Below are 72,089 nucleotides of genomic sequence, written 5' to 3'. Positions count from 1 at the left end.
ACGGGCATTAATGCCCTTCTAGCTTGCCAATATATCAAAACACTTGTTCCCATAATAAGTGTCCAGGCTGTTCTTAAAAATATCTAAACTAGTGTTTACTTTAATGTAATTTGGTAGTCTGTTCATGCATCAGCTACTCTGTCAGAGAATCAATTAGTACACTTCTCATTCCTATAGAATCTTCTATACAGGTTCTCTGATGATTCTCTGCTACTTTTTGATTACCACAAACATTCCCTGAGGTAGTTGTCTCTAAATTCCCTATATACCTGAGTAAGATCTCTTGTTAGATATTTATAAAAGACACTGCACAAGTTCACATATTTTACTCTTTCATAATAACTTAAATTGTTGCATACATGGATGCCCTTGTTATATTTCCACTGTAATCTTTCCAGTTTATTCATGCTTGTTTTCTTATAATGTCCCCATATTATTATTCCATATTCAAGTTTGGGTTTAATGTAACTAACAATGACTTCATAATTTCTGATTTCCTAGACTTTGTAAATCTTTTTATACAATCTATAGTTATATAACTATCATTAACTAATTGGTTGATATGATTAGAAAAAACTCATAGCTGGATCTACCCATACCCAGGTCCTTAAATGAGTCTACAGTTTCAATCAGTGTGTGCTGTATTAAATACTCACCTTTCAATTTAAGTCTCCCAAATCTCAACTGATTAGTTTTTGATGTATTTACCAGCATATTATTATCCTGTGCTTAAAATGGTCAATTTAATCAAGTTCTTTTGCAGACATGACTTATCTGCAACACAAGTTATCAGTTTACCCAGTTTCAGGTAATTTGCATATAGACTGTAGAACGACACAGCTGAAAATGTTAGGTCTGAAAGATAGAATCTAAGCAAATAAAGGCCTAGGACAGAGCACTGTGGGACACCTTGACTGTATCCAAGAATCTCACCTGTCCGGCTCAGGTATGATACGTGCCATGTCCTATTTGTAAGCCATGCAGCTATCCATCTTATTAAGAATACATCAATACCTAGTTCTTCTTATTTATTGATCAGTGTTTTGTGTATGCCCCTGTCAAATGCTGGAGTTAAATCTTTATAAATTACATCACAGCACAATTTTTCATTCATAACTGTTATTATACTGTTATAGAATATCATGTTACAGGTGGCAATATATCTATTTTCAACATGTGCATGCTGATATATGGTTTCAAGTTCCAGCCTATCCAGTTCTGAGAAAAGCTTATACAATGTTACCTTCTCCATTATTTTTGCACAATATGAAGGCAGACTTAAGTGTCTATATGACTTTGGATTTGTCCTACTCCCCCTTCCCTTAAAGACAGGTTTAATAAGCGCATGTCTCCAGTCTTGCTGAATCTCCCCATACTTATATGACCTAGAGAATAATAGATATAATGATACTGCAAGTTCTTGCTGAATTGTTCTCAACTCATTATTACTAATTCTGTCTCTTCCCTGTGCTTTGTCTGGATACAGTTTGTGCAGTTCTTTTTCAACATGATGTAATTTAATTCCAGTATCTGAGGTTACCAGGATGTCACGAGAACAACTTATCATCCTGTTTGTGGAGCCAAACTATTTTACATAAGATTTTATAAACATATCTATAATCTGTTGTGTCTGCTAATACATTTCAGAATCTGCACACGGTTTATCAGCGTGCATGTCTTTACTCCTTCCACATCTTATGTATCTATAAAAAGGTTTCCTATTATGCTAAATATCTATATATAAGTTTTCTTGGACGGCCACAGTGGTGTAGCGGTTAGCGTTGCTGCCTCACAGCAAGAGGTTCTCCAGTTTGATCCTCAGCTGGGGTGCCTTCTGTGTGGAGTCTGCATGTCCTCCCTCTGGTCACATGAGTTTCCTCCGGGTGCTCCGATTTCCTCCTAAAGATATGCTGTAAGTGGATTGGATACTCTAAATTGGCCCTAGGCGTGAGCGTGTGTGCCTTCTGTAGAAGGTTGGGTGCTGGGCTGGCAACTCAACACCGTAAAACTCCACTGCCAATTATGAGCAGACAGGTGATCCACTGTGGCAACCCCTAGCCGGGAACAGAAGAAGATCTTTATACAAGTTTTCTTCAAATTTTTGTTGATCTTGTCACACACTATGCTTAATTTGTTTGTCCAGATTGCGTATTTAATTTTTCAAAGTTGTAGTTCGACCTCTCTTCCATTTCTTATATTTTTTGTCTCTCACCTTAATAAGGTATCTTGTTCTTATGGAAAAATATCCCCCTGGCATTGCATGCTTAGATCCTGATGTTAAATATTTTTTTAACTTTTTGCACTCAAACAATTTCTCTTTCAAAGCTTTTTCACATTCCCTCTGCAGTTTTTCCACTGAGCACATCACTCCAGTTAATTTTACATAGTAACTGTTTTGCTTACGTATAATCTGTAATTAAGCTTCTGTGCATTGGTTTATATTTCTGTTTGTCAGAATTATCTAGCAACAAATTAACCTTTATAATTCTATGATCACTACATATCAATGGTGGTAAAATTTGACTTGAAGAACACAAACAATGTCTAGCATGTTCCATTCCCTGGTAGTTTTTTTTTTTTCTTTACAATCTGAAGCATACAGAAAAGTATGAATTCCTGTAAGTCATCTGCACTTGACTTTGATGGTCTATACACTCCAATTGTTAAATGTTCCAGGGTTGTCTTTATTGTCACAATTACACAGTCAAGAATATTGGTGTTATCACTGAACATGTAATAATCACAGGTCTCCTAACTATCTTTAATGCCTACCATAACACCTCCACCTGATTTTTTCTTATAATGTCTGTTTACAGTCAAAACATTTATAACCTGACAGAACTAATTTCCAATCATTGTTCTTTAACCAGCTTTCACAAACAATGACAAGATCAATCTTGTAGGAACCTACCAAATTTTCCAATAGTAAAAAAGAAAAAACTTTATTATTAATGTTCCTAGCATTAACAACCATCAGAGATGCATCAAATATTGCTGTGAATTGTTAAAGTTTTGACCTAGCAAAAATCTTGCCTAGTGTTTTTTAAATATTGCAAAATATCTGCTGCAAAAATGATCTTCCCTGACACTGACAAATGCACACCATACTGTCTGAACACATTTGCCCGAAACTAGGCTTGGATGCTGAACATATTTCCGTTTTTTTAAACAGGACATTTTTTCCATGTAGGTATTTACCAAAAAAATCTTTTAATTCACAGGGATCTGACTACCCTTTCTAAATGTCATTAGTGAAAAATATGTTCTAACATCAGGACAAGCCAAACTATACAGACTCAGCATGGTCACACAGCTAGACAACAGAGGCTGTGGAAATTAAACCTTATAACACATTAAACAGATATTTTATACTCTAAGTCAACTGTCAGACAACTGCATCAGTGCTGGTGATATAGCAACATAGGTGTATACATACATATATCTTCTTCTTTCGGCTTTATCCCGGTTAGGGGTCGCCACAGCGGATCACCTGTCCGCACATTGAATGGCAGTGGAGTTTTACGGTGTCGAGTTGCCAGCTCGGCACCCAACCTTCCACAGAAGGCACACTCACACGCACACCTAGGGCCAGTTTAGAGTGTCCAATCCACCTGCAGCATGTCTTTGGGATGTGGGAGGAAACCGGAGCACCCGGAGGAAACCCACGCGACCACAGGGAGGACATGCAGACTCCGCACAGAAGGCACCCCAGCCGAGGATCGAACCGGAGAACCTCTTGCTGTGAGGCGGCAATGCTAACCACTGCACCACCATGGCCGCCCGTATACATACATATATATGTACAGATATATAGATATATAGATGGGTCTACTTTATTTCACTGAAAGCTCATTTCACTGAAACTCAGTTGCCTGCGCACAATTTACTGAAAGCTCATTTCACTGAAAACTCATTTGACTGAAACTTATTTAGTTGAAAGTTATATATGGACTTTTCACCATTGTAGTGCTATCCTCGAGTTAGCATATAAAGTAAGGGGAGGTGTGGGGGCACAACCCCTATTTTAAATGTTTAAAAACATAGATATAGATACTAACAAGTCCAATGAATAACTCTTTCCAGAAGACAATATATAACCAAACTATGTTCCCCGCACCCCCGTTACTTTATATACTAACTCCAGGATCGCACTGCAGTGGGGAAAAGGCCATATATAATATTCAACAAAATGAGTTTCAGTCAAATGAGCTTTCAGTGAATTGTGCACAGGCAACTGAGTTTCAGTGAACTGAGCTTTCAGTGAAATGAAGTAGACCCATATATATATATATATATATATATATATATATGTGTGTGTGTGTGTGTGTGTATATATATATATATATATATATATATATATATATATATATATATATATATATATATATATATATATAAATATATATGCACACACACACACACACACACACACACACACACACACACACACACACACACACACACACACACACACACACACACACACACACACACACACACACAGTTCTACTTTGCATCATCGAAGAACCACAACATTGACTTGCTAAACAGTGAGATGAGAATATCAGAACGGCGAATGTCTCCTCCGGGAAAGTAACCACTTTGTCACTAGTTGCAATAACAAAAACACTAAACAAATGAAACCCACCAAATTGGGGGAGCTGTGCACCCCATACCCCACCTACTTAAATATTCCAACCCTGAGATCGCACTACAGTGGAGAAAACAGCAAAGGTCATCAGCGGTGGCCAAGCAGTTAATTTCCCGGAGGCGAAATTTGCCTTTCCGGGTGTTCGCTGTTTTGAGCTAATGATGTTGTTGTCTCACTGTTTAGCATGTCAATGTTGTGGTTCTCTGAAGTTAAGAAGGGGAACCATATATATATATATATATATATATATATATAGAGAGAGAGAGAGAGAGAGAGAGAGAGAGTTAGATGCATGTGTGGAATCAGTGAGATATGGAAAGGCACACATGGGAACTACATTTCAGCATGGGTATACAAAATGGAGACAAATCCACAGAAGAGCAATGAGTGCTAATTGTGAGGCACATGCAGCACCATATTAAAATGTCATAAGTAATACCGATATGCATACAAAGACATGCATGTGAATGCGGGAATGAAAGTCAACAAGGAAATATATAATGTAGCAATCAATGCTTGATGACAAAGATACCATGCTGTTAACCATGCATATATGCACTATATGTGAACTGGCAAGTGATGCAAACATAGAAATATGAAATGACATACAGCATTGTTGTCATCATCTGCACTAATATTTACCAATGGAAAATAAGAATTACATATCGCACCTAGAATATAGTCACTTAGGTCAGATATATTATTAAATAAACTTTGTGGTATCAGACATTTGGAAAACCACCTACAGATTAATTAGTCAGTGGTCAGCACAGTTATCATCATTGCCATAAGTTCAGAATGATACAACAGGACACATAATGGATAAAATGTTAGTGTTACCCTAATGCAGTCTAGGGAACCCTCTCTGATGGCACACAGCGTTCTCCTGGCTGCCTCTGCCATTGCCAGATTAACTTGACCCATGGTGCTGTACTGAAGACCTGGATTTGGTGACACTAGCATTTTGGGACAAAGTGTGGGTAGGAACACTACTGGGATTTGACAGTCTAGACTCGATTGTTGGGCTCACAATGGAGTGACCAACAGCAGATGTGCATGCTAATTGCAGTACATACATTGATGTCTGAGGACCATGTGTGGGCCTACTGAGAGGTGGCTGCCTCTCCATAAAGTTAGTACTATGACACTGCTTTAGCACTGCTGTAACAAGGCTTTCAGTAGAGGGTACAGTAGATAACACACTATCATGCTGTGCAACTAATGCTGCCATGTCGTCTCCATGTCTGCACTTCTGACCTTCATGTAACACATGCAACTGGTGTGCTACACAATCAGGTCTTGCAGGTCAGAGCTGTGATGTCATTGTTAATGTTTATGTCCCTGTAATAATAGGCTGACACCCTCTGAAATGCATCCATGCACATCAAGCTACAGTACCAGGTTCCCCACCATTACCAGACACTACAATGGACAATGAGTGACAGTCATTATTATATCATCATTTGATGTTCTTACATCATCAGGAGGTCTGGCCACTGTATCCTCCATATTGGGAGCTACACCAGGAACCACATGGCTGTCCCCTTGTGGGCTGGACAATAAACTCATTGCAGTGGCCTGTGTGACATGAGCTGTACTGTCATAGTTAGGCCCATCACATTCCAACTCAGAATTAGTGGACAAGCTGTTGGAGGAGGGAGGTAGTGCACATGCCACAAAAAGAGACAGATGACACATCACATACCTTCACAGAAATATAACAGAGATATGACATGTAGTTTACATATCAAACAAATTTGATTGTTCAGCTCAGAATAAATACTAAAATCTACCTGACATGTCCTGCTGTGACTCCAGTGCTGGAGGCAAGGGTTGAAATGTCACCGTCATGTGAAAAGAACGATGTACACAAATCATCATTAAACACATACCAGGCTTCATGTAGCAGTCCACCTGAGGTAGAAGACACAACAAATAGACACATACTGAATGGGTGAGGATTATGTGCAGATTGCAGGTGTCCTGTGCAGGTGAACAAGGCCACTGTAGTCAGGAAGGGCACAGATGCAATTATCGATAGTGAAATGTAGAAAACATTTGCACTGCCTTGCGTACACCCTCACTGTTTGGAGAGTGTATCATCTGTGAAAATTTGGATCTTGTAGTATAACAATGCACACAAACAGCATTTGAGTATACTCCACAGTCATAACAGGAGGCAGAGGAACACAACACTTATGGATTACACTAACAGGATTTAGAGACATTTATGTGACAGTGTACATGTTGGCCAGATGTACCTTTGTAGTAAACAAGACAACACTAATATCCTAGATCAGAGGTGTGCTAAACAATGCTGCATAATATCAACCATATGAATAACTTAGACTTGTCTGACTGTACATGTTGCTTCCTGGCCCATGTCTTGCAATGATATAACTTTAGGTCAAATTGGCATGCAACCTCAATATGTGAGTATATTCCACAGTCATTACAGGAGACAGAGGCTCACAACAACTATGGATCACACTAACAGTATATGAAGTCACTTAACTGACATGTTGCTGTTGTGTAGTTGTTGAATGACCTAAGCATATGCAAAACACAACATCACACATGTTGCTGAGGATATTATATATGTACTGTGTTGGTAAGATAACAGGCTATAACACTTGTGTTGTGCATTCACATCAGGTGTGCTTCCACATTTAAGGATCACTTCTCTTACTGTAACACAAATATAACAATACAGTAATAATTGTGAATTAATGTCCTTTAATGAGAAATGGTGTATGCTGCAGTGTTTGTGAATTTAGAAAACACCGGTACATCCTGGAGCACCTGCTTCAATACCTCCGCTGGGTATCTGACAGTTTTAGCTGGCAGTTTTATATGAGGCTAGGGACATCACTATCTTATCCACAGTCCATTTCCAGTGACATTTTTTGCCCTTTCAAAGCAGTGGAGTTTCTTTACTGCACAGAGGATCATGTCAAATTAGCATCCCTAACAGTCTACCATGGATCTATTGCTACCATCAACAGCATTGATCATGTTTGAAATGTGTGACCACACTTTGTTCCTCCAGACAGTATTGTCCATCTGTTCAAGAAGGTGTGGCCATGCTGGCACAGAGTCTTGATTATTATATAATTCTCTCTCTCTGTGTGAAAAAATTGTCATACCAATTTATGATTACTATTTGGAAGACAGGGTGATATGCACATTTTACAGTTTACATAAGGGTTCATATATTTACATGATAGACACAAATAAAATATCTCACCTCTCATTTACTATGTAAAGCTATGCAAGACAATTCATGTCATGAATATCAGTGTTATCTACAGATAATTTGAATGAACGTGTCTGGATACAGGTTCATAGGTTCATAGGTTGGTACTAGGCTATCAGCCCTAGGGCCTATACAAGCCTAGCCATAACAATTCCATGGCTATTTCTTCCCACACTATTTACTTCCCTGGACCCCTGTCTAACAGGGCGACTGACATGATCCCCGGGGTGAATTTCCTTTCTCCCATCCAATCGTCAAGGTTCCTTTTGAAGAGGGCCAAAGAGGCACTCTGCTTGACATGTATGGGCAATCTATTCCAGAGTCTGAGGAGTCTCTGGGTCAGAAACCTATCCCACCAGCATGCTTTGTTTATTGTGATGACAAGGTTTAGATCCCTGAAGCGTGTGGCACTGAGGGATTGGGATTTCTTTAAGTGTAACATGTCCAACAGCTCTGGGTTTGACATGGCCTTGTATGTTAAGCAGAGATTGCCTCTGAGTAGACAATATGCGACAGAGTATAGCTGGAGTTTTTTAAAGTGGTCAGCATAGGGCATCTGCTTTAGGCCTGTGATTCTTTTAGTGAGGTATTTCTGTGGCCTTTCCAGTTGTTGCAGATGTCTTGACAGGTACATACCAAACGGGGCATTGTATTCTATAATGGGTCTAATGAGGTATGAGTACAGTGGGACAATGACCTCCTTTTTTCTGGATGAAAAGCCCTTAGTGATGAGGTGTGCCACATAGAAGGATTTCCTGACTGTTGTGGCGATGTGGTTATCAAAGGTGAGACCACTGTCCATCTGTGTCCCTAAGTCTCTTATCACACTTTCAGTGTTTAATGTACTGCCACCTATACGGTAATTCACGGATACATGTTTTTTCCCAGAGGGGATAACTATACATTTCTTGGCATTGAGCTTGAGCCCATGGCTCTGGCACCAAGCATCTGTTTCTGTAAGGCCCTTTTGTAGAATATCCACATAATTTGGGGATTCAATAATGGCTTCCAGTTTACAGTCATCTGCAAACTTTGTTAGCCAGAGTCCCTTAGTGTTGGCCTGTACTTCAGAGAAGTAGATGCCACACAAGAGCGGTCCCAGGACTGAACCCTGAGGTACTCCACTTGTCACTTGTCTGGAGCTGGATTTGGAGTTGGCTACTTTTACAGTGTGGGTTCTATCAGTAAGCCAGTTAGCAACCCATTGGGTGACGTAGGGATTAATGCCCAGCTTAGTAAGTTTATCTATGATTCCAGAGTGGCAGATGGTGTCAAAGGCCTTGGCAAGGTCTAGATAGGGTGTGTGGACCACCTTACCCTTATCCATGGCTCTGGAGACTGATTTGAAGTAGTCAATCAGGTTCAGGAGACAAGATCAGTCCTTCACGAACCCAAACTGGGTGGGGTCCCATGTTTGAAGGTTGCCAATGTCTTTGTTTATAAGTTCCATGATAATACGCTCCATGGCCTTGCAGATAAGGCTTGTCAGACTGATGGGATGGTAGTTTCTGGGATCCAAGGTGGATCCCCCCTTGTGGAGTGGGATAACTGTAGCTCTGTGCCACTCAGTGGGTACGAAACCTGAGGTGAGGCTATGATTAAACATGACAATTAGGTGAGGTGCCAATTCATATTGTAGTTCATGTAGTACACAGCCCGGGATGTCATCTGGTCCCATGGATGCTGTATTCTTAGCTTTGGAGAGTGCATTTTTTACCTGTGTGGCCATTATTACCCAAATTTGGCAATCTTCCGGTATTGAAATGGGCCATTTAGGGGTGAGAGGGGGGTGAAGTTGCCACTGAATCCATCTGCCAGGATATTGGCAATATCCTTGGGATCAGTATATTTAATGCCATTCTGTTTTAGCTCAGAGCAGATATGAGCATTGCCATTTAGATTCTTGACATAGTTATAGAATGCCTTGTGGTTGTCTTTGGAATCTTTGGCAATTTTAATTTCGTAACTAGCTTTGGAGGATTTTATGAGGGATCTCAGTTTCTTATTGAGGCTGGTAAGGGAGTTTTTTGCATCCTGGCATTTTCCTCTTTTCTGCAACAGTTTCTTCCTTTTGTTGTAAAGTTTGTTTATGGCAGAGGACCACCAGATTGGCTTCTATTTGGGATGGCATGATTCATGCATGAGTGGATGTGCTCGTACAGTCCCTTAGTGTAGGATTCAGCAGTTGAACTTTCAGTTCCCGTCTGCATGAGTGTCATGAAGTTTGTCACTTCTGACTTGAGTAGCATGAAGTTGGCTTTGGAGAAGTTTTTTATGGAGGTTTCCTTACTGAGGGGTGGGGGTGGGATGTGGATGTTAAGGGTGATTAGCTTATGGTCAGACCTGACTAACGAGGGGGTGACCATAGGTGTGGAGCATCGATTTCCCATGTTGGTAATGACCAGGTCTAGGATATTGGAGCCCCTGGTGGGAGTATGGATTAGTTGATCCAGGGCATTGGAATTTATGAATTCCAAGAACCGTTGGGCAAAGGTATTGGTACATGAGGTGTTTTCCCAGTTAATGGCAGGGTAGTTAAAAATCACCCAGTATTAGGGTGTTTGTTTCTATCTTAATATTTTCAGTATGCTTAGAAAGGTGTAGTGAGAATCTTGGGGTATGGTGGGGGATCTGTAGCAAGCTACACTTTGGATTGCAGTCTTACCTAGTGTTAGTTGCACCTGGAGAATTTAGACGCATTGTGTTGGGCAACTAGCCTGGTGGTGTGAATATTGACACTCCTCCACCTTTAGTGTTTCGGTCCTGGTTTGGTGGCCGAAAAGTGTGGTAAGAGGTTTAGCCTGGTATTGCAGGGGTGCTCTCTGGAGCCTTGAACCAGGTCTCAGTTACTGCACAAATATCGATGTTCTCCATGTTTAGGAATGCCTCGAGAGAATGCATTTTGAGGTTTAGACTTCTAGCATTGAGTAGCATTAATTTCAGATTTTGCATGCTTGTACCTGTTATGGTGGTAGTTTTGTCCTTTGAACTTTGCCTAAAAAGGCACTATAGGGGTGGCAAGAGCCTTAGCCAGTAACCTGAATCCCATGGGCAACAGGTGCAGACTATCTCTGGCAAAGCATTGTGGTCTGTCAATCATGTCGTCCCAGGCAGACAGATACTGGATCCCCTTTGAATGACACCATAAGCTTAGCCAATTGTTGAAGTCAAGTCATTTTGTCCTTATATTGTGGTATCATTCTGGGTTAAGGCAGGATGCTACTCAGGGCTAGGGTCATACCTGCCTGGGCCACATGATCCGAGAGCTCTTCCATGTCTTTTTTCATGTAGTCCAGGGAGGTATGTCTCAAGTCATTCACTCCAACATGGACAATGACAGAGTCATATCTGTACTTGTTGTGGAGTGACTTGAGTGCATGCGTTATGTGGCGGATCCTGGCACCCGACAGGCAGCTGACTGTAATTTTCTCATTGTTCAACCTGGTGAGAGGGACATCAGTGTGCTGGACTATAGAGTCACCTATGTCTAAAGTGTTAGGTACATTGTCTTGCCTTAGGGGCTGTTGCTGGGTGGCACACTGGTGTTGTGAACTATGTGACACTTTGGTTGTGATTGGTGTTTGTTTGCATTTCAGCTTCAGAGGTCCTTGGTTCTTGGGCAGGTTACAGTTAAGGACCTCTGCATATGTGGATTTAGTGTTGCTATATGTGGGTATTGGTGGTGTGGGTTTAGAATGGCTATGTTTTGCTTGAGGTGTAGTGTGGGTGTTAACCTTCTCCTCTTGACTGTCTAGCACAATCTTGGGTGGAGAGAGTTTTTCTTCCATTTTGGCTATGTAAGTGCATCTCCCACAGGTTGTAGTGTTGGGTAGTAGGAGGAGAGGGTTGTCTGTGTACATGAGGCAATTGCTGCATTGCCCCAGTATGCCCAGATTCACCAGGTGGACAGGAGAAATCACCGGAAGCTGACCCTTGGACATGCCTGGTTTGGTGCTTTTTTTTTTTTTTTTTTTTTTTTGTAAAGTACAGGAGCTGTTTTCCCTTACCTTAGCAAGGTACTTTGCAATTATAGGCTGTTTAGTGCCTACTGTTAATTTATCCTTATTAACAAGGAGAGTTGAGTGATTGTATCAGTTTAAGGCTTCCTAGTGCTTTCCAGCAGGTATTAGAGAAAGTGCTAGTCACAGGGATGCTTAAAGGTAAGATGAAAAAAATGCACACTGCAGTGTGCACTAGAGAAGTTAGATGTGAAAGTAGGTAACTTAAGTTTTACCTGTTTAAAAAGTTAAGGTTTAGTGGAGAGTTACTATTTTTAAAACAGCAAGATGGGTTGAAGGGGTGGTCACTTTTGTATTCTGGTACTATGGAATACAGTAGGATGGCCAATAAATTTAAATAGTTGAAGGGATGGGATTTCAAAAATGATGATTTTGTGATTACTCACACAAGCCAGTGAAAGTAGAGAGGAAATGAGATATATGGTCAGATTAACATAAGAGGCAGGCAACTAGAAAGACAGTGGTATTTAACAAGACAACTGTAACTGGGTGGGAGGGCGAGAAAAAAAATTCTGCCTGACTCAGAAGAGAGAGAGCTGTGGTCTCCTTTGAAGTTTTAATATGCTGTTAAAGCAGAATGCAAGTAAAACACAAGGTAAAGAAAACAAACCACAGTATTCAAAATATAGAAAGGCAATACAGTAATACAAAAAATAAAAGCAAACTAACCTTTCCTTCACAGCAAAGTGTAGCAGAGTCTGGATGAGCCTTTCTGGTAAAGCTCTGAAATGTTTTATTTTACCCCTTAAATAGAAGGTTTAGTTCCTAGCTCCACCCCCCCAGTTAACAAATGATTAACCTTAAGTGACCTCTTCTATCTTATGAATGAGTCCTTAATTGATCAGTTCTAATTTCTGCCTGACTCAGAAGAGAGAGCTGTGGTCTCTTTTGAAGTTTTAATATGCTGTTAAAGCAGAATGCAAGTAAAACACAAGGTAAAGAAAACAAACCACAGTATTCAAAATATAGAAAGGTAATAAAGTAATACAAAAAATAAAAGCAAACTAACCTTTCCTTCACAGCAAAGTGTAGCAGAGTCTGGATGAGCCTTTCTGGTAATGGTAATCCTTTTGGGCAAATAAATTCAGCACATCTTTCAATCCATTTAACAGTTTTGTACAGGTTACATGCACTGATGTGGGATTTGAACCCATATTAGTAAATATTATGACAAGGAAGGGCCAAATACAAGTACAATAGCAACAGTGTTGCTGCAGTTAAGTGCACATCTGAACACAAATTGCATGTCTACTTCAATAATGGAGGCTGCAGCTTATGTATTATCACAGTCAGTGGCGCACATAAAAATGTTAATGTCATTATATGGTACGCAGCTCACATACTGAACTATGGCACATACAGAACTATGGAAGGAAAATGTCAGAATATTAATAATGAACATAAACAGCATGCATTCAAAGCCATCCTGATGTTGCCTCTATCAGACTGAATGTACTCAAAAATATTACTATATTACTAAGCATCAACAAGTATCTGTAAATCAGTCACTGAATATACAATTTATGGAAATCCATGTACGTCATCAGTTTCCTTAAACATATGACAGAGTTCACAGGTAATTCTTAAATAACTATGGATATTTTTTAATTCCTTCCATATCTGTAGTTCACCAGGGCTGGTTCCTTTTTATCCATACAACTTCATATCAGGAAAATCTTTTTACTGAAAGACATTTACCAATATGTAAGCATATTATTTAATTCTACCGCACCTTAAGTAACATACAGATTGCATTGCAGACAATTTAAAAAAAAAAAAGCACTTGCATGAAAATGTTTCAGCTGATTTATACAGAATAATGGTAACATAGATATGTGATAATAGAAACATGTTCCACCACAACAAAGCCAGCGAATGACAGCTTATATTCTGAAGCTATCTGTAAATCAGTTATACTTTAGCATGAGTTTAGTCATGCACAGACAGATTTTAAGTTCCATTTGTGCCATACATAATTATGAGGTTCATAAGGTCATTAGCATTCAATGTTTTAGAGTCCCATTTGCAAACGTCCAAGTAACTTCTCAAAACTCAGCACATTAACCAATAGCTTGTATAAGTGTAAGATGGTCAGAACAACTATCCAACAGGTATCATTAAAAAGGAATATCTGTAACACATGCCAATTTCCTCCAGTAGTCTGCTGCCATCCTATATACACCAACTTTAAAATGTAATATTGATATAGTTATTGCTCATACCATTGCTACATGTCAATGAGTGAGACCTTAGCATTTTTTAAGGCATTTTTCAGCAACTTTCAAAAGCAATAGTGAGGATGTCAACAAAAATGAGGTTTTAGGTTCATAGGTTAGTACTAGGCTAATTGCCCGTGCAAGCCATTTTAAGCCTAGCCAGTTATCCCTTGTGAGACTCAAACCCTGCACCTTGTATTTGTAAGGCAAACACCTTATCCATTAAGCCACCCTCCCAACACATTTTGATAGGTTAGGTAGCCAAACTGGACAGAGGAGAAGACCACACAGATGCTCACTGCTTTGGCTGGATCTGAGAAGAGTATGCCCCATTATTTTTGCAATGATTGACAGCTGGAACCGGACTGCAGAAGGACTGTGATCTACTGGACATGGCAAGGTAACATTAGCATATCAACACATATTGAGACTATCTGCATTTATGCTGGGCCAATGTACACATTATACAGGACTATTGATTATGACTATTTATTAATAAGGACTTCACAGACATATAACTATTACTGCTATTCCATAATATCTGCTTGAATAATATGCAATGAATTGTGATGTCTCTTTGATCAGATGGCTAAGCAAAATGCCAAAATTACTTTTGCTCTCCTATATGTGGGTTCACATCCAATTTATAGCCTATTTTTGAAAATATTGTCTGTGATTCATGTAATATTATGCATCACATATGGAAAACCTATGTTTGTTTGGTAACTTATACAATACAGATTTTCACACATCTACCAGGGTCTTCGTTCATTCACCTTATAGAGCTTAGGCCATGAATAACTATACACTTCTCAGTTATCCTCAAAGTTTTTAGAAATGTCATACAAAATATTTCTGAATGTATGAATACTGAGTAATACATGCATTACTAAGCTCTCCATTATAGAAATCACATTATTTTATAATCCATGTTTGCTCTGATCACATTCATGAATGTAAGCCAATGCAGGTCAGCATGGCTGAAATATGGATGAATATTGTATACAAAATGCAAGTAAAAAAAAGTGTGGGTCAGTAATCTTTATACTGTCTTAAGGCTGTAGGTGTAGGTGTAGACTGTATGTAGCGACATGCACTGAATCATGTGGTTGTGCACTAATGTCATTAATGGCTTTTAATTTTTCCAGACTACCTTCTAATGTGACATTTTGCAAACTGTGGCTGTTAACGTCAGAGTGCTGACATATGATAGTATTATAAGGAGGATAAATGTGTATTCTGTCATTATTCCATAGATTTTTACAGCACTAAATGAAGTGTGATATCCATTATCTCATATGGTTAAGCACTAGGCTAATGTAGATGTGTTATGAACATGTGTGGTTCTGAAACTCAATTTAGCCTATTTTGGATGATATCTTGACAGTTCCACATTTCCTAGGAAACAACACATACATGTATACTTGGTTGGTAAATTATATGGTACAGATTTTTACACATCTAGTATGGCCATGGTACATTGGCACCTATAGAGCTTAAGCCACAGATAACTATGCATATCTCTCTTACCTGCAAAGTTTCTAGAAACATCAAACCTCTGTTAATAATGATGCATGTGTAAATGCTGGGTAATGCATACATTACCTATAGAGTTTGAATTGCACAACATTATGTTATAATCCATTACATATTTCATTGAATGCCCTCCTAGCTAAATTGTATGTGCAAGTTTTAATTACCACAGTTGAACATTAATTCCTTTAATGTCTATTTATGTGTTTCAAGAGCAGATAAATGTTTACTATGACAGTTAGAAATCTGAAGTGTTACAATTGTGGATTATTGCTCTGAGCAATGTCATGACATGCAGTCACGGTAGCATAGTTTTGTTTTTTACATCCACAGCACATGGCAGCACTTGTACTTTTCTTTTAGTTGTCATGTAATATACAAACACAGCTTCACATTTTATTGTGTATAATTCTTCCCTGCATATTCAAAGATGCAAGTTGTTGAACTTCCATCAATCCATCAACTCATGTAATCTCAGTGAAGGTTGTTTACTTAGGCAGGTAGTACAAACATAGATTACAGTTGTAGGTTTGAATCTTGGCTCCTCCTCTTTGTGTATAGTAACTCTCATGTATACAATATTGAGAATAACACAGCAATCAATGAATGAAAAAAATGTGATATTGTATTTTATGTCAAGGCTAGATGACATGTAAATACTCACTATTTTTTCACCGTTCTGTTGTATATAGCAACAATTATATAGTGAAAACCAACAATAGAGATGAAAGCGAACAAAAACTGAACTTAAACCAAGGCAAATATTCGCTGGAGAGACCAAATGAGGGTCCGAGACCGGATAAACTTGTAGTCCAAAGGTTTGTTCATAGACAAACAAACAAGTCACTTTTGACTACAAGTTTATCCGGTCTCGGACCCTCATTTGGTCTCTCCAGCGAATATTTGTCTTGGAACAATTATATAGTGACCTGAAGAACTCCTTCTGTTGCTGTAACATATTATTTTTCTGTCTGCAGCTGAAGAAGACAGTGATGACATTGTGCATTGTGCATAGAATGCATGCACTGGCTTGAGGATCAGAGGAGGAAAAATGGTACAGTATGTATTATCACTGTCCATATTTATTTATCCATAAGTACTCCTAACATAGTTAAATCTTTAGATATAAATGTGTATTCTTAGGACCTTCAGACATGCTAATATTTATGTCAGACTCCCCATAATTCATCTGCAAAGTATATGTAATAGTTAGTGATTCATTGTAAATAACACATAACTTTAGGTTAAATGTAGTCTTAGGAGTTATCAACAGGCATTTTTGGATAACCTGAGTTGATGTGATGTTTGTTGACATAAACTAAATGAAAAATATCTATGTTTAACTGTCATTGATTTATAACTTGAATGTTGCATGTATACGTTGTTTGCTGTGTTACACTTTTTTGAACAGCTGCTAGTAGTAAACTTTTATGTGTGGCCTGTCTGTTTTATTATTGAATGTATTTTATGTCCATCGTGCATTGCAGATATGGTGCTCCCCATTTATTTTTCTCTGACACACACCTACAATTGATCATACTTATTCTGGTATGACTATTACATAGTTTGCAACATCTCAGCACTGATGAATGCATTGGTATATATGTGTTTCTGCTTTGCACCAGGGCTTGTGTGCATCTCTACCCTGTCAATCAATTTTCCTTCATCCGTGTTCTATAGTCTGCATGTGTACTATGTATCTTGCATCTTCCTTATGTGTATTTCCAACCTCTAGCTGTCATATCTTGTGATACTTGTTTATGTTTATACCTGCTGTTTTGTTCTCCTCCACTTTTCATGTGTTTTCATTCTTTCTGTTCTCAAAAAAAAGAAAAAAAAAATTGCGCATGCTCCCTGACTCTTCCTCTGACCTTACTGTTCCATCATTCCACACGTGTGTCCCTCTTATTCACTCTCACCCCACACCAAAACACAGCACAAACCACAGAACACATAGCTCACCTTCACAGTGTGTCCCTCAACCTAAGCCCCTAAGGCTAAACGCCTTACCCAATACACTAATCATAGGTGACTCAATAGTGAGGCACACAGATGCCCCACTCACTAGACTGAATAAGGAGAAGGTAACAGTCAGCTGTCTATCAGGTGCCAGAATCCGACACATAACACACGCACTCAGGTCACTCCACAACAAGTACAAGTATCACTATGTCATTGTCCATATGGGTGTGAATGACCTGAGATGCACCTCTTTGGACTACATGAAATGAAACATGGTGGAGCTCTCGGATTATGTGTCCCAGGCAGGTAAGACACTATCCCTGAGCAGTATCCTACATTCACCTCGAATGATGCCACAGTACAAACAAAAAATGATTGACTTCAACAATTAGTTATGTTTCTGGTGTCATTCTAAGGGGATACAGAATCTGTCTGCTTGGAATGACATGATTGACAGACCTCGATGCTTTGCCAGAGATGGCCTGCATCTGTCACCTCTGGGTTTTTGGGTAGTAGCTAAGGCTCTTGCCACCCCTATAGTACCTTTTTTAGGTGGTGTTCCAAAGACCAAATTACCACCCTAACAGCTATAAATGAATGCAGTCTGAGTGTCCTGCTGCTCAATGCTAGAAGTCTAAACCTCAAGATGCACTTGCTCAAAACACTCTGCAAAATGGAGAACATCGACATTTGTGCTGTAATGGTGACCTAGTTTAAAGCAGAAGAAAGCACCCCTGCACTACCACGCTATAACTCATTCCACACGTTTTGGCCCTGAACCATGGACCAAAGCTCTAAAGGCAGTGATGTCTCCATATTCATAAAAGATATGCACACCTTCAGACTAGTAGACCAGCATAATGCATTTGAGATACTTCAGGTACAACTAAAATTGGGTAAGACTGTGATCCAGGTCATAGCCTGCTATAGGTCCCAAACCATGTCCCTAGACTCTCACTCCATGTTCCTAAGCACCCTGGAATCTATCAAGGTCCAACTCGACACTCTCATACTAGGAGACTTCAACTACCCCTCCATCAACTGAGAAAACTACTCAAGAACCAATACACTGGCCCAACGCTTCCTGGAATTCATCATTTCCAAAGCCCTGGACCAGCTCATTCTTACCCCTGCTAGAAGAAGCAACATCCTTGACATGGTTATTACTAATATGGGCAACCGTTGCTCTACAGCAATAGTCAATTCCTCCCTGGTTAGATCCAAACACAAACTAATCACCATGGAAATCCACATCTCAGCCACACTCCCCGCAAAAGGTATCCACCATCAAAATATTCTCTAAAGCTGACTTTGGACTCCTAAAAACAGAGGTGCCTAACTTCACGGTACCCATGCCAATGGAAAATAGATGTACGACTGCCAAATCGTACACCAATGCACTGTACGAACACGTACATAAATGCATGGAACTAGCCATACCCAACAGAACCAAGACGCTCTCCTCCAAAAAAAGGACACCAGTCTGGTGTTCCCCTGCCATTAATAAACTGTACAACAGAAGGAAGAAACTGTTGCAGAAAAAGGTGAAGTCCCAAGACTGGAAAAATTCTCTTATTAGCCTTAACAAAAAGTTGAGATCCTTCATCAAAACCTCCAAAGCCAGCTATGAAGGCAGAATTGCGGCAAACACTAAAAACAACCACAATGCCTTATTTAGTTACATCAATAATTTCTATGGCAATACCCAGATTTACTCTGAGTTACTGCACAATGGTAACTCCTATACTGAGCCAACAGATATTGCCAACATACTGATTCAGTGCCAACTTTACCCCTTTCTCCCCCAATCTCAATACCTAAGAATGCCAGGCACACTGCATAACTGCAGCATAGGTTAAAGCTGCATTATCTAAGGCCAAGGATACAGTTTCCATGGGACCCAACAATATCCGTGACTGTGTTCTACATGAATTAAAAAGTGAACAGGCACCATATCTGTGTGCTCTGCTCACTCACAGTCACAGCCTCATCTCAGGCTGTGTCCCTACCGAATGGCACACTGCTACAGTCAACCCTATCCATAAAGGAGGAGCGACTACAGACCTTAGAAATTATCACCCCATTAGCCTGATGAGTATGATATGTAAACCTATGGAGTGTATCATCATAGACCTAAATTTCCAAACTCTAGATCCCACACAATTTGGTTTTGTGAAAGGTAAATTATGGCTGCTCAACCTGGTTGACTTCTTTGAGTCAGTCACCAGAGTGGTGGATGAAGGCAAGGCAGTTTATACAGCCTACCTCAATCTGGCAAAGGCCTTTGATACCATTCCTCACTCAGGAATTATTGATAAACTCACCGAACTAGGCATTGACCCCTATATCATTAGGTGGGTTGCAAACTGGCTCACAGAGAGAACACACAGTGTGAAAGTAGCGGACTCAAGTCAGACTGCTGGCCAGTCATGAGTGGAGTCCCACAGGGATCGGTCCTGGGTCCTCTCCTGTTTGGCATCTACTTCTCAGAAGTCCAGGCCAATACAGAGGGACTCTGGCTGACCAAATTCACAGATGACTGTAAGCTGGAAGCCATTATTAACTCCCCAACTGATGCAGACATCCTACAGAAAGGCCTCCCTGAGACCAATGACCGGTGTCAAAACCATGGCCTTATGTTTAATACCAAAAAATGCGTCGTCATCCCCTTTGGGAAAAACTCAATTCCCACTAATTACCGCATCAATGGGAGCTGACTGAACACTGAAGTCATTATAAGAGATCTGGGGACATAGGTTACCTGCAACAGCTAGAGAGGCCATAAAAGTACCTCACGAAGAGAATCCTAGGCCTTTAACCTCCAGCTATTCTCTGTCTCATATCGTCTACTAAGAGGTGATCTCTGCTTAACTTACAAAGCCATATCTGACCCAGCTCTGTTAGAATTGCTACATCTAAAGAAATCCCAATCCCTCCACACCACAGGCTCCAGAGACCTCAACCTCATTACCACAATCAACAGAACATGCTAGAGGGACAGGTTCATAACCCAGAGATTTCTCATGCTCTAGAATAGACGTCCCGTACATGTCAAGCAGAGCACCTCACTAAGAAATCTTGATGAGTGGATGGGAAATAGAAAGTTCACCCCGGGGATCACTCCAGTGGCTCTACTTAATAGAGGCACTGGGAACTACCAACAGGTAGCACAATGCCAAGACACTTCTATGGGCTAGGCTTGTAAAGGCCCCAGGGCCGTTAGCCTAGTACACACATATGAACCTGATTTTTTATCACCATATTTCCTTGGGTGTGTGAGTTACTTGTGTTTACAACTTGTATCTCAAACTCATTCTTAGCTAATTTTAGCCATAGAGACATAGTTATGATTGACCCTAGGTTTAATTAATTTTTTTATTAGAAATGTTATGTATTACCTTGCATTCTGCAAATTGTGATGGGTGTATTAATGTATATTCATCAACGAATTATGATATCAGTAATTATCTGGCGATATTTGTCACTCTTCAGACATCACGATTTGAGCTTGTTTAATTTCCATAGATGTGCATTGGTAATGCACATATATATCTTACTTTATGAGTGAATTTTCTTAGAATACATCTTTGACATGACTGGTTTTGGATATGTTGAAATCACTGCTTATGTCTGCTTTGTGCCGAGTTATACTCCATAGACTGAGTCATATTTGCATAGTACTCAGCTTCAATTCTTGCATGGTACTTGGCACACTCCAGTGATTCTGTGAACTTCATGGCAAATCAATCACAATATGCTTTATCTTTTGTTTTAAGATCCACATTTGATTAAAATTCCTTATAATATAAATATAGGATGCAAAAATAAAAAGTGCCTTTTTGTACATGACATTATAGATAGAATGAATAATTAACAGTATAAAGTATGCACTAAAAACATATCTAGTGAAGCACAATATGTGATGACATGTTAGAATCTGGCCTCATATACTATTTAGTTCAATACATGTATTGTGAGCCTGTTCCTTGCAACCTTTCAAAACTCACAGTGTATACCTTAATATGTACTATGTCAATATCTATCAGAAACATAGTAGAGTTTTGTCTAAACTCACAAACTGACATTGTTTACAATTTAAGGTATGGGGGAGGAGTTATTCTCACTTAGCACTGACAGAAAACCAGTATACGTGCTATATATACAAATCATAGTATTTATTTTTTACAGGTCAACTAAATACATTTTAGACAGAGAAATAAATATAAAATTAAGGTGTTTGCATATAACTGAGTACTAAAAATGTAGTGACTCTGTAGTTTTAGTACATTTTATATGTTCAGGTTAGTTGTCATTTATTTTTTGAACAAAGGTTAAGATAACATATTTTGTGAAAAGCACATGTTTTTGTACCAGTTAATGGGCTGGGTTCAATAAACCCTAGCTGGTTCACTCAAAAAATGGGCTGAATTCAATAAAGCCTATATGGCTCACTAAAACTGTGTGTGTGCATCGTGATGATATGGTTCCCATTTGTATTCAGTAAGTGGTTCTATATGTGTGGAGCCACACAAACATGATAAACATGCTGGCATGCTAGTTGCAGCATAAGCAGCTGAATTGTATGTTACTTAACCAGTCCAAGATGGTGGAGCTGTTCAGCAAGCTACAAAGCAATCATGTACACTTAGTATAGGTATTTGCCTCAAATTCCAAAATCTACTGGAATACAGCCATGGAAACTGTACTACACAGAAAGAATGCTAGGTGCTGCTGATCTTCTGCATGTGTATGAGCAACAGTCTCAAGTCTATGCTGCTGCTAATGATAGACCTCGGGCAAGAAGGAGAAGGGTGCTAGACCCCTTTTAACTTGTCATGGTCTGAATGAGATAGAAATAGTACAGAGTGCTGGGTGGGTAGAGACACAATCCAGGAACTCTGCAACCTCTGTTATCCTCAACTGAGAACAGGGACAAACACAGGGAAACCAATACCTGTGGAGACCAAGATATGTGTAACACTTACAATTTTCGCTACATGAACCTTCCAGAGACCTGCAAGGGACATGTTGGTGGTGTCAGAGGCATCAGCATCTAGGATAAGCATATCTTCAGAGGCCATAGTGTAATGTGCCTGTGCTTCCATGTTGGCCCTAAACAGATTTCTATTAGATGACTGAAGACACATTCTATCAAATGTGTCTTGGTCGAACTTAAAACAATGAAAAGGAAAATAGAGAAGCAGCTTTTAAGCAAACTCTTTCCCAGGGAAAGAATTGGCTTGGCCACTTCTGTTACTTTGCCATTTATAGCACTGTAGTGCGATCTCGGAGTTGGTATATTTTAGTAGCGGGTGTATGGGGGACCCTACATCGGGGGAGGTGTGGGAGGTGAAGCCCCCTACTTTATGTATTATTTCAATTTTTTTTCTTTTTTTCTTTTTTTTTTTTTTTGGAACATCGATTTTTTTTTTCCTTTTGAGGTTGTAAGCTTTCGCTTACATGGGGTTGATTATTCATCGTTCTCTTTTTTAAGCATTTGATGATATAATACATACCCCCCTAAACATATGTCACATAGCATGTAATGACATGCCAGGATCAGGTGGAAGGTGGACAACAGGCCTCCTTTGAGCACCCCACTCATCCATCCATCCTGCTTGGTATCTCACCAACACTTTAGCTATGGCCAGGGTCAAACAGCACTTAAGCCACAGTAATCACACACTGGTCAAGTGTGTCTCCATCAACCTGTCCAGTGTCTCAGTTCTCAGTGGGTTGGGTATGAATAGGCATATTGAAACAGTGTCTGTGAATACAGGGGATCAGTGAGTCACAACCTCAGTGTCAGACTCAACATCTGCACCCTCTCCAAGTGTGCCTCCATTTGGCCCCCATCATCATCAGATCCTACCAATACTCTGACATCAGGTGGTAGGAGTCCTACACTCCCACTGTGAGGATCACCTGTGGTAATAATCAGCAAACACAGGAATAAAATGACTACTACACTAAATATTAAAGCAATATAGATGATAAAAATATAACACTGGTTACACAGTCACAGATGGCACACTAATACAGACATTCAGTGCACCCTACACACACGTATAAAAATGATATATCTTAATAATGTTTAGTAATAAGCAAATAAACATTTGCTTACTATGTGCAGATGTCTTCACACTTTGCAAGGCGAATGGACTGAGAAGAAATGAAGCAAGGAAATAATGACAATTAAGTATCACAATGGGAATGACACAGGGTGACAATGAATTCACAATTGCCAATATGTCCTATAAGAAATAACTGAAATTGAAACTTGACTGAGACATCCAACTACATCCATGTGTACTGAACAACTGTCTTGTATAACAGTATTACTTATTAATAGGTACAGATACATTTTTTTCACAAAGGAAGTAGTAGTAGTAGATATAAAAGTTGCCACATACAAGCTTTCCTGGAAGCTGCTTCTGGAACATACTTGTCTTTGCAGCCACATCTGCACCAAAAAAAGCACACAGTGTGTAGTCTCCCCTGAGCTGTCTGGATCTCTGACAGTGGACAGGAACACCTCATTTAATAATTGTGGTGGATCAGTAGCAGAACCATGCCTCATAGCCAGCTGTTCTTAGGCAAATGCAGCTGCCCTCCGCTGGGCTGATGAAATCATATGAGTGGCCTGATGCTGCACCTGATCATAATTTCTGCTTTATCCTCCAACTACATGGACATTGTTGTCTAAGTGTTTCCAAATCTCTTTATGGCAACCATATCCACACATCCTCCCTCAAGAAGAAAAGCTCCATAGCAACACAGAGCCTGCACTATCATTTAATTTTCCATGTCATTGAAAGGGGGGTTTCATTGATTTGTAAGCTTGGGTGCCATAATCCTATGTGACATAAAAACAGAGAAGGATAAAACAGATAAATGTCATATATCTAATGTATTACTTACAAAAATAATCAGTCTGTGCACCCTTTTGTCAACATGAAGCACTTAAAACACAATTTCAGTTTAGTAAAACTGAAGGTTTGGTGGTTGTTACACTCTCCCTCACACACATACACAGGTTTGTAACAAACCATGGAATACCACATAAGTAACGCATATATATCTCCTACAGAAATATCAGGATGGCTACACATATTTAGCAGAAAAGCACTTGAAACACACTTTTCTTCTTGGACTGAAGTACCAAACAAACAAAGGATTGTACATACCAAGGAATAAACAGATGTAATGCATATATGCTTTCCACACAATTATCAGGATGTGTACACATTTACAACAGACAAGTCAATGTACAAATGACTGCCACTTCTTCTTTTAACACCTTTTTATTAATTTTAAAACAAAGCTTGTATAAAATGATTTAATGACAAATAGAACAAAAACATAAGTATTTACAGATGTCCACAATAAAATCAAACATAGAAAACTAAATCATTAAAATGTATCAAGTAAATTGCTTAATTGTGATCAAAGTCTACTAAACTGGTGAGAAATATTCCATGTTCTCAATTTGGCAGTTGAGAATTGTTTTTTACAGACATGCTAAATTAATGGTTTTAGTGAAAGTAAGAGTAGTTTTATATTTCCAATTCTTTGTGACTATTTTTCTAGCTATATCAAAAATGGACCAAAGGAGAGCCTCCTGCACCCTAGGAACAGAATCTGGAATTAGAGCATTAAATATAACCAAGGAGGTAGAAATTATACAATTATCTGTCCACAAAGCTTAGGCAAAATTTTTAAATTCAACCCAAAAAGGAATTACTATTTTACAATTCAATATCATATGAAACCAATCTGCATTATAGACTTCATTACACCTCCAACAATTTATTTTCCCATAGTTATATATTAAACCCACTTTATGTGGAGAAGAAATCTCCACATATATATATTTTCCAATAAAGAGAATAAATACATTTTCCAATAGTTTTAAGAATTAAGCATTTATGTTCATCAGAAAAGGCCTTCTCGTTAATCGTAGTTGAATAATTCCAAAATAATGAGTCTGTGGAACCAAACTCTTCTGTTATTCTTTTGTAAATTATTGATATGTATGTTTTATTATTATTTGAATTACTCCTGGTTCTGAAAAAACCCAAGTATCTTTGGAATATGTTTTGTTTGAAAATCCATGGAAATTTTGATTATATCACTAACATATTTTTACAAGCTTTTACAGTTAACCAATTACTATTTTCTACACAATGTCTTCCAGGAGGATAATCTGTATTATGTGATTTATTTCCAATTAAGAATTGATGCCAAAAAATTTAATTTGCATCTATAAGGTATAGCATTTTGTTTGTATTAAAAGTTCCCAAAACAACCCACAGTATTTGATATAGGGAAAAATAAAAACAATATATTTTTCACTATATAATTAGAATTACTGAATCTTTTGAAATTTATAGGGATGTAGTCAGTGAAGGTAGAGAAATATGTCTTTCAAATCTCACTAAAATGTATTGATTCAAAATTTAGAGAAAGATTCTACAACATAGCTATTATTATTTTTTAATCTTTCGTGAAATGATTTCCAAGTTGATTGGTAAGAGGAATTTAACCATAGCAATATCAAACTGAGAATTATGGATTTGGCATATAATTCAACATTTAGAAAACTTAATTTACCTTCTGCCAACTTTTAACATGCCAATCAAAGGATATTCTTGGTTTATTGGGGAACTTGAGAAAATTAAGAAGACTATAATTTAATTGCTTAAAGATTTTTAGGAGGGAGAATAATAAGTGATTGTAGACAGAAAATTAATTTGGTAAGATTACCATTTTTATTAAAGCAAGTCTATCTTCCATTGTAAAAAAGAAAACAATTGTTCCAAGTAATAATAATTTTACTAAGAGTGTCTACTAGACACCTAGAATTTACTGCTATTGAATCTTTTACAATAGATTTAATTATAATTCCAAGATAATTTATTTGTGGATTGTCCCAAATAAAATGTTTATAGTTTCTTAAATGATGACTAACGTTTAATTAATAAGCAAAGTTTCTGTTTTATCAGGGTTAAACATAAAACCTGACACTTTTTCAAAGTAATTAATAGACTTGGTTAAATTTTCTATTGAAGTTTCAACATCACCACTTATTATTAAAATGTCATCTGTAAATAATTGAATTTTACAGGAACAACTTTTATGTATTGAGAATTCCTAAATTTTGCTATTAGATCTAATAAAGTTTGAAAAAGGTTCAACTGCCTGAGTAAATAATAGAGGTGACAAAGGACAACCCCGTTTTGTACTTCTTAATATTTTGAAAGAGCTAGAAAGAAAACATCCAATTTTAATAAAATAGAATGAGTTACTATGTAAGTTAGTTATAAAATTTATATAATTCAGGGGAATTTCATATTCCTTAAGTGCTTTGAAAAAATAATTCCAACTAATAGAATCAAATGGCTTATTTATTTATAGACTTATTATACTTAGTTATTTTTTTGTTTTTATTAGGCAGACCTATTAAAGTATTAATCCTAATTATGTTATCACAAACCTTTCTATATAGTATAAAACCAGTCTGATCAGCATTTTTTAATCTTGGCATAATAATGTAAATTTTTTTTCCAAGAATAGACATAAATATTTTATAATCAACATTTAATAATCAAATAGGATTGCAAGCAGAACATAAGTTAAAATCTTTATTTGCTTTCAGGATAGGAGATATCAAGGAATATTTCTGGGGTGTGGGAGGTGGTTGACATATGTTTAACTTGTTCAAAAACTTTTAATAGTATATTTAAATATTCTCTTTCACTATTTTATATAATTCTGGATTATAGCATCAAAACCTGGGGCTTTATTTGGTTTAATATTATTAAGTTGATGACTGCAGTGGTGGTGTTGCGGTAGCGTTGTCGCCTCACAGTAAGATGTTGTCCTGTTCGATTCTCAACTAGAGCGTCTTCTGTGTGGAGACATGCATGAATGGGTGTACCTTCATTGAAGGTTGTGCGTCAGAGCTGGCAACTCGGCACGTAAAAAAATCTACTGCCAATCATTAGCGGACCGTAGTTCTGCTGTGGCGACCCCTAACCAGGAAAAGCTGAAAGACGCACACACACACACACACACACACACACACACACACACACACACACACACACACACAATTATTAAGCTGATCTTTTAACTCCTTAAAAGAGAATAACTTAGGGTTTTTGTTCATTGGTTAATTTAAGTCTCTTATTGTCTTTCAAAAAGTCATAGGTTATGTTGTTGATTTCTAAGTCTCTTTATTATTAATTTCTTGATAATATTTCCTAAAACATTTTAGTATGTCTTTTAAATCAGCCACTTTTTTATTTTTATCACCTTGTTTGGAAATTACTTCTTTAATATCATTAGTATTTATTTTTATTAGATCTAATAGCCAACCTGTATAAGCTTTACGGGTTTATTGAGTAAGTTTGCAATTTTAATTTTTGCAGATTTATTGATATTAAATGGTGAAGTTCATCAAGATATTTCTGATTTCATATTTTCAACTCATTTGCCAGTTTGTCATAAGGTTTTAAATTGGATTTCAATTTATCTATGCAAACACATCAACTCCTTATCTCACTTTTTATGTATGTAATGATTTTTAATTCTTCCATATAGATAAGCTTTTAAAGAATTCCAGAGAATTACTTCTGAAACTTCTCCATTATTATTATTATTAATTTCAACATATTGATCTACTTCTCTTAGACATAATTCATTAAAGTCTTTTAATTTTACTATATGAGCAGGAATTCCCTGCTAGTAAGTCAAATTACTTGACTTTAATGTTAACATAAATGTAATAGCATTGTGGTCAGATAAAGAATGAGATGCTAGCAATACATCTTCAATTTTAGTAAATAAACTACTAGAAGAAAAACTTTATCAATGTTTGTCTGGGTGACAAATCTATAAAAATAATGTGTAAAGTTAAGAGAGTTAGTTGATTTAATATCATAAGTATATCTCAAATGTTGAGAATGAATAACATGATCTAAGTGTTTAGCTACTGAGGATAGCTTAGGAACCTTATCAGTAGTAGTGTCTTTACTAGAAAGAATACAGATAAAATCTCCTGCAATAATCAGTTCACCTTTTGTATATAAGTTAATGATATCCAAATATTTATTAGCAGGTTTGGCTCCAATTCCACGCATCCATTAAGAATTCACAAAAGTATACTTTTTTGTGAATTTCTACTACTGCTAAACCCAACATGCTATTTTGATCTGAATACATATTTAATATTTTAAGCATAGGTAATTCATTTATCCAAAGAATAAGAGTGACTATCCTTTTTGATTTTAAATGAGAGTTCAAAAATGTTTAATAATCTTTTAACATCAGTCTATCTACATCTTCAGATAACAAATGCATTCCTTGCAAAAAAATGTTGTGAGCTTTATGCAGTTTTAAATATTTGTTTAAGCTACTCTTCTTCAATGGATTATTAAGTTCATTGATGTTTAATGAAAAACAATTATATGTCAACATTCATAAGAACATGTAAATGCACTGATTTAGCTTAAAATATAATGACCAAGTATTATTAATTGTTGCGCTATGGACAGATTTATTTATTTATTTTTCGTTTGTTAACTGGGTTAGTCCTACTGAGACAAAGCCCCATTTTCAGTGAAGACCTCTGGAGAAAAGTTCCAAGATACAAACAAAAGATGCAGTACAATTATGAGCATAACATCAAAAAAAAAAATAAACAAGAATATTACAGTTATAACATATAGTCATGGGCATGAAAAAAAATGCATTTAAAAGCAGCTGGGTAGCATGGATTATATCATTGCATATTATTTACAGTAACAGAAATTAAATAGATTAAATTCAGAAATATATAGTAGAGTGAGACACAAAAATTAGTTTCTTGCTACATTTTATAATTTTATAACAATCAGAAACTAGACTGGTAATAAGATGTATGAAAATGTATTGCAATTACCGAGGGTATAAGTCTTGAAAGGCAGATAGGTAGAGAGTAGAACATGATGTAAAAAGGTGAGAAGAGGGGGGTATTAAGTATGGTCCCATAAAGGGCAGGAGCTAGAATTGAGAAGGTAGTTTTTATGTTCAGTTCTAAAATGTGTTGTGCCATTGATGTTGTGAATATTTGGTGGTAGGTTGCTCCAGGCATGGGTAGCTGTGCTTTTATATAGAAGTTTACCAATAGTTTTGTTGGCCTTATAGATATTAAAAAGGAATTGACCAGAGCCGCATAGAGTTTGAGAGGGGTTGTAGAGGGATATGAGAGAGGAGAGTGCAGGAGAAGCTGAGGGTTTGTTAAATAAGGTGTGAGTAAACTGCAGCTGGGCAAGAAGAAGAAGTTGGAGGAAACTCTAGCCATTGAAGCTGTCTTAAAGCAAGGTAGTGATGGGATGTATATGATAGATTGCTGAAAAATTGAGCACTGTTGTTATACATTAGTTCCAGTTTGGTTGTTAGGTTAGATTGTAAGAATGTGAAAATAGGAGAGGTGTATAGAAGACAAGGTAGGAGGAAAGCCTGAGCCAGAGAGGGTATGGAGTCAGAGTCAAGGATGTTTTTTATTTCTGTAGAGAAGACACCTTTTTTATTTGTCTTTTTAATATAGTGTTGAATATGGAATTCAAATTTTAATTGGTCATCAATTATAAATCCCAGAAATTTAGTATGAGAATCTGCTTTGATGATGGTATTGTCATGAAAGGAGATAGAAAATGTGGTTTTATGATGGGAGAGAGATTTAGGGAGGAAAAAGAATAGTTCATTTTTTTGGGGGGGTTTAGGATGAGCTGGTTATCAGTCAGCCATTGTTCGATGTTGGAAAAGGTGTTTTGAGTGATTGAGTGGAGGTGAGAGATGTCCTCAGAGCAGGAGATAAGGGTAGAGTTGCCTGCATATTGTATCAGGCAGGAGGAGGTTCAGGAAGAGTGGAGTCTGTTTGTGAAGATGTTAAAAAGCAGAGGCCCCAGAATAGAGCCCTGGGGAATCTGGATGGGTAAGAAAGAGGAGGAGGCAGAAATCAATCTGACTGACTGTAGTCAGTTTGAAAGGTAGTTAGAGAACCAGAGAATAGCAGAGGAGGAGAGGTTGAGATCAGATAGTTTAGATAGAAGTTTAGAGTGAGAGACAGTGTCAAAAGCTTCTGAGAGCTCCAGGAAAAGACATGACACTAGTCATTTTTTGTCTCTGGCCTCTGCAAAAGTATGGTGGATGTGCTATAGTTGTGCCTGAAACCATGCTGAGTAGGGTTCAGGAGGTTTTTGTTAAGTAGATAGTTCAGAAGCTGTTTGTGTATACATTTTCTAGATTTTAGAAATGTTGGGGAGAGAATAGCTATAGATTGATGGTTTCTTGAGGAGTATTTTTGGAGGGGTCAGGGGTAGTGGGTCTTCTGGGATGTGGATCTTGTTTATTGTGGACCAGAACTTTTTGGGAGTAGAGTTGTTGGTGCACTGGGCCTCATAGTAGATTTTTTTTGTCTTTGTTAATATGCTTTTTGTGAGATTTCTGAGATCTTTCTATTTTTGAAGTACCACTGTAGATTTATTTCTTAGCCAAAGTTTCCAGGTGCTGCCTGTTTTTTCTTAAGTGTGAGGGTGTCCTTTGAGAGCCAAGGGGTATGGGCTGTTTTATTCCTAACTTTCCTTAGTGGGTCCAAGCTTTTAAGGATATCAAGACAAGTACAATTTGAATCTAGGACTGCATCATTGAGAGGAAGGTTTTGGAGTCTAGTCCAGTTTATGGATGAGAGCCTATTATTAAATGCTTGGACACTGAAAAGGAGAGGTTACCAGAGTCTCTGAAAAGATGGGCCTCGGGTATCTGTAGAGAGTGTCTATGTACAAAGATGGGGAATTGGTTATTCTGAGAGTTGGGGAGTGTGCCTGGGTTATGGTACAGATTAGGAACAGAGGTAAGGATCCAATTGATGGTGGAACTATTTTTATTTTTATTATGGTGAGTGGGTTTTGTAATGACTTGGTTGAAGCCATGGAGATTGATGGTAAGGTCTGGGGCAGTGGTTGATATTTTTTGCCAATCAATGTTGAAGTATCTGAGGATAATAGTTTTATAGGGGATATGGAGAGAAATCCAGGGGCTGATAGTTTCTAGAACAGGAATATTATTTCCAGGAGGAATATATGGCTGCAATATCAAATGTCTTTATTGGTTTAATGTGACAGTTTAGAATAAGTATTTCAGCTGAGAGGAAGTTTAGGAGAGCTATTGGTAGTGGGGATAAGTTGAGTTTGTCTGAATACATTATTGCTACTCACCTTTTTTTTGGTGTTCCTATCTTGGCAGTAAATGTAGTGCGGAGGTAAGATTTCTGTGTTAGAGATATGTTGTTTTAGCCACGTTTCATATAGGGTTAGGATACGTGGAGAGTGATGGGCAATCCAAGAGTGTAAGTCTGTAATTTTGTTAAGTAGACTTTGTAAGTTTATTGAATAGATAGTGAGGTGTTTGGTAGCAGAGGTGGAGGGAGGAGATTGGAGACTAGTGAGTGAAAGTTTAGTGGGGAGATGAGTGTGTGTGGGCGGCATAGAGTGGGACTGGGAGGGCCTGTGTTGGAGTGAATGTCCCCATTGAGTAATAGGGTTGTGGGTGGGCTGGGTTTGTAAGGATAGTTGTAGTAGTTGAGTAATTTGTACTTGGGTTTGTATGAGGTAGGAGTTAGTGAAAATATTTTGAGTTTAAGGAGTTGTACACTAGAGATGTTAAATAGAAAAGGAGATATTAAGAAGGGAAGGAGCATGTCTTTATTAGGTAAGGGGTGTGTGTGGGTGGAGGAGGGTGGGAGATAATTCAGTTCAGCATGATAGGAGGTTAGAAATGAGGGAAAGATGAGTAAGGGGCTTAAGAGATATAGTAGAAACATGACTGAGGTTGGAGTTAGAGAAAAAAAAGAAAAAATGATCAGAAGTGAGCTGCCAAAGATTAGTAGGTGGGTTGGTGATTGTGGAAAGGGGATGGGGTGCTACGTGGGATGGAGGGAGTCTAGTTAGGGTAGAGAAATTGAGTGATTGTTTATGGGTGTGGCTATGCTAATTTGTTGAGAGTATACATTTGAGGAGATGGGGTGTGTTGGAATGGGGGTATAGTAGGAGTGAGGAGTGAGGGCAAATGGAGTGGGCATAAGCCCAGGAAAACAAGAAACAATCAGTAAAGCTATTTAAATTAGCAGAGGTAGTTTTGTGACCATCCCAGAATGACAAAAAATAAGTACGAGCTGTATCGTTGATAGTGCAACAAAAGATATCTGCATTTAGATATAACTGGGATAATAAACTGTAAGGCATAGGGTTTTAATTGCTTGTGTGGGAAGGAAGTGAAGCAAAAACATTTAAGCCATACAGCTATCACCCCATGTGAGGTGTGCAACCAATGCACTAGTTTTTTAACCACTACTGTATTAGTGAAAGAATGGGGGTATATATAATGCAATGAACTGTGAATATACACTTCCTTTCTTTATGAAATTAAATCTTGGTATCAGGTTTCAGTTTATCCCAACTTGCAGAGATATTGCTAGGAGCATAGAAGCTCTCCACTGGGATGGGAGACTGTTCAAGAAAATGTCAGGGGCTTTGAAATGTTGGGATGCTCACATTCCAGTGAAAAGAAACACAATTTCAAACTTACATACATTCAAACCTCCCATTCTGGAAAGAAAATTCCCTGATTTGATGCTATAATCATACAAACCACACACCAACCTACCCATCCCAATGTCACCACGCTAAACAGTTGTTACTGCTTCTTAATTTAAAACATTATTATTAATTATAACTAAGTCATGTTAAAAGGAAAAAAACAATATAAATAATTAGTCTGAGAAACATTAATATTTAAGATCATAGAAATATAAAGTTGGAAATGTTAATAATAAATAATGATATTATGTATTTCTGTATATATCAAAAATATCCCAGAAATAATGCATTTCAAATTTCTCTATTTGATCAAGACATTTTATATAGTCATTTCTTCTAATTAACCCTACTATAGATAATATTATAAACAACCTGGGGGAATTTAATAAAGCCTACACAGTCTTATTTACCATGTAGGCATCATGGCATACTGCTTACAAGAAAGGAAGCAGGTTTGCAGTCCAGAAAGCAGTGCTGAGTGGTGAGCATGAGCATGCCAACATGGGAAGTTCTGTGACATGCAAATCACTTCATAAAGAGGTGAATCTAATGCAAATAAGGCAAGTAAAGTGATCCAGCAAGCACATAGGCAGCTCTGCAGACTCTGTGTCGGTGTCCATAGTGTTCATGGAAAAATTCCATGTACAGGCTATTAGACGGACAACAGGGCTATAAAAATGCAGGTAGATGGACAGAAATGGCATACCACATACAGATATGACCAAAACTATCCACCATGTGTCAAAAAACATAAGGGAACCAATTTAAAATAATTGTATTTTTTTAATGATCTGGGTATGTTTTTGCAGCATGATGCAGTGAGCAAATGTGCTTTTATGAAAATAAATAAAAAAAGAGTGAAAAAAATACAATTACTAGCATGTGACAGAAATGTATTATAGGACCCTGTGTGGAGTATCTACAATGGTGGAATTGTGCTGTTACTAATGAGGTAGTTCCTGGAACCATGTAGTTTGCAGGTTGTGTGCAGGGATCCCTATGCAAATAAGGCTGGGTTACTGAATAGCATAACTGGGTATCTGTGTCCTCATATCCCTTCCTTGTAGGCACAGAACCATGTTAGTGCTCACAGGACAGGTAGCTGACATCAAGAGGTGGTGTGTCTGAGGAAATGTAACCTCATTGGAGCTCAGCTGCACCTGTTCGCATGGCATCCTACTGTGCTTAACAGATGGTGTGTGTACACTGGCTGCTAAGCTACATTTACTTTTGGGGTGCATATTTCCATGTCTTTCTGCAGTGCACCACCATGATGAGCATGACATTTCCGGGGGGTGTATACAGTGACTGATAAGCTTTGTTTACCTAAGCGGCACTTGTTTCCACATGTTTGTGCAGAGTGCTGCATTGCTGAGAGTATCTAAAAAGCAATGATGTATTAATTACTTGTGACCCTTGTTTAACTTAAATGAGAGCCAGTAAATGATGTTAATGATATACTAGGCAGGTGGAATGCATCATAGGTATCCAATCACACAGTCAGCATCTACAGTCAAGCACTATAAAGTATGCATACACCCTACATTCTGATTTTATACCCATACTCTGCACCATTAAAGTACAGGCTTGGGAATTTTAATTGAAAGGGGCTGCTGCAGGTCTGCTACATTTGTATGTGCTAGATGCCAAAGTCAATGCTGTTGATGGTGCCACTGACAACTGGCCTAGGCAGAGAAGCAGAAGAGTGTTCAGGCTCAGGGTAACCTTCCAGGAGCTACATGAACTGGAGATTGTAGAGTACTACAGGGTGGATAGGGACATACAAAAATAACTCACTGAGTTCTGCCACACTCAACTCAGACCCAGAGCCAACAGAGGGGAACCCATTCCAGTGAAAACAAAGATATGTGTAGCCCTTTGGATAATAGCCACAATTACCTTCCAAAGATGAACTGAGGACATGAAGGGGGTCTCACAGGCATCAGCATCCAGTGTACTCCATCAGTTCCTGGATGCCATGCTACCACATGCCAGTGAGCACATTTATTTTTCCCTCACCCCAGTGGCGAGGACCAGAAATATGCAACAATTCCACAATGTAGCACACTAATCTGAGGTGCTGGGTGTCATAGATTGCACTCACGTACACATCAAGGCACCACCCGGTGAGTAAGGTAGAATCTATGTCAACCACAAGGGGTACCGCTCCATCGACTGCCAGGTTGTGTGCAATGCCCAGGGTATTATCATGAATGTGTGTGCTGGCAACCCTGGCAGTTATCACGACTCCCATATCTGGCAAGCATGACAGCTGTACCAGATGTTTGCAAGGAAGGCATGCCACATGGCCATTTACTGGGGGATGCTGGCTATGCCCTGGAGCAGTGGATGATGGCACCCATCAGAAATGCACACGCACCCATCAAAGAATACCATAATATGGCACACACACAAACTAGGAACATCATACAGCATGTGTTTGGGATGCTGAAGTCACAGTTTCAGTTCCTTGATATATCTGGTGGAGCCTTGCAGTACTTTCCAGTCACATGTGCACATATGTTCACAGTATTTGTTGTACTACACAATATGATCCTGTGAAAACAGTGGCAGCAAGATCAGCAAAGGGAAGGGATACACACTCCCCCAACAGTGCCTAGATCAGCACAGCCACACTCACAAGAGGACTTAGAGGAGGAACCCCCCCTGATGATGTCCCTGCAGGCAAACCTAGCTGTGCCCATTATACCCTGGCATTGGCTAAGAGACAATGCATAGCACATTCACTGATAACCAAGGGGTCTAAGGACTGACACCTTGATCCTACTCACATACATATAGTAAACATGTTGATGCCAGGCAACCCACACAACCTGTACCTATCCATGTATTAGTTGTGTATGGCTTGCATCACACAGAGTCAGCCCTGAACTGCAGGTGCCTCAACTGCTGCATTCACAAGGCAAGTCTCTACGCTACACACTAATTGTAAGAATTACTATAATATTTCATATGTATGGATCTGCTGCTGTTATGCAAGGAAAAATAGTGAGCTAATTGGACAGATTGAACATCCACATGGGACTACAGACACCCAGTCCAATAATATGTGTTCCTTAATAGTCACTAGTCCTCATGGTTGAAATAGTCACTACATCAGTCAAGTGAGATGTTAAACAGTGGGCTCACATGGTATTTGGATTACTGTATATCCCTGCAGATCATGTGCCATTGTTGCCACACCACCAACACAGCAGTGTACCCATACAACTGATTTAACAGAAAATCACCTATGGTATGTCAGAGTACCAGGCGATCTGAGGGCTGTGATATAGATATTTCTCACACCATTGTTTGTCTCTCCTCACACAAGATAACAATGTACATATCTATGCTGTTCATTGTGTGATGAATGATTCCTCTCCCTCTGTTTACCTGAGTGGTTCAGTGGATTAGGGAAACTAGCATGGCTGATGGTGTTGATGGTTCTAATCTGGAATTACTCACATCTTTTGAATGTGAGGTAGTACTATGTTGGTGTTTTTGCAGACCGTCATACCTTTTTCTGCAAGACATTTGGACAAAACCAGTAAAACTAGGAGGACAAAGGCCCAAACATAGGAAAAGATTTCAAATAGTGTTCCCATAAACCTAGGAAGTTACTGGAAGTAAAGGTGTTGCAGTATTACATATGTTCTGAAGGATATAATGTCTGACACACAAATGTTTGTCTGTAGGTTGTATAATGTACTGATTTCAATATTCAATAATTCACCAGTAGACCATACATTTATGAGGAACAGAACAAACATATGAACTCTGCACATTCTCTGGAAAAAAGGACAGTTCAGTGGTATGCAGACTGTCAGTCTGCTGGTAGTATAACATTACCAACTGCAGTCACAGATTAAGTACAGCACACAACTGGGGAATGCTGTGACCAGTTGGAGTGAAGTGCAGTACTACAGAAACAGGGGCGGATGTTAATGTCTGTAACATACAAAATCCCAGACTGGAGTACAGATAGGTGTGGACTGGACTCACCTTATTAGTCCTGGATTTGTGAATAAACTTTCTTTGTCTTACTGTCGGTTGGGTTGATTTTTACCTCTTCCAACCAAATCCACAAGGGGCTGGTTATTGTGCTTCACCTAATTAGTACTTACAGTCCCACTGGACATGCCCATACACTTAGTTAAAATGAGCGTAATCTTGTTGCACCTTCATCAAAATAAACTGTTTTGTAGAAATGTCTATACAGACAGATATAGATATACATATCCATCAGTCACTATTTCCCTCTCACATGCATAGTATATCTATTGCTATGTAGTGTCAAATAGATATGTAAAGCTATATATAGCTATATATATATATATATATATATATATATATATATATATATATATATATATATATATTTAAATTATGCATACACACCTCAAATATATACATAACGCATATACATATCATACACACATGCAGCTACAGTTATATATAAATTCTTGTTATATGCAGAAATATGTGTCTGTGGATGTCTGTATTGTCTGACATACCCTAATAATGGTGAGTAGATCTCCACTGTCACAGAGCCATACTGTTGCTCAAAGGATCCAAGCTAAGGGTGCAACAGTACAAATTACATTTACCCACAGACCCCTGTGCCTGCTGGATGTCATCACATAGTCACAGGTGAGCAGCTGCTGTAATGTATAATGTTGTTAATGCATGTATAGATAGGGCAACTTGTCCCTGTCTACAGGTATGCCTATGTAATGGCAAGCAGCCACATATGGCCAGGCTGGTAACTGTACACACATAGCAAAGATAATTAAAGTTATCCCATGGCTAGGATGCTAGATGCAGATAACAGTATGAAGCAATATCACACTGCAGGCCACAGATGCTGGTCAACACAGGCCTAGTTTGTGTAACGCACAAGTACTGTGCCTGCAACTGAACATACAACAGACTTTATTGTGGTGCATGTGATAAGTACCGTGATCTATAATATTTAAGATTAGATAGGAAGGGGTTCTAATCTCACTCCCACCCACTTTGTGCATGACTGTGTCAGAGTGTGTGTGTGTGTGTGTGTGTGTGTGTGTGTGTGTGTGTGTGTGTGTGTGTGTGTGTGTGTATGTGTGGGTGTATCTTCCTGCAAATGAACGGACATGCCCTCATGGGCTATCTACCTACAATGGTTATGCATTTTTGGTCCAGTAACTTTCTGCTGGCTGCCACACTGCCCTCTTCTTTAAGGCCTGATGATGTCATCCACCTTAAGGCTACCAGTTGACAGTGTAATATCAGATGTAAGCCATCGTGCATGTGATAAGTACAGTGATCTATACTGTATAAGACTAGATAGGCAGGGGATATAATCTCACTCCAGCCCGTTTAGTGCTTGTGTATATATTCATATGGTATAACCTTGGTAGCCTAGATGTATGAAAGAGTTTGCAGTGTTTTGTATGAAGCAGGTGTGGCCTCCCAAAGTACTGACCACAACAAGGCCTGCATATGTCATCAAGCATAATATGTCCTAAAATGATAGTACTAGCAGACATGACGTGGGTTTTGTGCACCACATACTGTGATCTGCAGTATGTGCCATTATATAGGTAAGTGTGCACACCTACATACAGCCAACCTACACTATGTGTGTGCCTTGGCATGTCCTGTACACACTGATTGGAAGTGGCGTAGCCTTAACGTAGCTATGTGTGTGTGAGCCTGTTAGAGATTTGTACATGTTATGGAACCATGGGATGCATGGAATGAACACAGAGAGTACTGTAGCCTTCGACTGTCACTAGTCAGACATATGTGGATGCATTCACTGTTGCACAACCAATACCAAGAGGTTTGAGACGTACATCCCAGACTGGCACTGGTATACTGAATGTGGCAATCATCACAGCTATCACTGTATGCAGTGACACCCTTGCCATGTGACTACACAGGCATATTGTACAGCTGTAGCAGCCATACAGGTTCCAAGCTAGACCACTACACATTGTAGAGAACATGTCCTAATGAGTCCAGCCAGGACTATACATGTGTAGTCTGTCTTTGAAATGTTTTGTAGGGGATGTGAATGACTCCATACAAGGAGGTGCTAGCTCCCACTGTGTAACTCCTGTGTATCCATGACAGGACTAACACATGTGTCACCTATGCTACACACCAACAACATCAGTGTGGCATGCATAGTATATGCTGGTGAGACAGGTATGTAACACAGGCAGTACACCCTAACACACATCATGTGCAGGTTACACACTGGGATGCAGAACACAACAATAATAGCAGTTGCCAGGCAATTTTTGTACTGGCACAGAATATATGTAAATGCATCATCTCAAGCAAAACCCTAGTGGCACATATGAAGGGTAGCAGACCTTCTCACAGATGAGGGATGAATAAGTATGCTGAATGTCAACATTGTCCTTGTTAGCCTGTTTTACACATATGAACCTATCATCTATGCAGTTATAGTGGTGTATCTTGCTGATGACATATGTCCACTGTGCTGACATGCCATCCTGTGCTGCATTATCTCTGCTGTGTATCCATAGGTTATCCCAGCAGACTCCTATAACAGAGACATAAATAGGCCCATGACACACACCTGTCATTGTGTAACTATACAGCCAATTCAACAACATACAACATAATGACTACATAAGGTACACAAATGTATGTGGGGTACATGTGACAAATGCCAGCATAAAGTATTTCTTGTTAACCACTGTAAATGGGATGGTGAACAAGCACTGCATTACATACATACATGTTAAGTAGTATAGTCACTCAGACACATACCTTCATTTCCCTGCTTTGATGTCACGGATGATAGGAATGTAGCACATGTATCATCACTTGCACAGAATGCTGTTTGGGGATGCAGGAGGCCTAGGCTGGCCCACACAGTAGGCAGCATATGTGTGAGTCAGGGGTGGAGAATGTAAGATGGACCACAGACAGGTGCTGTGTGTGTCTGTAGTTGACATGCATTTGACAGTGGTTTTGAGTTTGTGCATGTACACAGTCAAAATGAGTGCTAACCCTACACATGGGTATGTTGGACAGCTGTGGACCGTACATGGTAGGATTGACAGTTAATTGTCTCTGGCCCTGAGCATGAGAACTGGCTCCACCAGGAGTTGCACTGGCACCTCCATGCCCAAGGTCAGAAGCAGTGCTAGTACCTGATGGTGACTGTTGTCTGCCGGGACTGTGCCCCTCACAGGACCACCCAAGACCATGAGCCCATGGCTTGCCACATTGCGGTGTGGACAGCACACTCCCCACTGTAGTGTTGGATGTACTACTACTGCCACTACTGGAACATGAGTGTGCACAGCCCCATGGACTCTCAGCAGATGGTGTTGCTGACCTGCGTTCACGGGTCTGATGCTCAACTCCAGCCACATATTTCAGCACAGACAATATGCGGTCCAAGACTGACACAGTCTCAGCCCACCATCTGTCCACTGCATCAGCCAACTGATCCAGGGTGTCCCCAGTGCGGTAGAGGCTGTCACAGATGTCAGACTGTGTGATATCCATAACCTTAAGCATATGCCTGCTGTTCCATTCAGAACATGTCTGTGCCTCCATGATGGACCAAAACATGTGTAGGGTGACCCGTGATGTGACACTTGCAACAGGTGGTGGACAGACAGCAGGCCTCCTACAAGCACCCCTGTCAATCCACCTTTATGGGTCCTTAACAGCTGTCTGGCTATGGCCAGTGCCTACACTCAATGGAGCCATAGTTGTCACACTTTTCTGTTCAATGTCCCCACCCTTTGACTGTCCACTATCTTTGGCCCCTAGAGATGGTTTGTGTGGGGGCATAGAGACTATGTGCTGACAATGGGGGCAGAAGACTGATGTCTACCTCTGGAAGAGATTCAGCCCCCAACACTCCCACCTGTGCCAGGGGACAGATTCCAACCCCCATGGTCACCTGCAATAAAAAAAAACAGTACATTAATACCTGCAGTATTGCATATGAAAACATCCAAGATTCATAACAATGAAGACCCACAACTGGATTAGTGTTCAAACATCTTCCTTCTATGCCTACCTCCACAAATCACTACCTTGGCATACAATTCAAATTGAACTCTGGACCTTTATAGCCATCACTTGAAGTAAATCAATTCATATATGACCAGTAATATTTACCTTTTACTTACTCAGTATGACACTATTATTGAAAAACAACACATACATTCCAGTACAGTACAGGTCTATTCACAATCATATGACACATTTCACTGCCTAATGTATTTGCCTTCAAGCTGTTGTATTTTAAAAGGCATTTTAGCGTCCTTGCGTCATTTTAACCAGGAGCCTATCTGCTCTTACCTGTAGCTGCCAAAGTTTTCCCCACTACAGTCCTGTGACTACCCCTTCTTGAAAGCTTAGCTACCTCATCCAGACTGGCATATAATAACATCCTATGCTGTTTACACACATAACTGCGTGTACATAGGACATTATTCTGGCCCTTAACCATACTAGACTGTAATTGTTCCTTAACAAAACAATTCTCATACTTACCAGGGGCAGGACCACGTCCTTGGCCAATACCTGATAGACCTGTGAAAAGTTGAGGGAGGGGCAAAGTCAGTACCACTGCATGTTGCAGCACAACAAGGTAATACATCCATATATCTCACATTTACATTATCTACTGTGTTACTTGTTGTATTGGTCCCAATCTGCATATGAGTGTATACCTGTGATTACACCCCCAAAGGAACAAAAACCTGACCCCCACATATAAGTATCTACAGCATGAGACACTGACTGATAAAGTAGTACAATACTGATCACAGTAAGCATACCTCCATGCTGCTCAGCTGTGGAAACTGTGGCACCCACCTTCACCATGTATGGTATGATGGGTGCCTGGGAGCTGTCTTGTGTGCCTGGATATGCCAGGAATTCTTCAGTGGCTGAGAGTTGTTGTTCACTCCAGGCCCTCCACTGGTGACAGCATGATCCCTGGCTACATCCCTTGCCCATCAATGTGCAGCATTAATAATATTGGTTGCCCAGTGTCAAAACTTCTCATATGTCCTGCTCTGCTGGCCAGTGGCATTAATGTCACAGACAAGGGATGACCACAATGTGGCCCACTGTTCCCTAGTATCTCTCCTCTGAATAGCAGGATGTCATGATACTGCCTTAGTTCTTTCAAAATTATCTCATTCTCTGCATCCGGGAAAGGTGGTTGTCTTCTGTGGTACATAATTCCTGAAAGACAACACAAGGGGAGCACATTACAGGATCAAATACATGCGCATCCACTATGTACAGATACAGCAAGGGCAAAATGGCAGGTACTATCCACTGCTTGCCCACACATGTCATACCCCACAACGTGACAACATACAACATGTGTGAATCACATTGAGATAGTATCAGTAGTGATAGTCATGAGAAATACTGCTGTATGATCATACACCAACACTGCAGTCTACAGTGGTGTGTCTGCTAAGACGAACCACCCAATAATATGTCATAAGACCAGTGCCAGACAAATAGCAGTGTACTATTACAACCACTCTGAAGGGACAAACAACAGCAGTATGCCACAATGACAAATGACAATGCTTGGAGTATTGTACATCCCCTGTATGCGTAATTCAGCAGGGTATCACTGACATGTCATTACCACAGTTCTATGACCAGCTTACTGCAGTAAACCTTATTCCCCATACCTCTATCCTCCTATCTAAATCCTGTTATATACAGAAAACAGTTGCATACCTGCTAGAGTGCAGTACTCTTCCATTAAACTATGTGTCTGGTAATGTTTTGCAAAGGTGTGTTCTATGTGAGTAAGGTCTCATACAGAATGGTTCCCCATAGCCAGCTGCCTGCCTTTTAAACATGCTCCTCATCAGCAGGTGATTAGCTCTAAATCAATCTGTGGTTCTGAAATTCTAATTGCAGCCAAAGCCGTTGAAATGCACTATCATTAACCAATGACATGCAACCCCTGTGCAATATGTAAGGTCTTCCTTTAGACCTGGGCCCCTTTCTTAGCTGCTGAGATTGACACTACTGGGGTGAAGAGACTACATCGTAACAGAGGGTAGGTCTGTAGCAGAAACCATTATATAGCACTGTATGTACCACAGACTGCAGCTGCTGTTGCAGGTAGAAGACATAGAGTGTGAAGACTTTGGAGGACAAGAAGCTGTAGGTGCATCTGTGTCAGCTGTATCAGCCTTGTTGTTGAGACACTGCTAGGGTGACTGTACTCTTTACATTCCAATTAAGGCATTTGTTTAAGGTACATATGTTAGGCAACACCATCAATAACAGTGTACTAAGCGACATATTGTACTGCTATACGGATATGTGAAGTGTGTCCCTACCTGCAGGCCTGTGACTAGATGCACTGACAAGCAGTTATTTAATTTGCAATGCTTTGTGTGGATAAAGAGTTTATTTGAGATCCATTAATTGCTGTCTTCACAATAATGTAATTGAAATGCAGCACAACACTGGATTTGAACCTAAGCCTGTGTGTGATAAAATGTACTGCATGCAAGTCATTTAATAGACTGAGCTACTGAGTCACTGCTACAGCAAGTGTACTTGCAAGATATATGTGCACACATACAGGTTGTGACAAACATTTTCTACATCCATCAGTATGTGCACAGCTTTATATGGATGCATTTCTGCACCAGAGTCTCAGTTGAACATGTATTTTGCCATGAATGCCTTAGCAGGTGACTTTCTACATATTGCTGATAAAAGGGCACATTTGCTTCCTATCACAGGCCTCAGTTACATCCATTATCATGTGTTTGGCTGTCTAGTGGAGTACTAGTGCACCACAATCCAAGGTAGACTCCCATGTTTTCTATTACTTTTTATTCCAGTTTGTGCTGTGCGGCACGGCGTAGCACACAGCTCTGCTGAAACATACCTAATGACTGTAACTGGCAATTACTATGCTTTGTTTTAACCATGTGTTTTAATTAAGAGTTGCATGGCTTGGTGGGTTAATTCAGTATGCTGCAGGTGTGATGAGCTTGGGTTTAGAACATGGCAGAGGTGTTTATTTTGTACATGTGACTTACAATGTTAAAAGCACATATAATCATTATAGCTCCATTTAGCTGAGCTAAGTGAAGCTGCGCAACATGGCACACTGTGCAGAGCCGCACTAAAGCAATATAAAGAAAAGAAAAAAGGGAAGATATGAAAGTTGTGAAATGGTGGCAAGCAGGGTGAAAATCATATTGAAAGCCAGGGAGGGATGTGCAAGAAGGATGTAGGAAAGAACCACAGTTATCCATTTCTTGTAAAGCAACAACTGTACACTTTGACAGATTTGTACATGAATCTGGATTATCAAATCCCAGAGAGAGGGTTAAGGACAACATATCTGTATTGTCAAGCCAATTAAACCAAATTACATGTGGTATGTATGGGATAATCTTTTTTTTTTTTTTTGGAAGAAGTGCTCTTTTTTTTTTTTTTTTTTTTTTTTTTTCTAGGTGAGAGGTGAGAGTGGAATGTTGGGAATGGGAAATAGATACATGTGGAGAGGTAAGTTGGGTAGGTGAAGATGCATTTGCAAACAGACAAGACAGACAAGACAGCAGACAGGGGCAGTGTGTGAGACACATGAGGTGGGTGAACACCTTAGACATGGAGGGTGTTGTTGAATCTGAGTCCCATGTGCCTCCAGACAGCAACAGCATGACTCATGTGCCCACCCATGGGACTGTCGGCACTGCTCCTTTACTGCTCCGAGGATGGCTGTGCTGGAGGCTGGGTACCAGGGTGATCCTGCCCTTCCAGGTTGGTGAGCCTGCCCTCAATCCAGCGCAGGCATTGGTCATAGCCAAGGAGTACTATCCTGTGCAACAGGACCAGTAGCGCATCACAGGTGACAACTCTCCCTTTGCCACCACTCTCAGAGTGGGACTGGACCCTGTCCTTTGGGGCGGTACTACCTGACACAACAGGTAGTGCAGGGACAGTAGAGCGAGCACCACCAATCTGGGTCCAAGACATGCTGGGACCTGGTGCCAGGGCCGGTTGAGGCAAGGTAGGGGTATCAGCCAAAACCAGCCTACATTGATGTCCTGTGGGACATGAGGTAAAGCAATATGTGATGTTTAGTAACAGCCAAACCATTGTCAGTATTAACAGAATGGAACATCATATTTATTAATCCAAATACATATTAATGTATATTATGTGCAACACGACATAATATAACGTAACAGTCAGTATGGTAACAGCATGCCAGTATGAAGAAAACCATACAGCAAAAAAGCAGTTTGTTTAACAAAATATGTTAGTATTGAATCATAACAACACATAACAATGATCAACTACATTTTTCAAAATATAGTTAGTATAACAAAATATGTTAATATTGAATCATAATAAAACATAACAATAATCAACCACATTTTCCAAAATATAGTTAGTATAACAAAATATGCTAATATTAAATCATAATAAAAAATATAAATAATCAACCACATCTTCCAAAATATAGTTAGACAAAATATGTTAATATTAAATCATAATAATACATTATAAAACAAAAATGAGTGTTACCAGGGAACAAATGCCCCTTAAGCAGAAGTAAAAAGTATGATAAAACAACGAGAAGCACAAGAGCAAACCACAGCTATGTAAGGCAGTTCTCATAAGCTAGAAATTCAGCTGCAAAACGGGAAATCAAAAAGAGCAGCAAAACTAGGGTTGCCACTTTTTCAAATGCCCAAAGTGGGACATTTTTTGTAGAAATGTGAGGTTTTGCAGGACAAAGTATACCCATGGCCAGTGCAAAGGACAAAACTTCACTTTTTTGCCAAAACAAAAGCTTATTTTTGTAGCATTTGAGTTGTTTATACTATTTCATATAATATTTATGTGATTCAGATACAAAATAACTGTTTTATGCAACTATTAAAGAAAATGTAAGAAATATATTTTGTCATAAAATCTCAGGACATTTGCCATTTTTTAATTTTTTCGCAGGAAACTACTGCCCAGAGTGGGACTGTCCCTCGCAAAGAAGGACAGGTTGTAACCCTAAGCAAAACAGAATGTAGATGAAAATCAATTTATTCTTAGAACAAAGTGGTTAGCGCTTTCACCCAAGTGGGCTTCTTCAGACCAAATACATCTTACTTAAAAGGCACTGAAATATATATACCTGCTAAGTGAATCATGCTGGCATCACATCCTTTCCAATAAAAACTTATAAAAGAACTATAAATTCATGTAAAAAATATTACCTATTTCAATAAGTCATCTACAACTTGTGAAATATAAATCAAATAACAGACTGTGTTTCCGGTGAAGACAACCCAGTAATGAAGTACATAGCGACGCAAAGAGAAACAGAGGACACGATGCCTACAACAGACCTGGAAGGACTTACTGACTTGATAGAACAACTTGAAGTTGATTTTTTGAAACTTAAAAAATTACAGACACAGTGCCAGCACTTTGAGGTCTGTAGCCATAGAAAAATTATACCGAGGGGTTTAAGAATCCTGAAAAAGCCTACGACAGGCACTTTGTACCCTGAGTTGCTATACAAATGGCAGCAACTCAATATTGAGGTGAGTCTCCATTACATGACTTTATTAAATGAAATTTGTATGCCCGAAGAGGAGAGTTTACGTAATAAAATTAATGAACAGCAACAACTGATTATTTCTAAGTATCCGATAACCATTGTGAAACACCTGATGGATAGGTTATTGGATAATGTGTTCCTATTTGAAAAAAGACTGCTTGAGCAGAAACGCGGCAAAATACAGAGGGACACTAATGACTTTAAAAACGGCCATGTCTTCACTTGGCCGAGGACTGATTTTCATAGGCCTAATGGACAAGGAAGACAGGACATTAATAATAGTAATGTTCGTTATGTGTACAATAGGAATAGGAATATGAATCCAGTTTTAAATATGAATAACTTACCATCGACTGTGAATGTGAATAGTCTCATGAAAATGTTACTGCACAAAATGTTACTGAGAATACTGCATCTCATGTGAATATACCATTAGTTAATGACAATGTTGAAACTATACACTTAGTAGATGATGTTTTAAGCTCAGATGTAACTAGACAGGATGATTTAGTCGCTAATAATATAGTGCAGAATGTCTCAGCTGAGACAGCTACTTCAAAGGATTACAGAGATATAGTTTATCCAGCCCCCTCAGTTAGAAGGAAAGTTCCCACTGATGATAAACCCATTGTGTCTGTTGACTAGATCCCTTTCCCTATCAGTGATTTCCGCAAAGAAGGGAGGACCAGATCTATGAGCATAGGGAGGCAGAAACGCAAGGATTCAGGGGAAGAGCATGTCGTACCAACCATCAAGAAAATGTGGGAGTAGGTGCCCATAAGTTAGTCTGGAACATTTCCAGTAGAAATTTGCCTTCAGATGAAATAGAAGTGTTAAATAAAGGTTTGTCATTTATACCTTCTGTTAAAAGTAACTTGGCAGACATGGTCACTGATGTCAAATTATTCAGTCGCAATGTGCAACTGAAATTAGATTTTGGTAATTTATCTACAGGTGGAGAAGGCCTGATTTTTAGGAGACCTAGTTGTTATATACCTAGTTTACATCCCTTACTCGACGCCTTTGTTAAGATGGTTGAGGAAGACCTACATAAACTGAATATTGAAAATAGAAGAAATGGTATGGTAATTTAACCAGCAATTTAAGAACAGCCCTTAATAGACTAAGAAATGATGAGACAATTGTGGTAAGACCTGCGGACAAGGGTGGACCAGTAGTGGTAATGGATAAGATCAACTACTATGATAGCATGACATGTATGCTGAGTGATGATAGGTTCTATTCCATTATTTCCATGGATGAAATACATCTACGTGTAAGGAGAATCTTACATATTTTGGAAGATTTATCTAGAAGTAACATTATTAATCTAGAGTTTTTTCAATTTTTGAATATTGAAAATCCTCTATTGCCCATCATCCAAGGACTACCGAAGGTCCATAATAACCCTACACAGTCCCCTATGAGGCCCATAGTCACTTCTAGGGGTTGGTTGGCAGAACCGTTATCATTGTACCTTGAAAATTCATTAAGACCCATGGTAGATAAGTATCCGTATATTCTAAAAGATACTAAACAGTTTTTACTAACATTATATAGTAAAATGGTTGAATTTCCTAGTGACTTTCATTATAAAATGGTTACACTTGATGTACAATCACTCTTCGCTGTCATACCGAACAGTGAGGGAGTAGAAAGTATACTTAGGTGCTTAAAAGATAACACCAATTTCAGTACATATCATATTGATTTATTATGCTCATTGTTAGAAGTTATATTAGAAAATAACATTTTTTTTAACAATGTAGCCTATATTCAAAAAGATGGCGTAACCCCGGGCACTTCTTGTGCCAATAGCTATGCGAATCTTGTTATGGCAATTTGGTAGAAGGAGAAGCTTTTTCCTTTAGTCATCTTTAAGAGGCATGTGATTTTTTACACCCGTTTTGTGAATGACCTCTTCCTCTTATGGACAGGTAATGATACAGAGTTACAATATTTTTCTGATGAAATTAATTTATTTACAGACTATCTTAAATTTACTACAGAGATATCTGAATCTATAATATCATTCCTGGACGTATACATTGAGAGGTTAGATAACGGGTTACTCAATACCAGTGTTCATAGAAAAGCATGCCACAAGAATACACTGTTACTTAGAGACAGCATGCATCCTACCTTTGTTTTTAAGAACATCATTAGAGGTCAAGCTATGCGTGCATCACGACTCAATCCAACTAATGAAGGGTTTGAATGTGAGTTATCTAACCTGAGGGATAGATTAGTAGATAGAGCTTATAAAATGGAAGAAGTACAAACATGTTTTGAAGGGGTTCACTTATTAAGGAGAGATATTACCTGCCCTTACTTTGCTGACAGAAATGGAATAGATAGTCATATGGAATTTATGAACGAAGGTAGACCATCAAGGAATTCAGAGGTTAAGATGTCCCTTTTTAACACATAGGACATTAACAATATCAGAGACATTTTTTATAAGAACTGAGGAGTACTTACAGTGGACCCTAGTCTTAAGGCAGTTGTAGGTGAGAAACCACAATTTTTATTAAGGAATAGGATGAATTTACGTAGATTACTGTGCTATCCCAAGGACACAAAAAGTAATGTTAGGGATTATTCACAAGGTGGCACCATACCATGTAACAGTTGTAATTTCTGTAGTTTTTTAGACAGTGACACTAACTTTATACACCCTGTTACTTCTAAGTGCTACCAATTTAAGGTTAGAGCAAGCTGTCAATCAGAACATGTTGTATATTTAGCTAGGTGCATAGCGTGCACTGCATTTTATGTTGGTAAGACGGATAGATGATTAAGAGAAAGAATAAGAGAACACGTCTATAACATACATATTAAATCCATTAAGAATGCTCTTTCCAAACATGTCCTTGATACCGATGAGCATCACAGCTTTAGATTCTCAGTGTTACAGGCTAATACACCTAGCCTGAGATGTGGAGATATCAGGAATTTCACTGACAGATGTGAATTAAAAGGGATCATTAGGCTTCGGGGTTGATCATAAACCAGGCTTAAATGACAAGATATCTATTAGACCTGTACTCAAAAACAGGACATTGATTATTAGATATCTATACTTATTTTTATAATATACATGATATTATCTATTTTTATGATGAACCTTATATGACACTATTATAGCACATGATGAGTGTCATTAAGGGCATTGATCAATATAATGTAGTAAGAAATGGTATCTTTATAAATTTTTGTATTTTTATAACATATTATTATAAATGATTTTTATTTGATTTATATTTGATAAGTTGTAGATGACCTATTGAACTAGGTAATATGTTTTATATGAATTTATAGTTGTTTTATAAGTTTTTATTGGACAGGATGTGATGTCAGCATCATTCACTTAGCAGGTGTATATATTTCAGTGCCTTTTAAGTAAGATGTATTTGGTCTGAAGAAGCCCGCTTGGGTGAAAGTGCTAGCCACTTTGTTCTAAGAATAAATTGATTTTTATCTACATTCCGTTTGCTGCTCTTTTGGACTTCCTGCTTTGAAGCTGAGTTTCTTGCTTATGAGAACTCCCTTATATAACTGTGGTTTGCTCTTATGCTTCTCGTTGTTTTATCATAATAATACATTGCAATAATGAATAAATTAAGACAAGGGGTGGGGAGAGAAAGAAAAACATTCCATTAGTGCGACTGCAGTTAATATCCCTGACAACACTGGCCATACATACTTCTATAGGTGTGTACTGACAGTTGTGATTACAGTAACTACAATTCTACTACAGCTGTTGTAGCACGTACATACCTCTCAAGCTGATAGCATGAGACAATAAGGGACAAGCACTAACAAATGCAGGTACAGGACTACTCAGAACGGTTTCACATTATGTAGACTTATATAACTACCAGGGTGTCCTGAAAAACAGACTTGGTAATACATTGCATTCTAGGTATTCCTGTAGCTGGTAAACATTTGATAGATTAGTCAGTTCTAATTACATTATGAAAAAATTGTGACACTTGAGAGGCATGTTTGTGTACAGTAATTAAACTAGACAGATGTCATGGCTTAGTTGGCAGGCATGGGAGTATAACCCATTACCTGTGATTGCAGAGGACAGCTCATCTGCAAATACTTTATTAATTGACTGCATCAGCTTAGAAGGGACAAGCAAACAATACAACCATACTGAGATTGCACAGTTTGATTTTTGAATCAACAATTCTGATGCACACATTCTTGCTATTGAGTGTAACATTCTGTGAGGCCTAAACGCAATATCTGCACATAATGTGGGCTAACTCACCCAACACATTTTTGTGTTCTTGTGGAGACAGACATTGTGAGCACTACCTGACTGATACTGATAATGTAGCACTGGATTCGAACCCAGGACTGTGTGTGGCAAAATGTACAGCATACAAGGAACTTAATAGACTGAGCTACTGAGACACTGCTGTCTACAGCGTAACTGATACTTGCCTGGAGACCACCTAGAAACATACTCTGAATTGTGCAATGCAAGTTACAGGACTTTCCAATAGCATTTTAGTACTGTTGCAGTGTGTTACTAGACTGCAGTGCCAATAGAACATTCATGCATGGTATAGAACCATACTGCATATATTACTACAGATTTATTTCACTTTCAACAATACATGTGAACACATATTACTATTATTGGCTTGCAATACTGTGAAGTCCACACACACATTGTCTGGCTGTGGAATGGGCTACCTCACCCATATACCTTTATTACCTGATATCTGTGGAAGATAGAGCATTATGTGACTGGTATTGGCTAGAGAAAGCCTTGAACAGTACTATGAGTTAAGTAATACCATTTGCAGCCATTAGATTTCCATTCTACAGCTATTACAGTGTCATACTTTACAGCAGCAACCTTACCTTACAGACTCAATGCATACAGCTCTACTGCAACGGTTATGAGAAGACATTTCTGATGTACATGATTTTCCTTGCAGTTATTGGCATTGTTTCTTATTTTTATTAAACTACAGTTGCTATTATTCATTTATTGCTCTACAGCTCTAATTCCAACTTGTTTGCACTACAGCTTTAATTCCAGCTTTATTGCAGTACAGACTTTATTGTATATACTTTATTGCAGTTAATGCTTTACTCTTCCTTGCTTATTGCACTACAGTTGGCATAAGAGATCCATCTTCACCATTCTCATTGTGCAGCCTGGCCAGGTTCCTGGCATGAGACTCAACATTGTGAGGCCCTTCAGCTGCAACTGTTGGGAGAGAAGCACACCATTATGCATACCAGATTTGCAGATAGTCAGATTACATATTGGTAAAATAAAGGAATAAGTACTTACATACTTGTGGGCATTCCCTGCCCTCACTTCTTGGACCCAGGTCTCCAAGGTTCCACTCTTTTGTCTTTTCAGGTCATCATGGTGGTGATGGCACTGCTCACCTGTGAGAGGGATACCAGTAACACTGGTGAGTTCTCTGGCCAGCCGGTCCCAGGCCACTGCCCTATACTCTAAGCCCTGAAAAGCATCCTGCAGCAGTCTATCATCATGTTTTTTCACAAGGAGCCCAACCATGACCCTGGACTCCAGAATGCCCCACCACTGCATCCAAAAGTGCACATCTTCTCCAACACCACCAGCCATATTGACAGATGATAGACTTTAATGGTTTCTGCAAACTTCTCACCTAGTCCACTTTATATTGGCTGTTTTCCCACCCTTTCATGTCATTGAATAACATTCAAAAAAGCGCTGCATTGTTTAGCAGTGCCAAAACCAGCTAAGCAGAGCTGACTAGCATGCAAACTTGCACAATCATGGTTTTAGAGAAGCTGAGCACTGTGCAAACATTGGCAGCCGTTAGCATGTTTATGCAGTGCTTAGCATGAATGAGCAGTGCTTAGCAGAGCACAACAGAGACATATTTTAAAAGTTTGCCCATAAGATGTGCAACAAAAATACAACTTCTGACTTCCGTATATTCTAATCCTGGACCTACTACACATACAGCCATAACTCTATCCTTGAGCATTGTGGATATTGAGAAATCTGGTATACCTTCACATATACCACTGAGCTACCTGTTAGCAGTGCTGAACACCATGTTGTGCCATGCAAACACACTTAAACACACCCATAAATAATTAATTAATTACATCCAGTTTCTATTTTTACATGTTTGGCAAGTGTTTGCCACGTATATGTTTGGGACCCATTTGGCTTCGTTGTGCGCCATGCCACGCCTCACAAACTCCAAATAAAAAAAAAAAATAAAACACATAAAATACCATTTTGCTTATTAATTACATTCAGTTTCTATTTTAGATGTCTGGCAGGTGCCAGGCTGTTTACATGTGAGCAATCCTGGCATTGTTGTGCTCCATGCCACACCTTGCGAGCATGCATTTTTTTATAAAAAAAAATTAAATAATAATAATAATAAAACTTAAAAAAAAATACACTGATTCAATATCCATGTTCCTTGGCTCTCACTCACTAGTGTGCCATCATTAATATGCATAGCACACTGAAAAGGGGGAGCTGTGGCCATTTACATGGATACATTCAGTGTAGGCTCTAAATGGTGCCTACACAGAGTTTATTAAATCCTGGGGCTAGTATTTAAGCATTTACATGGGGAAATAAATAAAGGTGAAAACACCTATAACACATTAAACTATAGACATCATAACACCAATACATATTAAGATAACATAAAACTCATTTAATAGCATGGGTGAAAAGGTGAAAGTAACAGAATATGGAAGTATAATTAAAAAGTGCTACAATTTAAAATTACATATTTTTGTATATTTTATGTGCTTATATATGCGTAACATATTTACATGGGCGTGCATGCATCAGTAGATGCTTGATATGTATTTTAACAGTTAAGAGAGTGAACATGCCCTGTGTATCTGTGTATGAGAGCAAATATACAAATGAGTATTTTTAGTGAATGTTTGTATTATGAATGTGTGTATGTTATTATCAATACATCTAGTACTTGGAATATACATTTACTATCTAACTTCTGTATAGGAAACATTGTTTTATTATTATATTTTAAGTATCATGTACTTAGAAATTTGCTTATAGTACTTCTCATTGCCATATTCCGAAATGTGCAGATCTCAAGTTTTTGTATTCATCATACCAATGGGAGATGAAAAATGCTTGAAGTGATTTAAAAGTCAGTTTAGTAAGAAATAAAATTACATATTTCACTAACAAATGCAGAACATTTTGAAGAGTTAAATCTGCTCATTAATATTATTTTCCAGTAGTTATTGAAGTAACTCTGACTAATTAAGGCAACAGATGTTGAGCAAATTGAGGTGTTTTAAGCATCTTCTTCTCTAAACTGTTTCATACAGCACAGAAGACAACAACTTATATTAAAGTATAAGTACAGTAATGTATATAAATGCTGTTATTTGCAAATTAATATCTATATAGAGAGAGCACGTTTATAATATTACTGTTAATAGTTTCCAGCCAAATGTCTATAAAAATCGCTTTATATAAAAACAATTTTATAGAAACCAATGTGTAGAGTTGTGAACCACATGTTATTCCATATAAGATATGCTAGCTCCCTGCGTGCTTGTTTTAATTTGCATTTTAGTAATTAATGTTCCCTGTATTTTACCTTACTGTTTTTTTTTTTTTTTTTGCATTGCACAACTCTTTTGGGCATCAGATCAGGTGTTAGATTTCACAACTGCATTTCAAGGAAAGCATTGGGAAAACTATATACTGAAGTAATACCAAAAGGTTATGGGGTTATTTAGTTTTTGTAGGCAGTTGATTGTACCTTGTGTGAATACATCTGTAGATCCCTTACTTTTGAATAGAAGAGTGTGGTTTGTGTAAATATGTATTTAAAAGTTAGTGTGTTTTTGTATGTGGATGTCCTTCTGTATGTAGAATTGCAAAGTAGCATCATTTACTTAAATACAGATGCTTAATCTGTATCTTACCAACTTTCAGATGATTAATAGCTCTCTATAACAATAGTTTAATATGCTGGCAGATGTTATGTATGGTACATATCATTCTCTATGTTTACTATACTATCAGCTTCATTCATGCTATGCATTTGTAAGTATTCTGTATTCCACCAACAGTCTTGATACTTAACTACCTCTATATATTATATCTCAGGTCTTCCATTATCGGTGGATCACCTATGGTCTATTTGTTATATTTTTTATGAGATTAAACCTTTAGGTGTGCCACTGTCTGTTGCAAGAAGCAGATCAGTTATTTTACTTATTAGATCTTATTTAATGAAACTATCTATTCTTGTGAAGAACCTGTATTCAGAGGGATCACAGGTGGAAAATACCAGATAGTTCTTATACAATGAAAAAGTTAGAAAATGTCAGAAATGTAAGACAAAGCTAGTAAAGCAACTCACTAGTCTGAATAAGGAGAAGGTAACAGTCAGCTGTCTATCAGGTGCCAGAATCCGACACATAATACATGCACTCAGTTCACTCCACAACAAATACAAGTATGACTGTCTTTGTCCATGTGGGTGTGAATGACCTGAAATGCTCCTCCCTGGACTCCATGAAAAGAGACATGGAGGAGTTCTTGGATTATGTGGCACAGGCAGGTAAGCCCTAGCCCTGAGCAGCATCCCACCATCGCCCAGAATGATACAGCAGTACAAGCAGGACATTTTTTGACTTTAACAATTGGCTAAGTTTCTGGTGTGATTCTAAGGGGATCCAGTATCTGTTTCCTGGGGATGACATGATTGACAGACCTCGATGCTTTGCCAGAGATGACCTGCATCTGTCACCCCTCGGTTTCTGGATACTGGCTAAGGCTCTTGCCAACCATATAGTGGCTTTTTTAGGCGATGTTCCAAAGACTAAATTACCATTGTAGCAGCTATAAATAAATGCAATCTGAGGACCATGCTGCTAAATGCTAGAAGTCTAAATCTCAAGATGCACTTGCTCAAAGCACTCCTCAAAATGGAGAACATCGACATTTGTGCTGTAATGGAGACCTAGTTTAAAGCAGCAGAAAGCACCCCTACACTATAAGGCTATAACTCATTCCACACCTTTCAGCCCCAGACATGGACCAAAGCTCCAAATTCATAAAGTATATGTACACCTCCAGACCAGTAGCCCAGCATAATGCATCTGAGTTACTTCAGGTACAACTAACATTGGGTAAGACAGTTATTCAGGTCGTAGCCTGCTATATGTCCTCAACCATGTCCCAAGACTATCACTCCATGTTCCTAAGCACCCTGGAAACACTCATACTAGGTGACTTCAACACTCTCATACTAAGGGACTTCAACTACCCCTCCATCATCTAGGAAAACTACTCATACGCCAATACACTGGCCCACCACTTCCTGGAATTCATCAATTTCAATGCCTTGGACCAGCTCATTCTTACCCTCACTAGATGAAGCAACATCCTTGATCTGGTTATCACTAACATGGGCAACCTTTACTTTACAGAAATACTCAATTCCTCCCTGGTTAGATCCAAACACAAACTAATCACCATGGAAATACAAATCTCACCCCCCACCCCCCCCACAAAGGTAAACACCATGAAAAACTTCTCCAAAGCTAACCTTTGCATATTAAAAACAGAGGTGGCTAACTTCACGGCACCCATATCAATGGAAAATAGATGCATGACTGCCGAATCATACACCAGCACACTGTACGAACATGTACATAAATGCATGAAAATAGCCATACCCAACAGAACGAAGACGCTCTCTTTCAAAAAAAGGAAGCCAATCTGGTGGTCCCCTGGCATTAATAAACTCTACAATAGAAGGAAGAAACTGATGCAGAAAAAGGTGAAGTCCCAAGACTGAAAAAACTCCCTTATTAGCCTCAACAAAAAGTTGAGATCCCTCATCAAAACCTCAAATGGCAGCTATGAGAGCAGAATTGTGGCAGACACTAAAAATAACCACCAAGCCTTCTATAGTTATATCAATAATCTCCATGTCAATACTCAGGTTTCTCTGAGTTACTGCACAGTGGTACCTCCTATACTGAGCCAACATATATTGCCAACATACTGGCTGACAGATTCAGTGCCAGCTTTACTTCTCTCTCCCCCCAAAGGACCAGTCACAATACTGGAGGAATGCCAAGCACCCAGCATTACTGCAGCATAGGTTAAAGCTGCATTGTCCAAGGCCAATAATACAGCTTCCATTGGACCTGACAATATCCCTAGATGTGTTCTACATGAACTACAAAGTGAACTGGCACCACATCTGTGTGCCCTGTTCAATCACAGTCACACCTCAGGCTTTGTCCCTACCAAATGACGTACTGCTAACGTCATCCCTCTCCATAAAGGGGGATTGACTACAGACCCTGGGAATTATCGCTCCATTAGCCTGATGACTCTGATAGGTAAGGCTATGGAGCACATCATTATGGACCTAATTAACAAGGATACAGGGAATCTCCAAACCCTAGATCCCACTCAATTTGTTTTTTGTGAAAGTAGATCATGCCTGCTCAATCTGTTTGACTTCTTTGAGTCAATCACCAGAGCTGTGGATGAGGGGAAGGCAGTTCATACAGCCTACCATGATCTGGCCAAGGCCTTTGATACCATTCCCCACTCAGGAAGTATTGATAAACTTATCAAACTGGGCATCAACCCATATATCACTAGTTGGATTGCAAATTGGCTCACAGATAGAACCCACAGTGTGAAAGTAGTGGACTCAAGTCAGACTGCCAACCAGTCACGAGTGGAGTACCACAGGAATCTGTCCTGTTTGGCATTTACTTCTCAGAAGTTCAGGTCAACACGGAGGGACTATGGCTGACTAAGTTTGCAGAAGACTGCAAGCTGGGAGACATTATTAACTTCCCAAATGATGTAGACATCCTCCAGAAAGGCCTCACTGAGACCAATGACTGGTGTCAAAACCATGGTCTTAAGCTTAATGCCAAAAAATGTGTCGTCATCCCCTTCGGGAAAATCTCAGTTCCCACTAATTACCACATCAATGGGAGCCCACTGAACACTGAAGGAGTTAAAAGAGATCTAGGGACACAGGTTGACAGCAACCTCTCCTTCAACCACCACATTGCCACTGTGATCAGAAGGTCCTTCTGTGTGGCACATCCCATTACCAAGGGTTTTGCATCCAGGAAAAAAAAGGTCATCATCTCTCTCTACTCTTCCCTCATTAGGCCAATAATCGAGTACAATGCCCCTTTTGGCATGTACCTCACTAGACACATGCAACAGCTGGAAAGGCTACAAAAGTACCTCATGAAGAGGATCCTAGGCCTTAAACTCATTTCCTAAATGGACAGATTCAAAAAAACTCCAGCTATTCTCTGTCTCATATTGTCTACTAAAAGGTGATCTCTGCTTGACTTACAAAGCCATGTCTGACCCAGCTCTGTTAGAAATGCTACATCTAAAGAAATACCAATTCCTCTGCACCACATGCTCAAGAGACCTCATCCTCATTACCACAATCAACAGAACATGCTGGAGGGACAGGTTCATAACCCAGAGATTTCCCATCCTCTGGAATAGACTTTCCATGCATGTCAAGCAGAGCACCTCACTGGCCATCTTCAAGAGAAATCTTGATGAGTGGATGGGAAATAGAAAGTTCACCTCGGGGGTCACTCCAGTGCCTCTACTTGATAGAGACACTGGGAACTAACATCAGGCAGCACGATGCTAGGGCACTTCTATGGGTTAGGATGTAAAGGCTCCAGGGCTATTAGCCTAGTACACACCTATTAACCTATGAACCTATAAGAAGTTAATGGTTTGTACTTGCATAAATGAAATGTGGATATAAAACAATATATATGTCAGTGAGAATAATGGATCAGTTAAGGAAAGTAACCTTTTAAAACAATTCGAAGTCCTGAAATGTTTAGACTGAATAATCAAAAATCCAGTCTGACAGTGTGTAGATATTTGTGTACAATATATTAGGTAGTATGTTACAGAACCAGAGAAACTGTAGTGGAAATTTCATTAATGCAATAGATATTTCTTTTTTCATCAGAAGTATTCTGCATAGCAGTAATTGTCTAATTCATTATTATTAAAGTTATATTAGGTTTTTCAGCTTCTTTCATGACATAGTAAAACCAGTAATATTGTTTTATACAAGCATTTTCATCACTACAAATGACATGTTCCTCTACACTGTGATGATCTCCTGCATGAGTTTATTATATTTATACTGTACTTATATAAAGGATACAACTTTCATTAAACTATAATTAGGATGACCACAATATCTCACTAAACAGTGATTAGTACCAGGTATCTTTATGTCTGCAGATATCTTCTTTTTATTCTTCCCACTGCATTCTTTTTTCCTTTTTTTCTTTTCAGCATTCCACCTTTTAAAGGATAATGAACATAACAACTATATGGATATGTTTTAAAATTAACTGGATTAATTATAGTCTAGTTTTGTGTTTCTGCTTCTTGTTTTAGCATTCAAAAAGTTAATTTCTTGTAAATGAAAGTTAAAGTTCAAAAAGCAATTTGTGCAGCACAGGCAGCTTGAACATGGAAAATAGACTGTTATAAGTTGAAAAACAGCTTGAGGTATGTGAATAAAAACATTTTAAAACAATTTAACTAACCATAGGTGAGGAAAAGGGACACAAAAGAAGCAAGTACTGTAAAAAAAAAACAGTCAATAGCATATTTAATTCTTTGAATAAGAGACCAAGTAATGAACGAACACCACACAAGTAAAACCTATTAAAAGAAAGTAAAGTGATGTATATAAATGATTTTCAAGCCATGACCACTCAGCACAACACTCACTGCACATAGATAAAGCTTATCAAATACAACCACATTCACCAGATAGAATAACCAAAAAAAAAAAAAGATCACTTGAAATTATGTACATAAAGTATATATAAATTAAGTGGCTTAGTTAAACATGTTAGTATACACCCATGCCCACATGCACACTGTGACACTGCCAGGCCAGCTATCTGGAATTTTGTAAATAATCATATGTCATTTTTGAATATTAATATGATTAATATGCTTGTCTTACAAATGTAAGAGAACTGTATGTTATGTACTGAGTTTCAACAATGTAACCACAGTGTACCCTACTGGAAAATAACAGAAATGTATATAAACTGTATACCTGTGCAAGTGTATGTTTTAATAATAGAAACTAAAATATACTAAGTTAACTTGCAAAACTTCAAGAAAATAAGTTGAAAAGTAAAGTGTTTTATGAATGTGTTATCTCTCAGTAAGCAGACACAGTGTCTACAGTCATAGCTTTTCCTATTATTTTGGAACAGAAATAATTAGTAGGTTTCAAATGTAAAAGTGTTTAATTGTTTTATGACTTCCAGTTCTGAGAAAACATCTGAGAGATATGTATTTTTCACATAGAAATGTTACATTTTGTTAAGTTTCTATTGATTTGGGAACTGAAAGCAGGTGACAAAGAATGGTGTCATCCAGGCTAACCCAATGGTAATATGTGATATTAATTTAAGAACTCTCTCAAACAGAGAGACTGGGAATGTTGTATCTTGTCTTGGACCTAGAAAGAACATGCACTCATCTGCATTTGCTTTGCTAATAGTAAGTAACTAGAGTACAGTAATTTCTTTTAGATATAGTTATAAATATAGTAAAGATTAGTTTAGATGTTTCCTGTATTTATTTGAGACTGTCCTGAAATGTTGTTTTAAAATATTTCCTGTGATTCTGAACTCTGTAGTTATCATGCTGATTGAGCATTGTCTTGTTATTTTATTTATTATTAAATATATTTAAACCTATCTTTGTGGCTGATATTTGTGAGACATATTTAAGCTCTTAGTGTACTTACATATGTATTTGGTGACACTGTACAGGCCACTCCTGAATAGCCTTGGTCTTGGTCACCCTTACAATTTGGATAATAGTAACATTACCCAGTGGGATTGGTCACCCTTTAAAAGGGCCTTTATAGCAGATGATAAGTAAGAGTATGTGGCAGTGATAACTACCTTATAGTCTGGGCAGAAGGAGGCATAGCTAATAAACCTGTGCCAGCCTACCCCAGGTGTGTGTGTGTGTGTATGTGTGTGTGTGTGTGTGTGTGTGTGTGTGTGTGTGTGTGTGTGTGTGTGTGTGTGTGTGTGTGTGTGTGTGTGTGCATTTCTATATAAACCACATTTCAAAGTGTGTGTGTGTGTGTGTGTGTGCGTGTGTGTGTGTGTGTGTGTGTGTGTGTGTGTGTGTGTGTCAGCTACTTAGTCAGGTACATGAAGCACTGTTTAGACAGAGAGGGTGCTGGAGGTCTTGGCTTGACCCATCAGCTGAGATCTTAACCCTATAGCTGTGCCAGTGGGGAGTCTTGTTGAGGATCTGGAGAAAGAGGGAGAAACCAGCCCCCCGACTGACTGTGATCTCTGTGTACTCTTAAAGGAAATTGTACTTTACTGTGTGTGTACTTGTCATCATCCCATTGTGTACAACCCTCACTGATGCCAGTGGTGAGGAGTGAGGCTCCTTGATTACTGGACCAGTGCAGGGGCATCACACGCACCAATCACTATGTTAGAAAATAATGTTTGAGAAGATTTAAATAAAATAATAAAGAAACTTATATGTAATAGTAATATCAATATATATATATATATATATATATATATATATATATATATATATCTATATACAAACAGTAACTCAGATACTGTCACTGTCAACATAAACACCCCATCACATACACACTACTCTCTATGTTTGAAAATAATGTTAGAGAGAATTAAAATAAAATAATAAAGGAACTTATAAGTAATAGTAATAATAACATATATACACTATTTTAGATACTCTAGAAAAGGTATTTTGATAAAGTATAAACATTTTTGTTTGCTTTACCTTGTATTTGATGATGAAATGTAATAGATGACAAATTGAATACCTGTGAGAAAGCTATTTGGGCAACATAGAAAATTAGAACAACATTACTTCTCTTTCTTTCTTTTTTTTTTGTTATTTTATCCTTCCAAGAATATTTCTTTTTGCTTGTCTCATTAGGCTGACAGTAGTCCAATACATATTTTCTGACTGATCAAAATGTTTTTTTTTTCTGAGAAAAGTCCAATAAAACGTCTAGAGAATTAAAAGTTTTCTGACATTCTGGTAAAAAGATCCTAATTCTGGTTAGAAAAATTAGTTGAACTTTAATGTTTAGCTTCTTTAAGTCTTTCATGAATGGAATACATGCTTTCCTTTTGGTCATAACATATGCAGTATAGTCACTGTCAAACCTGATAGTTTTTTGTTTTTTTTTAATCGGAGAATTATCCCAAGCAGTCTTCAGTACTAGGTCCTTGCCTTGCCTGGAGAGAAATTTTACAATAATAGATCTGAGGATTGGAGGATTTTTCTTCAAAGAATAAGTCAAAAGAGATATATGGACTTTCTCAATACCAAAAGAGAGCGCTTCTGATAGATTTTGAATTTTAGGCATCCGGTTACTGAAAAACTGCAACATATTGTCTCATTCTTCCTTTTCTGGTATTCCATATATCCTAATATTATTTCTTCTAGATCTACTTTCTAGGTATTCTAGTTTTTCCATAAGCAAAGTAATTTGTTTTGACAGGAATTCTGTGCTATTCTCATTCTTTGCCATTTTGCTATCCAGGTAATTTAATGTGTCTTCTATTACTGAGATCTGAGCGGATTGTTGTTTTATGATCTTTTAAAACATTTCTTTTTATTTATTGAAGTCTTCTTTTATATTGTCCATTTTGATCTCAAGTTTAACACATTTAATAGAAAGCTCCTGGATACTGCCATATTAGACTGCAGTTCCTTTTCCACAGAGTTGTCTTGAGAGTTCACTTTTGTGTGTCTCATTCTGTCACAACAGTCAATAAATCTTCTGACAGGAAAAATCAAAGAAAAAACATAAAAACTTGATTTTTCTTTCAAATAGTTTTCCAAGTTTGTTTAAAAGACTCAAACAATATAAGAAAATAAGTAAAATAAGTTTCTGTTAGTTTGCATAATGCAGTCCTGTCTGAAAAGAAGAAAACATAGCACAGCTAAGACTTTGTGCTGTTAGCAGTTTGCCATCTTGGCCATGCCACCTTTGAATGAATGCCACTTCTTACTTGCCCACTGCTCCTGTGGAGGTTGCTCTGAGCCATCTCAGAAATATAACAACAGTATCAGTGAAAGGAACATTGCATTTCTCTCCAATAACATAGAATATTGTAAAATAAAAGTTTAAAAATAATAGTTGAACTGAAAGTATAACCTTTCTTTATCTGAAATATAAATGCCTGACATAAATGCCTATACTAACACTGAAGTGTAAGAAGTGCATACAGATAAAAGTTCCATTTTCTCCTGGAAATATAAATACATTTGTAATATTTTACAAAATTTAGAAAGTAGTTGAATGATACAAGCATACCTTTGGCAAATTACAAGCCTTCTCTGTAGAGAAATCACCTTCAAAGGAATACCAGTCTCCTGTTTTATCCAAATACACACAAGTCTCCTGACACTTACGTTCACAAGCTACACGGTTATTTTTTATAATGTTGATTCTTCCCTCTGAGCACTGTGAAGATGCAAATTAGGTGTGAACTCATAAGAAATGCTAAAGACATAACTTTTGACTTTGTGTGGGAAATATAAACATAATGTAGGCTCTACACCATTGCAAGTTTCTAATGGCTTGCAACTGAGAATAATTAGTATGAGACAGAAGAAAAGCACAACAGACATTCAGCCAACTTTCACTTCAGTGGGTGTGTCAGTGAGGATATATTTACAAAGTGTGAAACTAACTTCAGTGAGCTTATCAATAAAACAAAACACCACACATTTATCATTTTGATTACTAATAGCATAACTCTCCTGCTTTTGCTGAAAATGCTTTTTCAATGTCATGTATTTTTATCACACCTTTATAGGAAAATGATACAAAATGCACTATAGACTGCATGTCTGAAATTACAACAGAAATAAGGGAAGAATGAAGATAATATAAAGAGAAGACAAAGCTAAATTTGTACAAACATATTCATACATATGTGATCACTTATTAAACTAACTATGTCAGCCATATATGTACAGCCAAATGAGACTGTACAAGTATATGTCCTGTTAATTCTGTAGGGGAAATGAGAATTGCTTGTATGTATATGATATGTTTGCTATTGCAAAGTTTCGTCTATGGCAAAGAGATATAACACACTCCAATTGTGTTTTGTAATTTCATTACCCTGATAGATCAAATCCAGAGCTGTGTGATTGTTTAATGTGTTTAACTGTAATTTTTTTCGGTGGGGGGGGGGGTCTTTAATGTTTGTTCATCATGCTGCTTAGCACAAATAAGGTCAAATGTATAAAAATATAAAATGTAATTTTATTTATCTTAGGAAGCACAATCATGCTTAGTGGTATTGGGCAGTAATCAGCACCTTGGATAATAATGATTACAGAATTTACACCTGTGACCTAACTGTATGTGTCACACAAAGTGTAAAGACTTTGAGTTGCAGAAAAAATAAGATAGGTAGACCATGGTTTGAGTTCCACAATATTATCTTTTTACTGAGAGGCAATCTTAATGACTATTAACATAAATAATGCATATTTGCTTTTGCCTATGCCATTTGCATATTGCTCACCTGTGTGCAAACAAGGTTCACCGCTGAAGGGAAAGAAAAATGAAACAATGTGACTTGCTTTCCCTTCCTTTGCTTAAACAGGGTAAGTGTTGATGTACAGCTGTCAGCACTATTGGCACACACCTGCTGCCTAGCTTTCCTTGCGGCATAAAATGTAAGCTCATCACAAGAACCCAGGTGAGCTAGGGTGCTAATCCAGCCCACTCCACTTTTTATTAATGGTGTCCCACTGTAATTTTAACAAAAAAATAACATAAAGATAATAATGCATAACAATAGCTATGTATAGCAGGTTGATTGAGCATTCACATGGTATCATATGTGTTATATGTGTGACTGGAATAGCATGACAATTATGATTCTCTAATTATGAATGCATTTTCAGAATGGAATTCCAGTTTATTGACAGTCATTGACATGCCTCCAATAAACAAATTATAGCTGTAAAACAAATTGCCGTATGTCCTCTGAACTAGAACTAAAAAATCTACTCTGAAAGTAATACTAGTATATACATTTCCAGTATAGTGTTACACAGTACTCCTGCATCACACCTAAGAATGCACAAATCAGGACTTTGTCATGTCACACACACACACACACACACACACACACACACACACACACACACACACACACACACACACACACACACACACACACACACACACACACACAGTTAATTGAAGTCTAGCACCATTGACTCTTTAAGTTATATATTAGTAATAACCATGGTTGGCAAACACTTCTTCTGTGGCAATGAGGAAAAAAAACACCCGTTGTTGACATATATGTATTTTCTTTTTTACATAGGATTGAATCCCAAATTGTGTCAATTATTTTTCAGTGTGTAAGGCCCCACAAAATATGTGTCATGCCATGTAATTGATTCCCCCTAATTCAGGTCTTAAAAGCCAAGTCATTTAACATATGAGTGCTAACCATTGGACAAACTGTTGTCAGGTATAGCAACACACATGCTACAAATCAATGCCAAATGTCACATTATCCTTCCAATTTCATAAACAGCCTCCCTCTCTATATGGCAAATGTTGTTCTTTGCTTAATATCATGCAAATGCAGTTGGCATGGTTGTGTGGGTTTGTGCACTGGCCATAGAATGTAATATCAAGAATTGGCAGGAAAACACTTTTACTGTTGCTGGAGGACCTGTGCAGACATGGCAGGAGCTGGGAAGGATGGTGCCCAATTCAGGGCTGGAAGGTGGGGCCTTGGAGGAGTCAGAATATTTATTGCACTCCTTGTAATGTGGTACAGCTGTAGGCTATTACAGGATGACTATACCAGGTCCTGGTATAAGGCTGAGGCTTGGAACAGTCTAGCCAAAGCTGTATCCAGTTTGACTGGCATACCATGCACTGAGGAGCAATGCAGGTACCATTATAATGACATGAAAAGAAGCAAGCAGGCACAACACAACCAGTGGCTGGATGAGTTTAGGACTCAACTGTAAAAGCAAGCATGTCTGCTTTCTTCTATAGCTGTTGATAATTGTATTCGGCAAGTGTAATAGTGTACTCAGATTTGGTGGGTTCAATTCCTGCAAGTAATAAATGCATTCAAATTATAAAAATATCATTTTTTTAATTTTAATTCCTGCAAAATTGTCTATAATGCCATGTTGTTAACTTAATCTGTATTATCTTTAAAAGCATGTCTGCAATATATGCATATTGCAATGATTACTTATTACAATCAATTCACACTCCTATTTTGGATTTGGAAAGCTGTGTAGATAATATAAGGATATTTACTGTAATAAAAAATTGATTTGATATATGATGGTTCTAATTATCTGTTTTCTTTTTTAGTCTCACCCCACTCCTTATCTTTCTTTTTTATTTTATATATGTCAACATACCGTTCGGATGTCATGCTTTTCTGCCAACAAAAAAATGTTTTTCAGCACAGGGAGGTAGGCCAACTGCTATTGCTTAGTATGCCATCCAACGGCTGACACATCAACACCCAGGACATCTGTGATGCAACCTGGCCGTGCTGCTTCCACAGCCTCTGCACTACTTGTCCCATCCACATCAGTTAGAATTGTTCCAGTTGCTGGTGCATTTGTACCCTCTGGGACTATCGGTGGAGGTGGGGATTACATCACCCACCAGGAGCTTCCAGAAATGGTGTGTGAGGTATTTGAAATTTGCACTGGTGCCTACATCCGCCATCTAGAGAAGTGTTTCCTTAGAATGCACATCAAGCAGTCTCATAGGGAACCAAGGAAGGGGACCGTGATGATAGTTCTGAGGGTGAAGAGTAAATTTTCAATGTTTCCATGCTTAATGGTCATTACCTTCGATGTGCCCTACCTATCCCCAATCATGGTGTCCCCAAACCTTTTGTGTCTATCACCATTCCTGTGTCTTTCTTGTTTGTCCTGTCTGTCTGCTCCAGATTCTTCATCTACCCAATCTACCTGAACCTGACATTCCTATGTCACTTTCCCATCATTCCTGACTTCTTGAAATCTAAAAAAAGAGAAAAAAATGGGCAGCTGTCTCACAAAAAAAAAAATAAATGTCCCATATATAGGTCTCTACTTTGCATATGTGTCTTCTCAACACACTTGATTTGGTCCAAATGACTATAAAACATGATTGCACTGTTGTCATCCATCTGTGTTCTGATGACAGTCCAGATACATTCAATTTTCTATACAGTGTCAACAAAGAGGATAGCTATGGTTCATTCTTAATTCCCCCTTGCAAATTCCTTTATTGCTTCAACTTTTCACACTTTAATCTGGTATTAAAATAGAATCACACGCCATACACGTGGCCAGAAATGGTGAATGACTCTTCATGTCCTATGGCAAAACCTGGTGAATTTTTGCTATTGGCTGCATTAGTCTGGTTATCTCTGCACAATATTCTTAAATGTGCTGCACTAAAGGAAGACAGAGTTAAACCAGAATAAAGGCAGTATTTTGAAAAATTTGCTCTGTCAATTAATTAGAATGCTGAATGTAAGAAAACATGAAATACTCTGTGAAACGCTGACATAAATCAATGGTCTGAAGTTTTTTTTTTTGATAATGCCTACATGGGTTAGATTCCAGATGCATCTCCCATCATTTTCAAAGTGTGATGATATATGTGTATGATATATTTAATCACTCATATATTAAAATTTGCAAGTTATGACTTTTCATGGAGATACATTGATTACTGCCCAAAATAAAGTCAATCAAAGCCACATTTGAGGTAAGTTTGACCTCCCAGGCCAAAGACAACCACAAATCAACCACAAATAATTATTTAGCTATGTCCAGAACTTCAAAGGCAATACACAATTGTGGACAGAGCTCATTGTAAATGGAGCCACATATACTGAGCCAGAAGCTATAGCAAACTTCCTAGCTGTTAAATTCAGCTCCAACTTAACCCCCTTCTCCCCCTCAACATTCCCTTGGGAAATATCGTCAAATATAAACACCTCTACTATCAGTAGGGAACAGGTCCTTAATGGTCTTTCTAAGACCAAGAACTCTGCATCAATGGATCTAGACAAAATCCCATGACCTATCAGAGCCTTTGGGATTACTATTTAACTGTAGCCTCCAAACAGGCTTTATTCCTCATGAATAGAGAAAAGCAACAGTAATTCCGCAGCACAAAGATGGGCCATCTACAGACCCTGAAAATGCAGACCTATAAGTGTCACTAGTGTTATATGTAAAACTATGGAAATAATTTTCATGGAGATGATCAACAGAGATAAAGTAAACCTCCAGACACTGGACCCAACAAAGTTTGGTTTCATGAAGTGCAAATCATGCCAACTCAACCTGGAGGACTTCTTTGAGAAGGTCATCAAATCAATGGGTGAGGGCAAAAGTATTCACACTGCCTACCTTGACCTGGCCAAGACATTTCACACAATACCCCACTTGGGCATAGTTGACAAACTCAAGAGCTTAGGTACAAACCCATATGTCACCTGATGGATAGCCAAGTGGCTCACAGACAGGACCCAGGAAGTTAGAATTGGGGAGTCCACCTCTACAAAGAGGCCAGTCACAAGTGGAGCCCCTCAGGGATCAGTCCTTGGACCGCTCCTTTTTGGCATTTACATCTCAGAACTCAAGGCCAATGTCAATGGCCTTTGGCTGGCTAAATTTGCAGATGATTGCAAATTAGGAGCTGTCATTGAATTCCACACTGACAGAAATGTTCTCCAGGAGCGGCTGACACAGACAACAACTGGTGTCATAGCCATGGACTAAAATTAAATGCCAAGAAATGCATTATAGTATCCTTTGGGAAGTCATCCATCCCTGGTAACTATCATATTGACAACACACCCCATCCTGACACAATCTGTAAAAAAAGTGAATGATCAGGATTTGAACTCTGTGTTATCTATACAGTTAACCCAGTAGTCGGGGACATAGGGACACACATAGATAGCAATCTGGCCTTTGACTATCATGCGTCTACAGTGGTGAGGAACTCATTATATGTTTAGCAACTTATAAACAAAGGTATGACATCTAAGTCCAAGGAAGTCATTGTTGCACTGTATTCAGCATTCATCAGACCTACCAATGAGTACAATACTCCCCTTGGTATGTACTTCACCAGGAATATTCAACAAATATAATGTCCACAAAGGTTTTTCACTAAAAAAATAAGGGGTAAAAATAAAATGTCCTATGCAGACCACTTCAAGGCCCTATCCCTGTATTCTGTTTCCTACAGGCTTTGGTGGGGATATCTATGACTGGTATACAGGTCATTGTCAGACCCCACACTGATGGACTTCCTGTATATCCACAAAACAAACAGCACCAGAATTACCCTTTCTAAACACTTAAACCTTTCCTGTGATATAAATAGGACCTGCTGGACAGAGGTATGTATCCCAGAGACTACCCCATCAATGGAACAGGCTCATCATCCATGTGAAGCAGAGTTCCTCCCTAACCCAATTCAAGTGTAACTTGGACAGTTGATTGGGAAAACAAAAATGCATCCCTGGTCTGGCCCCAGTGTTTCTAATGGACACAGGTAACCTGTAAATGGTTCATTTTCCAGGCCCATGCTTACACTTATCAAGGGTATGAGAACCTGTCAGAAATTTGGAATGCACAGCTAGGCTTGAAAAGGCCCTTGTGGTTGGTAGCCTAGTAAACAACTATGAACCTATATACCTATAAAATGATTATCTGAAGTGACATCCATTCCCACTGCTATCACATATTTAGCTAACCTTGGTCTGCTTGTTATAAGACCATTGTCCCTCTCCTAAGCCTTCTGTACCTTTACATCACTCTGTTCATGCTACACAGCATGTGATGTTAATGACAACAGACCAAAACATGACCATATGTTTCATTAACAAAAGAAAAAACACTGCTAGGTGTGTGTTCATCTCTCCTTGTATTCATTTCATCACTCCAATTCCTCTGTATGTGTGTGCATCTATTAGGTTGATGGATGGTGTCTGTAGACTGAATTGACTGTGCTGGTGGTTAATACTAACATGTTGCCTTAATTCAATAGTTTAGCATTGCTTGTGTACTATGGAATGTTTGAAAATTATCTGTTGGATTCTGTTTTTGACATTTTCAGGTGATGATGAATGAAATCTTCATCTGATGTGATATGCAAACTGTCTTTTCTTTAACAAATCATACTGCACACACTTTTAAGGCTATATGGCCATACACATGTAGTTATCATATCTGCGAGAAGTAATCATTTCAAAATATGTGCCACACTTTGCCATTTCTAGAAAGCTGTACACACAATTAAATTGTGATTTGCAGTGAAGCCTACAAAGCAGCTAATAGTAGTACCACTGTATACAGGTAGACTTTAATGATAAAATATATGCAAGGCACATAGTGTACTGTAGTCATTGTTTGTCATATTTGCAGTAATGATGACATTTGATTAGGTAATGCCATCCTGACACAATCTGTAAAAAAAAGTGAATGATCAGAATTTGAACTCTGTTATCTATACTCTTACCAGGAGATTACTGCTCTTACACCTGGTGCCACAGGGAAAGCTATGCCACAGTTGTAGTTTTTATGCTCAGTACTGCCCAGAGATCTGACAGCCACACATTGCCACTTACTCTGTTTGTATGAAGGAATGAAAAAAAATAGAAATATTACACCTTTTTCCAATTAAGCAAAAAACCTTGTTTGCTCTTCCCTTAACTCCACACAAATGATGAAAGCAATAGCAACAGTTCTTCATGTCATAAAAGTTCTGAGAAAAGATTTCCAATATAAACTGCAGTATGAACAACATGGTATCTGTTAACTGTTTCTCACATAATATATGTTCCTAACTGATTCTCATGCTCAAATTGTATTCATGAAATGGGAATCTTGCATGCTCTAACACTTTGCCATCATTTGTACAAATGAGTTTTTTCAGAGATGTGCTGTGTAAACAGGTGTTTGGCTTGTATTACTATGGTTATTATCTAGTTATCCTCCATCTCATCAAAATGCATTTATAAACACAACAGAAGGGAAAGGACTTATTTACCGAAGACATGCTTACTCCGGATCATGTATGTACTGCAGCAATGCACTTACAAATTATATCTCAGCAATAGGTCCAATGTCAAGTGCACTACAGAAACAAAGAGTACAAATACACTGTTATGGGTTTATATTGACTCTAGCCATTATTCATCACTGATAAACACAACACATTGATATTGTCAGAAAAAGCTAGTGCCGTGAACTTCAAATCATCAGAATATGAACACACATTCATCAACACTTGCATTCCTTCTGTTTCCAAAGTGTGTGTGCAGTTTGGCTAAGGCTGTATCCAGTTTAAACAACATATTGAGAAACAGGTATATGCATGTGTCAGTTCTGCAACATGCATTTATGACAGCTTATTTCACCCAGGCTAACAAGATGACTTTTAAAGTATTTTTGCATATTGCAATCACAAAAGCAAATCTGAATTCCAGACGTTGCACAAAAGTCTCATAATAGTATATGTTACCTGCAACATTATAATGATGTCATCCTCTATAAAGACCACCAGGACAGCTAAATTATCAGACCATTGTGATGGCGTGAATGTTAAGTACTGTGTTCTGTAGATAGGGGTTCAAACTGCACAGCAGTCAGCTTATGTATGTGCATGAGTCTATGTCCTATTGTCTTCACTCAAGTCTCATTAAGAACAAAGTATTACAGTGGTATGTGACTACATAGCAATTTCATACAGCCCTCCCAATATCTTCTCAACATACACTGATGATGTAATTTGCTATAAAGTGTTCTCTAACAATCCAAAAGTCATACCTGTGCTGTGGTGTTATGTTAATTACTGTGTTCTTTAGCTCATGTAACTATGCAAGTAGGGGTTTAATCTCACTACAATTAACTTGTGTGTGTGTTCACTTAGGTCACATTCTGGAGAGCATTTTAGAGCAGCATGTGAGACACTCCTAGTTATATTTTCTTTTCATCAGACATTAATGATGTAATATGCTGTAAAGTGTTTTCTAATGACAGGAAA

This window comes from Protopterus annectens, chromosome 4.part0 (assembly GCF_019279795.1).
Source record: "Protopterus annectens isolate FY-2018-M chromosome 4.part0, PAN1.0, whole genome shotgun sequence".
Taxonomy (NCBI): domain Eukaryota; kingdom Metazoa; phylum Chordata; order Ceratodontiformes; family Protopteridae; genus Protopterus; species Protopterus annectens.
This window is presented reverse-complemented; position numbering follows the sequence as displayed.